Source organism: Lactuca virosa, chromosome 9 (assembly GCF_052849685.1).
Source record: "Lactuca virosa cultivar CGN04683 chromosome 9, Lactuca_virosa_CGN04683_v6, whole genome shotgun sequence".
In the NCBI taxonomy this organism is placed as follows: Eukaryota; Viridiplantae; Streptophyta; class Magnoliopsida; order Asterales; family Asteraceae; genus Lactuca; species Lactuca virosa.
Genome location: NC_136434.1, coordinates 108,661,906 through 108,733,994, shown reverse-complemented (window position 1 = coordinate 108,733,994; position 72,089 = coordinate 108,661,906). Strand labels below are relative to the sequence as shown.

General features: G+C 38.9%; 1 protein-coding gene across 1 annotated transcript; it reads left to right on the top strand.

Annotated features, from left to right (window-relative positions):
* Positions 1 to 55,136: 55,136 nt before the first annotated feature.
* On the top strand, positions 55,137 to 56,576 carry LOC145139655 (uncharacterized). The gene is made up of 2 exons (XM_079073400.1): positions 55,137 to 55,400; positions 55,692 to 56,576. Exons 1-2 carry the CDS (start codon positions 55,137 to 55,139, stop codon positions 56,574 to 56,576), a joined length of 1,149 nt encoding a protein of 382 aa, XP_078929526.1.
* Positions 56,577 to 72,089: the final 15,513 nt, after the last annotated feature.

Below are 72,089 nucleotides of genomic sequence, written 5' to 3'. Positions count from 1 at the left end.
ACTCGACTTATTATATCCGAAGAGAATAAGAAATGGCTGAAAGTGAGAAAGCATTTGTTACCACCGTTTCAAGAGATGTCGAAGGATATTGGTCATCCGGAGATGATGATGATTTAGTGACTGGAAGAAACATATGTTTGATGGCAAGACAAACGGTTGAATGTGATGAAGGTTATTGGTCTTCTCGTTCCGAAGATGAAGAAGATGTTGCTGAACCTCACTACTGCTACATGGCCACTAACGATCCACCAGGACAAAGCATTGTTCAACAGGTAAAATCCATGATCTCTGATAATAATTTTGATTTGACTTTATGTGAACCTTATCCGACCCAGATTCAAACAGATATGAACACCATCTATAAAGCCTATGAGTCCGCCATAGAAGCCAGTGAGAAGAAAGACTGTGAACTAAGTCGTCTTAGATTACGTTTTGAGGATAAGAAATTGAAAATCGAGTCTTTAGAGCATGAACTTGTAATGTCAAAAGATGAATGTATCATTTTGAAAGATAAATGCGAAATCACTTATTCCGAACGAAATATTTTGATTTCTGATAACAAACGTCTGAATGCCAAAATAGATGCTTTGCATAACTCTGTTGACATGCTTGAAGCTGACATTCGGATGACTCATAATTTTCGTCATCCATGGTCCAAAGCTCCTGGTCTCGGAAGCGAGTTTCCGAAACCAATTGTTAGTCCCCTGAAGGATTTGCAAAATCTGACATTCATGGGAGAGGTTCTGAACATTAAACATTCGGACACTCCTGTTTCTCTATTGTCACCCCTTCCGGAGGCTAAAAGATCTTTTGAGTCCCTAATTCCCGAGTTCCAACCAATAGTTGTTAAATGTCCTGATTCCACGCCTCTTCCGCCTCTGATAAACCTGGACCTGAATCGGACCACAGAATATCATTATAGTCTTCCAAATAATATAGACTATGTTCCTATAAGCAATCACGTCAACAATTGTGTGATTGAGGAAATTATTCCGGAAACAACTGAAGTCAATGCCTCGGAATTTGTATGGGCATCTCTAGATGATAAAGTTGAAGTCTCAAGCAATGTGTCCTCTGAGTCATGTGAATCGGACTCCGTAGTTCTTTCAAAAACCAAATTGGTTCCCATTACTCCTAAGTTTTCAAATCCGTCCAAAGGACAATCCTCTGGATCCTCTTCTCATCCTAAGAAAAAACCAATGTTGAATAGAAAAGATGTTATAGATCCCATGGTAGAAGCTAGGAATGCTTATAAGAAGGAAGTTAAGGAAAGACAAAATTCCAGGTTCCTTGCTAACTCATCTCGGAACTACACAAGGAAGCCCTTGTGTGAAAACCATAGTCAAAATTCATTTGTTCCCACAAGAATCCTAAAAAGATCTTTCGAACCTCCTGTTCGTTCGGAACCAAAGGAAGTCCTTAGCTCCAAATCACCTCAAGCTCATGCTAATGTCAAAACAATCTGAAACACTTCACCAGCGTCTCTAAATGTTTCATCTGTCTTTATTGCAAAATCTGATGGCACAATTTTTAAAACAAAAATTTCTAAGAACAATGTGTCATCAAACAAATCCACAAGTTCAAAAACCACTGTTTCAAAATCTTCAAACAAAAATCTTGTGTGGAAAATCAAAACATCTCTTAACATAACAACTGTCTCGGAAACAACAACAAGTGTCAATCCTTCGGATACCACGGTTCCAAAGAAGTTAGCTCCGAACCCATAAGTAGTTGAATATGACTACTGGATAGATGAAAAGACTTTAGCATTCTGTCTGTTTCCAAAGAACTCAAGTAATCTCACCAAGAAACACGTAGTTGTCCCAAAGTCACGAACAAAGTCCAAAGTCCATGCCTACGTCCCAAAGTCTAACTCGGAGCCTAAAAGCTCCATTGCTCACTAATTTTGCAGACACTTTGTGCTTCGGAGCAAGAAACAATATGGTATATTGATAGTGCTTGCACCATGCACATGACGGGGCAGAAGGATTTTCTGCGAGATTTAAAGCTTTCTCCAAATGCTGGTTATGTGACGTATGGCAACAACTCCAATTCTCAAATTCGTGGTTATGGAACTCTCACCAATGGAAACTTCTCTACTTCACATGTTGCTTATGTAGCTGACTTGAAACATAATCTGATAAGTGTTGTTCAGCTCACCGACTCAAGCCGACGTGTGGAATTTTGCAAAAAATACAGCTATGGGATGACTGAAGATCGAAAAGAATGTTTAATAAACTCTCTTCGCAACAAAAACATGTACCCACTTGACATCAATATGATCATTGGCAAACCGCAACTCTGCCTTCTCTCCAAAGCTGTTCCTGACGTTAGTTGGTTATGGCACTGAAGGCTCGCACATCTGAATTTTCGGTACATGAATGATCTTGTATCAGGTGAAATGGTAAGAGGTTTACCTCTTCTCAAATTCGAAAATAATCATTTATGTGCTGCATGCGAGTGTGGTAAGCAATCAAAGAAGGGTCATCCTGTTATCATCGAAAAATCCATTTCGGATCCCTTAGAACTTCTACACATTGATCTTTGTGGACCATCCACTGTAGAAAGTCTTCATCATAAGAAATACATTCTTGTGATTGTTGACGACTTTACAAGGTTCACCTGGGTCTTCTTCCTAAGGCTGAAATCCGAAACAGCCTCTGTGCTCATCAATTTTATCAAAGGAATAGAAGTTCTTGTCAAACTCCCGGTCAGAAGAATCCGAAGTGATAATGGTTCGAAATTTGTTAATTCCACCATTGAGAAGTTCCTCACAGAAAAAGGAATCGATCACAACTTCTCAACTCCCTACACTCCACAACAAAATGGTGTAGTTGAAAGACGTAATAGAACACTCGTTGAAGCTGCTCGATCCATGCTGAACTATGCAAACCTTCCACTCTATCTTTGGGCTGAAGCTGTATCCACTGCTTGCTTCACTCAAAACCAAAAAATTATCAATCGACGGCTCAACATGACTCCATACGAAGCAATGAAAGGTCGAAAACCAACGATCTCATTTCTACATGTCTTCGGATGCAGATGCTTCATCAAAAACAACCGTGATCAGCTTACAAAGTTCCAACCTAAAGCTGATGAAGCGATCTTTCTAGGGTACTCCTCCAAATCCAAAGATTACAGAGTTCTCAACCGAAGAACTTGTGTTCTGGAAGAAAGCTTCGATATTACCTTTGATGACAACTTTGTTCGGAATTCTGGCCCCACTCACATCACAACTCACATCATGGAGTCTGATTCTCCTCCACCAGGATGTCCGAACCCTCAAACCATTCTCGAGGTTGACTTTGAAACCCTCTTTGGTCCTTCCGAAACAGCTCTTGATTCTGAATCTCGATCACGACCATCTCTGATTCCAATTCCTCCTTTGGAAGCCCCAGTTTCTCACAACCTCTCCGGTCCTCTTCCGAGCCTACCTCCATTTGATTCCGAACCGTTTCAACCTTCTAAGGTTGAGGTGGAGAATAATGCAAATCCCTCTCTTGAATCAAATGTGGATGGCTTCCAAGATGCAGCTGCTGATTTCGATGACTCAAATCCTCTCAACATTGATGAAAACGAAAATTTCTTTGAGTTTCCTTCTGATGATGATGTAAACCTGTCTGGTTCAGAAGTTCAGGGGGAGCATCATCCCAATATTCAAATCATTCAGGGGAAGCAAATCAATTCTACTGTTGATGTAGGATCCTCGGCTGCACAAGAACTTCCTCAACTGCATGTTTGGACGAAGGATCATCCTCCGAACCAAGTGATAGGCAATTCGAATGTTGGTGTACAAACTCGCTCAGCTACCAACATCCAAAATGAATGCCATTTTTTAGCATTCATATCCATGGTTGAACCCAAATCCATCAAGGAAGCATTAGAGCATGCTGATTGGATTACAGCCATGCAAGACGAACTGGCAAAATTTGACCAAAATGAAGTCTGGACTCTCGTACCTCCTCCTCAACATAACCCTATTGTTGGTACAAGATGGGTATTTCGCAACAAGCTAGATGATGCAGGAGTTATCATCTGGAATAAGGCAAGATTGGTAGCTAAAGGTTTCACTCAAATTGAAGGTCTTGACTACGACGAGACATTTGCTCCTGTTGCACGACTTGAAGCTATCAGAATCTTTCTTGCTTATGCAGCCCACAAAGGTTTCAAAGTTTATCAAATGGATGTTAAGAGTGCTTTTCTTAATGGTGAACTTGACACTGAAGTATACCTTCAACAACCCCCCAGATTTATTAATCTTTCCTTTCCGAACTACTGTTATAAACTCCGAAAGGCTGTCTACGGACTCAAGCAAGCTCCTCGGGCTTGGTATGAGACACTCACCGATTTTCTCAAGCGCTCAGGTTTTCAAAGAGGTATATACTTGATCCCACTTTATTTCGAAGGTCAAATGGAAAGCATCTCATGCTGGTACAAATTTATGTGGACGACATCAGTTTTGGATCTACGGATTCATCTATGGTTGCTGATTTTGCCAAACTTATGGTCAGTCGTTTTCGAATGAGCATGAATCCAGAATTAAGCTTCTTTCTTGGCCTTCAAGTCAAACAGACTAACAAAGGTATTTTCATTCACCAAGAGAAGTATATTTATGAGCTTCTCAAGAAATACTCTATGGACACCTGTGCCTCAGCCAAGGTACCTATGGGCTTCGGTCACAAAATCTTTGCCGACCCTTCGGGTGTTTCAGTAGATGAAAAGAAGTACCGTGGAATGATTGGATCCTTACTCTATCTCACTGCAAGTCGTCCGGACATAATGTTCTCAACATGCTTATGTGCCAGATTTCAAGTCAATCCGAAGATGTCTCATCTTTTGGCTGTGAAACAAATATTCAGGTATCTTAAAGGTACAAAGAACCTCGGAATCTGGTATCCAGCAAATGAAAGTTTCCTTCTGCAAGATTACTCGGATTCAAACTATGGTGGTCTTCAACTCGATAGGAAAAGTACATCAGGAGGATGTCAATTCCTAGGTGGTCGTTTAGTCAGCTGGTCATCCAAGAAACAGAACTGCATTGCTCTCTCTACAGCCGAAGCTGAATACATTGCTGCTGCCAGCTGTACCTCTCAAGTTCTCTGGATGAAATCTCAACTCTTGGATTATGGTTACCGATTTCAACGCATTCCTATCTACTGTGATTCTCAAAGTGCCATTGCAATCTCTCACAATCCAATTCAGCACTCCATGACGAAGCACATTGACATTCGGTACCATTTTATTAAAGATCATGTTCTAAATGGTAACATAGAACTTATTTTTGTTCCATCTGACGATGAAATTGCTGATGTCTTTACTAAGGTATTAGACGAAACCAAATTTAATGGTTTTTTGAACAAAATGGGTATGATGATGCCTGATCCTCAATTCTTTCAGGAGACATGTTCTCTTTGATAGAAGTATTCAGAAGAAAAATATGCTCCGAACTCATTTATTTTTGCTTCGGAAGTATTTTTTCTCTAAATACATAGGATCCTTTTGCCTGTCTTTTTTACTAAATATCCCTTGAGATTTTAAGCTGTACAGTTTATTCTTCATGACTATCAAGATCAACCATCATCCGGATCACCATTTCGGAACACATTTCAAAAGTGCTCTGGAATTTTCAAACTTGCTCCGGAATTCTTAAAAATCTGCTCCAGAATTTTAAAATTTGCTCCGGAATTTTCAAAGTGCTCCGGAATTTTCAAAGTGATCCGGAAATTTCAAAGTGCTCCGGAATTTTTAAAAATCTGCTCTGGAATTTCAAACTTGCTCCAGAATTTTCAAAGTGCTCCGGAAATTTCAAAGTGATCCGGAATTTTTAAAAATCTGCTCCGGAATTTCAAACTTGCTCTGGAAAATTCAAGAAATCCGGAATTCTCAAAATGCTTTGGAATTTTCAAATATGCTCCGGAATTTTTCAAAATTGCTCCGGAAACTCCTTTTATCATCTATTCCGGAACATTCCTTTTATCCTCCGGATCATGCACTGTCCGGAACAATTTATCCGGAATACCAAGAGATAATAAGGTGAAAAGGTTTTTCTCAACGGTTACCTTTTAGGGAGATCCTTATCCAATCTTCCTCGATTTGCGTGACACGATTGCACGCCCTCTATGATGGAAAACGAATTGACGGTTACATTCCCCTATTTTAGACCAATTGCCTTGCCCTTTCGCCTCAAGTGCCTAATCTCAATTTCCCAACATTAAATGCGACCTGATGGATCTCGGATCCTCATCATTACCTTTTTTTCGACCCGACCCGACTTTTCCTACCTATAAATACCTTTTCACATTTACCTTTACCTCTTTACGATCTCTCAATTCACAAACTTCTCTAAAACCCTCACAGTTCTTCGTGTTCTTCAAGCCTTCATCATCTTCAACAATGGAGTCCTCCAAGAACCAGGCCTCTACTGCTCAAACTCCAAAGAAATCCATTGCCAGGAAGAAATCATCGAAAGGATCGAAGGGATCATCATCGTCGGCAGATCAAGAACCCTTTCTTAGGGAAACAACCCAACTGTTTTCCTTAAACCCCATTGACTACGACGAATCAATTAGGATCATGATTGAGTTCCTTGCTCATCATCCTCTTTCCATTCCACTTACCAAAATCCCAGATCCTCCATTCCGTCTTTTTCATCTTTATCCTGCATTCACAAGCATCAAACTTGAAGATGCTGTTCTGTTAGCCTCCATCATCGATGATCGCACCATTCCCGTATAGAAAGCGACCTTTCTCAAGGCCATTGGAATTTCACCCAACCCTGCTGGTTTCAAAGTGGTGGAACCAACTGCCGAAGAGTTCCAGACATTTCTTAACTTCATCGGATAAAATCAAGACTATAGGGCAAAGGATTTTAAGAAGACTGCAGTTTCAGGGCTCTGGACCGTTCTTATGCACTTCATCATTCGTGGATTATCGGGAAAGCATGGCGGCACTGATACTCTCATCAAGGACTGGCTGAATGTGGTATTCAGCATCTATTCCGGACGAAACAATGTTGTGGACCTTCCGGAAGTGTTATGGCAAGACTTTTGCAAGTTTGCCATCAAGAGGAAACCGAACGAGAATTCGAGCCCTAGATTTTGGGCCCTGACAATAGAACAGATCTTCAAGGAACTTAACATCGCCATTCCGGTGAGCACCATTCCTCCGGAGGTATGTGTATCTTTCAAACTTGTTAAGACCTACAGAATTCCAGACCAATCATCTTTTGGTCCGGTCAGACGACTTCCGGACAATATGTTGGCCCTCATTCCTTCCGGATCTCTCTTTTTGAAACACCATCTTGAGACCTCGGTTGGTGTTGAACAAAGTTCCTTGCAGCCCCCTGGAACACACCCACGTGTCACCTTTGATAATCGCATTATTTCTTCCACACGCACACACTCCGGAACCATTGTTCTGGAACCCAAGCATCCGAAAGGAGGAGCAGTCTCTCCAACTTCCGATGCCGCAACTGGTCTGATACCCGGAAGGCGTACAGGACGACCAGGTTCTAATGACCCTTTGTGGGAAGATTATGTGAACAGGGCTACATCAAGGCGTCAGGACCTGACTCGTGCTCAAGTTGAATCCACTCTCATCTCCATGAGGAACCGGGCTATCCAAAGCACCATGCCCTATGTCCTTCCCTCAGACGATGACGCCATCAAGGAACTCACTTCGGAACTGCCCCCAATAGTCATTCACTAAAGCATCTTCCATACTGATCCGGAAAAAGAGATTTCCGAAGAGGTTATGTTGGAGGAAGAAGCAACAACAGTTCCGGATGCTCATCTCATGACATCCATTCATTATCAGTCCAAAGCATCCGTATCCAAGTCTGCCTTTGACTTCGGAACCTCCTCCACTTCCGCTCCTGACGACGGCTCCAACTCAGAACTTCAAGAAGACGATGATGCTACCAAATCGGGTCCCTCCTCCAATCCGGATGCTCACCAGCCTCCTCCGCAACACTCAGATACTGATTCCGAATCCTCCGCTGGTGATCATGTTGACCCATTCACCCTACTGGAGATCCGCACAAATGTCTCTGACACTATGGCCAAAGTGTCATCTGTAGAGACTTCTGTAACAGAGTTGAATTCGAAACTGGATCAAAAAGTCTCCGTACTTGATTCAAAACTTGATGCCATCCTTCAATCTCTCTCCCACCAGTCCGGACCAACCATAGCAGAGAGAGAAGCTCAACTTGACCAGCTGATTTCCATCCGGCTGAAACACATTGTTGAGCAGATTGATTCCAAATACGATGCTCTTGTCGTCAACTACCTCAACACCATCTCTTCCATGCTCAAGGTTCATGACGATCTTGTGTCTGCTACCAACGATCTAATCAAGCAGACTCATGTTCGTCATGAGAAACAAATTCAACGATTGGAAAAGGAGATCCGAAAGAAGGATGAGATGAATCTGATCATCCAACAAGTCCTCATCAAACTCCTACGCTCAAATTGGAACATTGTTGATGTTCCGAACAGGAAGTTTGATGAGATGATTGAAATCCTTAGAAGCACCTTCAAGCATCTATCTGAACAAGCTCCCACTTCTGAAGCCTCTGACACCCTGACTTTTCAACTCTCCACCGGTCTTCAGAAGGTGTTCTCCAAACTTGATGCAAGAGGGGGAGAAGGCCCAAGCAGGAGATGGAAGCCAGCCTCAGAATTCTCACTCCGGGATGAGGACCTTGATTCCGAAGAAGATGTCCAACTTGTCTCCGGAGTCCTGGGTATTACTAAAGGAAATGAAGGAGATGAAGACTATGATATTTACATTCCGGATGAAGCTACCAAATGGATTATTGGCCTTCAAGCCCCAAAGCTGACTGCTCCGAAAGTATTATCAGAAGAACAGAAGAGGATCTGGTCCGCCGTCTCATGGCCATCCTCTCTTCCAGATGCTTTTGAAATGGCCGTTAAAATGGCTAAGGCAAAATCCTTCCTTACCGCTCAAGCCTTCTGAGCCACTCCCTCCAAGATACCTCCTGCTCCCATTCCGGAACCAAAAATAGCCCCAATTGATCAAGGCTCTCCTCTCCGTACTCCAGATGAAATTCCGGAAGATCCACTTCCAACTCCTACTCCGGAATTCGTCATTGACAAGAGCATGAAGATGGTTATTGATGCTCTTCAGAGAGACAAAGGGAAGAAACCGATGACTTCTGAACCACAAGCCTTTCACTCCGGACCTCCCCTCAAACAAAAATTTGGATGGTCTGAGGAAGAAATTCAAAAGGCACTAGAGGAAAGCATCCGGATTCAAGCCTTAAAAGATCATCCTGATCCGATGCGTGGTATTTCTCCTCTTTGCCGTGAAGGCATACTTCAAGCAAAGGAAATCATCCCAGCTCTCTTCTATGAACTTCCCTCAAGTGATGCTGATCAACTGGATCTTCCTCTCTCTCCTTTTAGCAAATTCTACACGAAGTTTGCTCCACTCCACCCAACCGATCATCCGGACAGAACGTGAAAGGCTCAAAACCTTTTACGACAAGAATACTCAACCTTTCAAGGATGTATGGACAAGAAAGAGGATCACTAAGGTTCATGGCTTCGAAAGAAAAATCTTGGTAAAATTTGAGCTGAACTGTCCTCTGTTCCGTTTCCATCTTCTCCGGAACAAACCAACTCCAAAGACTGTTACTGATGCGGACTTTCCTTCTATGAATCCGAACGACATCCTTACTCTTGTTGCGTACTTCAGAGAAAATCAAAAGGATGACATCAGTATGGGTGCCTATCACACAGCTCTCATCTTTCTCAAGGACTATGTTGCTGAGTTCTGCCGCTGTGATTACGAACTCGCTCACCTCTACGGAACCGAACAATTTGTTGCCAAAATAGACTTTGTTCTTCCGGAAGCTGAAATTCTTGCAGATGGTCCAATCGAAGAACCGGTTCTAGGGTTTATCTACACCACCAGAATAACAAACAAGAAGGACTTCTTCCGAGTCCTTGAAACACACCTAGTTCCTACCAAAGCTCTGCAGAAGTTCATATCCCGGCCGTCCAAGTCTAATGCTCCGGAACAGGTTAAGGCAAAGTTTGTAAGTCAACTGACTTGGTACATTGAAGTGCGAGAATGGTTGTTCCGAGCATACACCTTCATCAAGGAAGAAATGAACTAAGCTCGATGGATTGCTAAGTTCACTTAGGGGGAGATTGTTGGAACCTGAAAGTGAACCTCTAGCAATCCTAAGTACATATTCCGAAGGCTGTTGATTCCGAAGGAAGATGTGATCCGGAACCTGTCCGGAGCTGAAGAAAAGGAGTAAAGTATTTTGAAGAGGAACACATTCCGAAGTAGATACCAGATTCCAGAATGCATGCTGATCCGGAACCAAACTTTCATCTCCGGAACATTACTTGTCCGGAATGAAGTTATTTTGTGTCTTATGCATTTATTACTTTTGTCTTGTATTTTGATGTAACGTTTAATAGGACTTAGTCTAAAGTTGATTTAGGACAATCAAAATGTCAGACTTGTATCTTTTGTCCGGTCCGATGTAAACACTTGGGTTAATTCGCTGTAACATTCTCTCCTTTATATAGGAGCATTCAATACAAGTCAACAACGGATCTTTCTCTCACTTTTGGAATTTACTCTTATCACATTAAAAACATTCCTCTTGTTCCTCATTTATTAACTTTACCTTGATCACTATTTACTTGTTCTCAATTAATGTCTTGATCATTTGTTGAATCGATTATCTAAGACTTGACTGGTCTTTCCAGTCTTGACTTGAACATCCATTATTAAGCAGACATTGATCTCAAGCATTCACTCAAGGTTTCAGTTCTCAAACCTTGTCCCTGCGCAAAGATCTTGTTCTCACACGAAGGCTTGCTCATATGAACTTTAGGTATATGAATGATCTCGTATCTGGCGAAATGGTGAGAGGTTTACCTCTTCTCATGTTCGAAAATGATCATTTGTGTGCTGCTTGTGAGTGTGGTAAGAAATCGAAGAAAGGTCATCCTGTTATCATCAAAAAATCCATTTCGGAACCATTGGAGCTTCTACAGATTGATGTTTGTGGACCATCTACTGTAGAAAGTATTCATCATAAGAAATATATTCTTGTGACTGTTGATGATTTTACAAGGTTCACTTGGGTCTTCTTCCTAAGGTTGAAATCTAAAACAGCCTCAGAACTCATCAACTTTATCAAAGGAATAGAAGTTCTTACCAAACTCCCAGTTAGGAGAATCCGAAGTTATAATGGATCAGAATTCACTAATTCCACCATTGAAGAATTTCCCATTGAAAAAGGAGTCGACCACAACTTCTCAGCTCCTTATACTCCACAACAAAACGGAGTAGTTGAAAGACGCAATAGAAATCTCGTTGAAGCTGCTCGATCCATGCTAAACTTCGCAAATCTACCACTCTACCTTTGGGCTGAAGCCATATATACTGCTTGTTTCACTTAAATCGGAGTATCATCAATCGACGCGTCAACATGACTCCGTACGAAGCTATGAATGGTCGGAAGCCAACAATCTCGTTTCTGCATGTTTTCGGATGCAGATGCTTCATCAAGAACAACCGTGACCAGCTTACCAAGTTCCAACCTAAAGCTGATGAAGCCATCTTCCTTGGGTACTCCTCAAAATCAAAAGCTTACAGAGCTCTTAACCGGAGAACTCGTGTTCTGGAAGAAAGCTTTGACGTAACTTTCGATGACAACTTCGTTCGGAATTCTGGCCCAACCCATATTACAAATCACATCATGGAGTCCGATGCTCCTCCGCCAGGATGTCCGAACCCCTAAACAATTCTTGAAGTTGACTTTGAAACTCTCTTTGGTGCTTCCGAAACCGATCTTGATTTCGAATCTCGAACAAGGCCATCTCTCAATCCAATCTCTTCTTCGGAAGCTCCTGTCTCGCAAAATGTCACCGGTCTGATCCGAAGCCTCCCTCCATTTGATTCCGAACCATTAAAACTTTCTCAGGTTGAGGGGGAGAATGCTCAACTCTCTCTTGAATCAAATGTGGATGGTTTCCAAGATGCAGCTGCCAATTTCGACGACTCCAATTATGTAAATGCTGATGAAAATGAAAATTTCTTTGAATTCCCTTCTGATGAGGATGTCAATCTCTCTGATTCTAAAGTTTAGGGGGAGCATCATCCATACATTCAAACCATTTAGGGGGAGCAAATCTATTCCACTATTGATATCGGATCAACAGATGCACAAGAACTCCCAAGGTTACATGTTTGGACAAAGGATCATCCTCCAAACCAAGTAATCGAAAACCCCAATGCTGGTGTACAGACTTGTTCTGCTACAAGTATCCCAAATGAATTCAATTTCTCAGCATTTATATCCATGGTTGAACCCAAATCCATCAAGGAAGCACTAGAGCATGCTGACTAGATTACAACCATACAAGAAGAACTGGCACAATTTGACCGAAATGAAGTTTGGACTCTCGTGCCTCCTCCTCAGAATCATCCATTGTCGGTACGAGATAGGTATTTCCTAACAAGCTAGATGACGCAGGAGTTATTATTCGAAACAAAGCAAGATTGGTGGAAAAAGGGTTTACACAGATTGAAGGGCTCGACTACGATGAGACCTTTGCTCCTGTTGCACGTCTTGAAGCCATCAAAATCTTTCTTTCTTATGCTGCTCATAAAGGGTTCAAAGTTTACCAAATGGATGTTAAGAGTGCATTTCTTAACTGTGAGCTAGACACTGAAGTATACCTTTAACAACCCCCCGGATTTGTAAATCACTCCTTTCCGAATCACTGTTATAAACTCTGGAAGGCAGTCTACGGACTCAAGCAGGCTCCTCGGGCATTGTACGAGACCCTCACTGACTTTCTAAAGCGCTCCGGTTTCCAAAGAGGAATTCTAGATCCTACCTTATTCCGAAGATCAAATGGAAACCATCTCATGCTGGTACAAATTTATGTGGACGACATGATTTTTTGATCTACGGATTCATCTATGGTTGCTGACTTTGCTAAACTTATGATCAATCGATTCCGAATGAGCATGAATCGGGAGTTAAGATTCTTTCTTGGCCTTCAAGTCAAACAAACTAATAGAAGAATCTTCATTAACCAAGAGAAGTACATTTCGAAACTCCTCAAAAAATACTCAATGGACACCTGTGCCTCGGCCAAAGTACCAATGGGCTTCGGACACAAAATCTTTGCCGACCCTTCAGGTGTAGCAGTTGATGAAAAGAAATACAGAGGAATGATTGGATCCCTGCTCTATCTTACAACAAGTCGTCCGGATATCATGTTTTCCACATGCCTATGTGCCAGATTTTAAGTCAATCCAAAGATGTCTCATCTCTTGGTTGTGAAACAAATTTTTCGATACCTCAAAGGTGCAAGGAGTCTAGGAATCTAGTACGCAGCAAATGAGACCTTCCTACTGCAAGCCTATTCAGATTCAAACTATGGTGGTCTTCAACTTGATAGAAAAAGCACCTCAGGTGGCTGTCAATATTTAGGTGGTCGTTTAGTTAGTTGGTCATCCAAAAAACAGAACTGTATTGCACTCTCTACAGCCGAAGCCGAATACATTGCTGCTGCCAGTTGTACATCTCAGGTTCTGTGGATGAAATCTCAACTCTTGGATTATGGTTACCGCTTTCAACACATTCCTATCTATTGTGATTCTCAAAGTGCCATTGCGATTTCCCACAATCCAATTCAACACTCAATGACTAAGCACATCGATATGAGGTACCATTTCATTAAAGATCATGTTCTAAATGGTAACATTGAAATCATTTTTGTTGCATCTGACGATAATATTGCTGATGTATTTACCAAGGCATTAGACTAAACAAAATTCAACGGTTTTCTGAACAAGATGGGTATGATGATACTAGATCCTCAGTTCTTTCAAGAGACATGCTCTCTTTGATAGGCGTATTCGAAAGAAAATTAGTTCCGATCCAAAGTTTTCATCTCGGAACTACTTTCTCTATGAATACATAGGATTATCTTACTTGTCTTTATTTCTGACCATCACCTGAGTTTTAAGTTGTACAGTTCGTCGTGATTGTGTGTTATTTAAAGGTTTCTCATATCTCACCCGGAATGTTTTACAAATTTTGCTCCGGAAGTTTTCTCAATTTCTCACTCCGGAATGCTTTCCTAATTTTTCTCTGGAAGTTTTCCCAATCCTGTTCTGGACACTTTTTCAAATTCACTCCGGAATTTCTTGAAAATCATTGTTCCAGAATTCATGTTCCGGAATCACAAACCGTTTTCAAAACAAACTAAAATTCGGCTCCAGACTATCAAATCTCTTCCGAAATGACACTAAATTTTTGACTCTGGAATCGAAACTCACTCCAGATTATTTCTCATTCTGGACCATTTTTCAAAACAAGCATGTTCCGGAACACAACTCTTTATCGTCCGGTTCATACTCTATCCGGAACTGCTCATCCGGAATTCCAAAGGTCAATAAGGTGAAACGTTTCCTCAACGGTTACTTTTTGAGAAGATCCTATCCTATCTTCCTCGAAATTCGTGACACGATTGCACGCCCCCATAAAGCATCCATCGAATCGCCGTTTAGGATTTACCATTTTCAGTTACAAAGAATCCCACCTTTCACCTCCCAGGTCAACTCAGCCCCCCTAAACCAATTATCATTTAATGCAACCCGTTTCGAACTCGGATCCTCATCATTACATCCTCCAACCCGACCCACTTCCCTCACCTATAAATACCAATTAACACCCCCTTTTACCTCTTTACGTGCCCAATTCTCCTAAAACCCTTGAATTCTCTTTAAGTTCTTCGTGTTCTTCAAGCTTTCTTAACTCTGCAACAATGGCTTCCCACTCATCACCACCAAAAACTGCTTCAACTCCTAGGAAATCCATTACCAAGAAGAAACGATCAAAAGGTTCATCTTCATCAACCTCCCCTGAACCGTTTCCGAGAGACACGACGCAACTGTTCTCCCTACATCCTGCAGATTACGATGAATATGTTTGTGTTATGGTGGAGTTCATCGCGAATCATCCCATCTCCATCCCTCTCAGTAAAATTCCTGAACCACCCCTTCCACTTCATCATCTTCACAGGGCCTTCACAAGCATCAAGAAAGTCGATGGCGTGCTGGAAACGAAGATCATTGGCGATCACACTATTCCAATTTACAAACACACTTTCCTCAAGGCGATCGGATTTAAACCAAACCCCAAGGGATTCAAAGTCCAAGAACTAACAGCTGAAGAGTTTCAGACGTTCTTGAACCACATTAGCTACAATCAAGATTACCGGGCCAAAGACTTCAAGAAATCGGCCGTCTTCGGACTATGGACGATACTGATGCACTTCATCATTCGAGGCTTGTCCAGAAAGCACGGTGGTACGGACACCATCAGCAAGGACTGGCTTTACGTTGTCTACAGTATTTACTCCGGACGTGAAAATGCCGTTGATCTTCCGGAGGTATTATGGCAAGACTTCTGCAAGTTTGCCATCCAAAGGAAGGACAACGAAATTTTGAGCCCTAGATTTTGGGCACTGACAATTCAACAACTTTTCGCTGAGCTTTCTATCCCAACTCCAGTTTCCATCGATCCTCTGAAGGTATGTGTTTCTTTCAAAGTTGTCAAGACTTATAGGATTCCGGACCAATCCGCCTTTGGTCCGGTTAGACGCCTTCCAGACCACATGTTGGCCTTAATCCCTTCCAATTCTATTTACTAGAAACAACATCTAGAGACTTTGGTTGTGTTTGACCCAACACAACCTGCCCCAGTCTCATTTGAGCCAACTTCGGAAGAGGCCAACCTTCATACGTCCGGACCTAAGGTTAAGAAATCTGCCAAACGGAAGAGTTCTCCCACAAAGCCAAAGCCTAAAAAGAAAACCAAAGTCAGCTCTTCCTCTCCGAAGGGAGATGCTCATGACATTCCGACTGACTCTGGTCGTCCGAACACCCCACCTGCCCACTCATATGAGGTACCCCTCAATGTTTCAACATCACCTGCACACACTCACGGGGAGTCTCCACATAATCCACCCTCACCTTCTCAAAAAGGTGATGCCGTTGTTGACCAAAGTTCCTTGCCCCCTGGAACACACCCACAAGTCACATTTGATATCCCTCTCATTTCTCACACAAGTACACACTCCGGAACCCCTGCTCCGGACCCCAAGCATTCCGAAGACGGAGCAGTCCCTCCGACTCCGGATGCCTCAACTCGTCTGATACCCGGAAGGTGTACAGGATGAACAGGTGCTAACGATCCCCAATGGGAAGATTATGTCAACAGGGCTATTTCCAGACGTCCGGATCTGACAAGAGCTCAAGTAGAGGCTACTCTTACTTCAATGTACAACAGAGCTCATCAAAGCAATCTTCCCTATGTTCCTCCTACAGATAATGATGCCAATCAAGAACTTGCTACAGAACAACCTCCCATCACCACTCACACCAACGTATTCCAACCTGATTCGGATGAAGAAATCTCCAAAAAAATAATGATCACTGATGAAGGCAACACTGTTCCGGACCCCAACTTCATGTCATCCATCTGCTTTCAATCCAAACCATCAACCTCCAAGTCTGCTTTTGACTTCGGATCCTCTTCTTCAACCACTCCGGATGGTGGACCCAGCTCAAAGCTACAAGAAGATGATGCCACCACCAAGCATGGTCCATCCATACATACTCCATCACGACAAGCTCCGCCGCAACACTTAGACTCTGACTCCGAATCCTCTGCTGGTGATCACATTGATCCTCTTGCTCTCCTAGACATTCAAACCAATGTGTCCGATACTATGAAGAAGGTCTCCTCAATTGAAACATGTGTAACAGAGCTCAACACAAAGTTGGATCAAAAGGTTTTCGGACTTGATTCCAAACTTGATGCCATGCTTCAGTCTCTCTCACAACAGTCCGGACGTTCCATTGCGGAACGAGAAGCCCAACTTGATCAATTAATTTCTCTCCGACTCAAGCACTCTATTGAGGAAGTTGAAGCGAAATATGATGCTTCGGTTGACCACTATCTTGACACAATCAGCTCTATACTCAAGGTTCATGACGATTTATTGTCTGCTACCAACGATCTCATCAAGAAGACCCATATTCGTCATGCGAAACAAATCCAAAGCCTGGAGAAGGAGATCAAGAAGAAGGACGAGATGAAGCTTATCATTCAGCAAGTCCTCATCAAGCTACTTCGATCCACTTGGAACATCGTTGATGTTACGAATCGAAAGTTTGATGAGATGTTAGCTATTCTCAGTCGTCTGTTCGATCATCTTGCTGCTCAAGCTCCCACTTCCAAAGCATACGCTACCTTCACCCTTCAACTCAACACAGGCCTTCAGAAAGTGTTCTCCATGTTTGACAATCTAAAGGAATCATTAGTACTTGCACCGGTTCCAAGATTCACCGATGCAAGAGAGTGAGAAGGTCCAAGCAGACCATGGAAACCTGCCTAGGAGTTCACACTCCGAGATGAAGATTTGAATTCCGATGATGAAGTCCACGTTGTGTCTGGACTTCTAGGAATTTCCTTTGATGATGAATAAGGCAGTGAAGAAGAATACGTCACCAATGGAGTTCTAGGCCTCGAAGCTCCACATAAGATATTCCCAAAAGTGTTGACTTAGGAAGAGAAGAGAATATGGTCCGCAGTCTCTTGGCCATCCTCTTTACCTAACGTTCTTCAACAGGCCATTCAAATGGCCAAAGCCAAATCTCTCCTCACAGTTGAAGCCTTTCGAGCCACTCCTTCTATGCTCCCACCTATTCCGGCTCCAAAAATTACTCCAATACACTAGGGCTCTCCACTCCGGATCCCTGATGACATTCCGGAAGATCCTCTTCTGAACCCCACTCCGGAATTCATGGTGGATGAAAATATGAAGCTCATCATAGATGCACTGGCGAAGGACAAAGGCAAAAAGCCAATGACTGCTGAACAACAAGCCTTCCACTCCAGACATCCTCTCAAGAAAAAACAAGGATGGTCTCAAGAGGAAATCCTCACGGCTCTGGAGGACAGCATCCGGATTCAAGCTCTTAAGGATAATCCTGATCCAATGCGTGACATCTCTCCACTTTGCCGTGAAGGCATACTCCGGGATCAAGACATCATTGCGTACATATACTACGATGTTCCTACTAATGATTCCGAACAGCTTGATCTTCCCCTCTCTCTTTCAGAAAATACTACATCAAATTTGCTCCTCTTCACCCAAACGATGATCCGGAAGTGATCCTCCGGACTGAAAGAGAAAGAATTGAGACATTCTACTCCAAGAATGCTCAACCGTTCAAGGAAGTATGGACTAGAAAAAGAATCACCAAAGTACAGGGATTTGCAAGAAAAATCCTTGTGAAATTCGAACTCAACTGCCCAATATTTCGATTTCACGTCTTCCGGAACAAGCTTAACTACAAAACATTACTAATGTGGACTTCCCTTCCATGAATCCGAATGACATTCAGACTCTGGATGCTCACTTTCGAGGAATGCAAAACAACGATATCGGCATGGGTGCTTTTCATGCTGCTCGAAGCTTCCTCAAAGATTACGTCGCGAATTTTTGTAGATGCGACTATGATCTGGCTCATCTCTACGGAACAAAAGACTATGTTGTAAAGATCACCTATGTTCTTCCGGAAGCCGAACTGCTTGAAGATGGTCCAATTGATGATCCGGTTCTAGGTTTGTCTACACTACAAGGAAGACAAACAAGAAGGAATTTTTCCATGTCCTTGACAAACACCTAGTTCCAACCAAAGCACTCTGGAAGTTCATCTCTCGAGCATCAAAGTCTAAAGCTTCGGAACAGGTCAAAGCAAAGTTTGTAAGTCAGCTGACTTGGTACATTGAAGTCAGAGAATGTCTGTTCTGAGCTTACACTTTCATCAAGGAAGAAGCAGTGTAATTGGTTGGATTGCTAAGTTCACTTAGGGGGAGATTATTGGAACCTGAAAGTGAACCTCTAACAATCCTAAGTCTAAATTTCATAGTCTGTATGTTCTGAAGTAAATAGTCCGGAGTCAATGGTGAAGAGTGGTCCGGAATCTGTCCAAACCAAAAGAGAAGAAGATGCGAAGCTAAAGTCATTCCGGAATGGGTCTCATGTCCGGGATGGATGCTGATCCGGAGCAACTTTATTTTGTCTTTGTGCATTTATTGAATTTGTCTTTGTATTGATGTGACATTTCATAGGACTTAGTCTTTTGTTGTATTAGACAATCAGAATGTCAGAAACATTTCTATTGTCCAGTCCTATGTAAGTATTCTAGTTAAATTCGTTGTAACCTTAACTCCTATTTATAGGAGCATTCAATACAAGTCAACTACAGATCTTTTCACTCAACTTTTGGCATATTACTAAGTTACTTCAAACTTCTTTCAAACATTCTTATTGTTCTTCATTTATTAGCTTTACCTTGATCATTTATTCTCATCTTTCATTAATGACTTGATCATTTGTTGAATATATTATCTAAGACTTGACTGGTCTTTCCAGGCTTGACTTGAACATTTATTAGCAAGCAGGCATTGATCTTAAGCATTAACTCAAGGTTTTAGTTTTCAAACCTTGTCCCTGCGCATTAGATCGATTTTGTTCTCTCTTACATGTGTTCTTGGCTAGTTATTTCTATCAAAATTCTATTAAATAACATTACCTTATATGTGGACAATGGTGCTTGATGAATTGGTTGAAATCATGGGTCAAATTGTTCTATTTTGGTGTCATGTTTCTTGCTTCTTGTATCTCCAAATCCCGTCAATTTATATGAATGATTTCCTGCATAAAAGTCAATGTTTTGAACACCTCTTAAGTCTCTTAAAATAGCCCCTAAGTTTCTTTATAAGTGATTATTGGTATGGTTGTTTTGATTTGGAAAAGAAGTCAACATCTAGCTTAAAGGTTCTTGTAATTCTTCGTTGTATTACTTTGTGTTTTCAGTCCTAAAATCCATATTTTGAAGGCTAGAAAATAGACTTAAAACAAACTCAAATCATGTCTAAAACTCTACCAAATTTCCATCTCAATATGTGTCTTGTTCTATGGCTTAATGGTGGAGAAAACCCAAACTCTAATTGTGTTTCTCTTTTAGCATCATACTTTGCTTTTCCCTTAAATGCATTGTACCTTGAGTCATGGTTTGAAGATGGAATTATCATTTGACTCAAAAACTTGTTGCTACGGTTAAGAGCTTGATTTATAGCTTTGGAGTCGTTTTTGTTATGGCTTAATGGGTTAAGATATCAATTAACCCTTTAAAGTCAAAGCCGGGAAATTGTATGGAAATACCTATTATATCCTTGTTTTGTAAAAATTCTAGAAAAATCATCGGGTTTCGGATTTAGGATCTGTAATTCTCAAAGCTCAGGTTTTGGGTCTAGTATGTTCCTGATTTTTCCCTTGACCTGATGTTGAATCTAAATAATGTGAAAATCGTCATTTTCACAGACCGGTCCTTAATTAGCTGCATTGTTACGAAGTTTTATAAAATTCATCATAAATTGTAGAAAAATCATATGGATCTGTACAAGTAGTCCCTGGTAAAATATTATAGTTTTTATAGGATTTTGTGGTGTTAAAGAGGCCTTTTACAAGGCTACTGTTTCGGGTCAAAATCTGGAAATTTAGTCTAGTAATTTGTCTATACGTTTAGGGCATAGAATAACCATTTTTAACCATGAAAGAATCTAGTAATATACTTGTTTGTGTTTTACTAAGGGAGATCGTAATACCTCAAGTACTTACAAGATTTGAAGTGTGTAAAGGGTGCTTTTTGACAAAGGTGAGTTAATCTATATGGAATTTAAGTACTTTGTTAGGGAATTTTATATCTTAGATGGATTGGAATAAAACTAGGTTTTATAGGTTGCATGTACCCCTATTTTGTATGATATGATATTGGTAATGATGGTTCTTTTCTGTCTATTAGAATTTCGGATGAATTATATGCTAGTTTCTTATTTTTGATGTGAGAAGTGTGTGATAGAAAGAGGGTTTTGTATTGTTTATATGTGATGTATGCATGCCATGATATCTTAGAAATATTTGTCTATGATGTTTAGGGCAATGCATGCTAGTGATATAATGTGCCTAAATGTTGAAATTATGATATCTCCATGATTATATAGTGATGTAAAATACTTTAAGGTGGCATGACATACTTGCATGTTTACATAGTAAGGAACTTTGAAGTGATATGCCTTATAATAGCACATAATAAAAGAGCTTGATCACTTACGAAGGATGGATAAGGATGTTTTGTAACCCATGAATGATGAATTAATAATACATTAATTCAAATGGAGAATAAACTTAAAGGGAAAATGGTAGTGTTGGCTCCACTAGGAAAGCCAATTAGGGTTGACTGCACATGGAAAGCCAAATAGGGTTGGCTCTACAAGGAAAGTCAATAGGTGTTATCTCTACGAGGATAGCAAAGCAGTGTTGACATAACGAGGATAGCCAGTTAGGGATGAATCTATGAGGAAAGTCAGTTAAGTTGGCTTTACTAAGAAAGCTATAACATCCGCTTTCAGGTATGATTTTTTCGGGTTTAATTTATTTAAATCTAAGTGTGTGAGGTGTTGTCTTGGACACGACGTGGTGATGGAGCGACCACAATGTGGCGGCTCGGTTTAGAAAACACACCTCCACGAACCGCCACGATGTGGTGGTAGCTGGGGTTCAAAAGCCTAGATTTCAGGATTAGTGCCTTATTTGAAGGCAATAACTCCGAAGGATGCCTCATTTGGCAGCCTCCATCCTCTAAAATATATCCCCACCCAAACCGTAGCCTCTTTGTGTCTGTTTTGAGTATGTTAAACTATGTTTGTGCAGATTGAAGGAAGAAGGAGGCCAACTTGTGGTTTTGGAGCTTGTTTCCAGCTTCATCCAAGATCGTCATCACATATTTGACCTTTTGGAGGTATAAAGTCTCAACTTTGCTCATTACATCTTTAGATATTGTTTTAGGTCATTTTATGAGCTTTCTATCCCAATGTTCTTGTCCTTAGAGTTTGAGTGAACTCCAGAGCATTTGAGTTCATAATTTGGCTTCTATACCATGGTGTCGGATGGAAAGTGCTCTTGCATGACTTAGTCTGGTGTCCATGCATTTGGTACAACCATTAATAACTTAGGAGTAGAGATCTGGACTTATTGGTATGTCTTAATGGATAAACCTAGAAACTTTATCCATCAAGACCTTGACGAGATTTAGATATGAGCCTTGGAGCTCTTGGGATTAGGGGTTAAGAGCTTAATCCATTAATTTGTCCCAGTGTAGTTGCCACAATGTGGTGGCTGGTTTGGTTGCGACTGTTTTGTGGTGAAGCTGCCACAAAGTGGCCAATGGATTGCCACGACGTGGAGGTCAGCTGGTTTTGAATTTGACCGTTAACTTTTTAACATGGTTGACTTTTGGTCAAATTTCTAGACTTACAGTGTAGACTTAGGTTTGACCTAGGCTTTTTCGATAAGTGGTTTGTAGCACCGGTTTCCTGTTTGTACGAGTTGTGGTATGTCAGATTCGAGTGTGAGGTGAGTTTTTTTACTATACTATATAGATGCTACTTGTCTTCATGAGTCTTGCAATTATGCTGGGCAGGGCCCATTTTGTATGTTGGATGGGGCTCGTTATGTGAACTGGGCGGGGCCTGATATTTGAGTCGGACGGGGCCCGTTATGCTAATTGGGTGGGGCCTGCTATGTTTGTGGGTGGGGACAGTATGGTTATGTGGTATTTTGTTGAACTCACTAAGCTTTGTGCTTATAGTTTTATGTTTAAATGTTTCCATTACTGCTGCTTCCAAAGGGAAGGGCCTGACTTGATCACATTGCATCCCCAAGAGTTTTATTCTGCATTATATTTTGATGAGATACTTTGTTCTTTGAGAATATATTACATTTTGATTGTCTTTTGAACAAATGAATGAATGTTTTATGTTGTTTAAAAATGAAAGCTTTAAAGATAAGTGAACTAGAGTGATGTTTGCTCTACGAGGAAAACCGACACAAACATCACGTAGGATTGAGGAGGTGCAACATGATGGAATTAGCACTGCTTGTACTAATCCTTAATGGCAACATGTGTAATAGTGTATGAAACGTCAGAGTAGCGAATGCATCGACAACTGGGGGCAATCTCACGGGTGAGAGTCGCGCCTCACTTAGTGCACTGGGTCGTGTCGGTCATGTTAGTAGTGAACGTGATACTTACATTGGGGTTACTAATTAATATATAGATCCATAAATAATAAGTATTCGATAATAGTTACAAAGTTGATTAGAGGAGAGTAATTATTAATGATGAAAAAGAAGATTGATTATATAATAGTAACGAATGAAGTAATAATTGGTTACAAAGATGAATAATAAAGTGCAAGTAAATGTAAAGGATCTAAAGAAGAATAATAGTATTAGACCATTATTATGTTGATTATGTGATGTATTTGATGCCACGCTATGTGAGTGTTTGAATGCATGCTTATATGATGCTTTGTCTGACCCACTCGGGACATGTGAGTTCCATAACATCGTAGTTATGATTGTCTCACTTAGCGTATGCTGATAGTTGTTTCTTTGCTTGTTGTTTGCCTTGCATTGGTGCATGTATCATAGTTTTATGGCTTGGTGAGGATATGGACTCTTGGGGTAGTTACATTTAACATATTTTTAGTAATGATACCACTTTGTACTTGTCGATGAGATTTCATCTACTTTTTGTTTTGAAAACTTGTTTTGTGTTGGTTTGGTGAACTTCAACTTTTGAAAGAGGTCGTTTTTGATATTTAAGTAACATTGGTGATGTTTTCAAATAAAATTTAAACAAGACTTCTATTGCATTATTCTGTTAAAAAGTATTTAAAATAAAAAAAAATTGGTGAAAAATCATGATGTTACAATTTAGAATAATAATATTATTTATGGATTAAACTTGTTAATATAGAACACAACATGTATTAATGTGATTTTCATATCCCAATATATCAAAACAATATAATAGATGTTGTCATAATGTTCCAATATCCAAATACTAAATTCAAATCAAAATCCCAACTCTAGAATAATGGAGTCATATATCTGAAGTGTGACCATTCATAGTTACCTTAAAAGAAAGACTTTAATTTGTGTGAATTTTACGAATACTATCATTTCTATATTTTCCAGAAATCATCAAGAAGAACTCGTCAGTGAGAGATTCCACATTTCCCAAGTCATAGATGATTTATACCATTAATGCAAACAATTTGTGTTTATTCATTTTCGATAATTCCGTGTTGAAACTAGTAACAAAATTTGTTATATTAGGCTATAGTTCTTAAGCTACTTCAAGTTCCATGTGCCTCCCACTTTCTTTTTCATTAGAAGCTTGCTTTTTGTTAACTCAACTTTCAGAGGAATAAGAGAACTTATTATTTGTAGGTTTGAATAAATAATCTAAGCAACTTTTAGAGTGTTCTACAAATATGTAATCAGTAGATTTTGGGTTTAGAAGCTTTAGTCCACCATAGACTTCAATTGCTCAAAACATTAAGTGAGATAAGGATGGAGCCTTTCTATATTAAATCCTGCAAAGTGTTTTATCTACTTATTAGTTGGTGTTTGTATTCAAAGTACAATTGATAGTGACCAAGGTATAATCCCAAAAGTATAAAGGAAGATAATTTCTACTAATTCTTAAGTAAACTCTATCCAATAAGGTTGAGTTCATCCTTTATTATCACAAAGGCTTTAGATGGTATTACTGAACTGTGTTTCAACTTCATGTTAGGAAACTTCAACAAAGATTTCACAGTTATGTTTTAACCTGTAAAATATAATTACAACGACAATAAAGTTGATTTGGTATCTTGTGGTAAATCAAAGAAATTAATTAGAAAGGAAGTCATACATCAGTGTATATAGTTCATTTTCTCTATAGTTTAGTGAAAATATCATTAGGAATCTTTTATATATAAATAAGGTTCACATATGTAAAGCAAACTACATTACTTTCCATAATAAATTCATTTCTTGAAGGTGGAATATGTGAATGTCATTTATATAATAAAGATAACAATGTCATAGATTAGTTTCATTCAAAACAAGTTTAAGTCAAAAGTGTTTGCATGTAGAACTTGTTATTTAGAAAATGTTGATATTTACTTTATAATTCTATTAAGAGATCAAGTTCTTAAAAACAAAATTCTAATCATTACAAAATATGAAGGTGATCGTTATGAAAAACGATTTAAGTAAATAATCAATCATTTAAGAAACTAACTGAGACATATATGTTTAGACGGGCTAAATTAAAACATACATTTTTACAAAACAAATATTGTTTTACATTAAAGTACTTTATGTTCTAATCATAAATAATAACTAAACTCAATGAGTGAAGTTCCAACTTGCTTGTGCTCAGCTGGGTACTATTCTTGAAATATCTGCAAGCCATTTACAAATATTAGATTATCATTAAGTACCAAGTACTTGGCTATTAAATGAAAACCATGAGTTCTATGTAGTAGATACCTGAAGTACTAGTCTCTCTAGACTTTCTTCTTAGATAAGAGGAGCAGTTCATCTTCCTGTGTATTGTTTCTCCACAAAAGAAACTTGATCCATCTATGTGGACCCTCTAGGATTTCTTGGGCTTAAAGGTGTCCATTCCATAAACTATGGGTCTCTTAGATCACACATGGTGAATCTTTTTAGCCTTGCATTATCCCATTGTTTAAACTGACTCAAAATAAATATCATTGTATTGTTGGAATATCAGCTTAACCTGTTAGATCATCAAATATACATCTATATTATCCAAGATTTCCTGGAAGTCAGGAATAATTGTTCCTACTATGATGTTAGAAGCATCTTCAGCATCACAGTGATGCCTTTACCAGGTATCATGTTCAAGTCTACTGCTCAAGGCAGGTGGTTTAGGAATAGGTCCTTTAAGAGTGTACAATTTTTGGTCGCTCACGACTTAAACACATTCATTGAAATTGTATACTTCGAATTTTTTTATTTTCCAGATCATTTAGAAAATGATGATTCATGGTAATGAGAATGGATTAAATATCTACAATTTTTTTAACAAAATTCATTTAGTATTTTTGATATTTAATTCTTTAAAAAGTAATACCCTTTTAGTTTCTAAAACCATTAATTATCAAAGTTTAGTATCCATGTTGCAAAACAAATAAATGGTTATGTATCCTTTATCCCATCAATTTGTATCTAACTAGGTAGATATCGAGTATCAATAATTTTCTATAATATAATTCCTAGATTTATGGGATTGCTAATAACAAAATATAATAGACATGTTTGATCTCATCTATACCTATGATCTCTCTTGATTAGGTTTTCTTTATCACAAAAGATTTCCGATCAAATCATCCAATTTGGAAAACTTGTGTAATCGGCTTATAAATTGATTATAGAAATCGCGAATACACCCTGACCATCAAAAGATAACACTAAGCGGTTACACATCCTTTATCCCACTAGCGCATCAAGAGATACGTGAGTGTTTTTCAAAATAGATTGCATACATTTGAGGTTTTTAAGGGGTCTTTAAAAAAACATATTATATCATGATTATTGCATGCATCTAATATGTCATGGTATACTTTTATTTAAAATCACATTTTAATATTTTTATTTAAAATCACATTTTACAAGTGTTCTTTTATAAAACTCGGTTTTATATAATTGATGCGGTCAAATTCTAAATTTGATAACTAGTATTAAGTTTGGATGTTTGAGCACTAAAGAACGTTTATAAACATATTAATAAAACTTCCATTTATAAAATAAGGTTTGGAGTTTGATATGTTTATAAATCTCAATTCAAAAGTATATGATTTTAATCCCGAAACTTGCCGTTTGCTACCATTAGATAGTTTTAAATTTCATTAAAACAAAACTCGTTATATTATTTATGTTCAAAATATTTTAATTATGTGAAATCTAATTTAACAATAAAAACACAATATCAACATAAAGTAAACAACACAAGCATGTTATAAACATGTGTGTATAAAGCAACCATCTACTGACATTTTTGTGAGCCATAAAAAAATACAAAGTTCATTCCTAAAGTAACATTAAGGAACCAAATAAATTTTTTAATGTCTTCATGTGCCCCCACTTGCTTCAACACCTTGTAGTAAGTCTATAAAAATAATTTTATAAAGTTTGTGAAATGTTAATAAAATCAAGTTTATAAATTTTTGATCTTCAAAATGGCCACCATATTCATTTTTGATAGATCTTCAAGTTTATAAATTTGTGAAATGTTTCTAAAACTAATATATTACATACAAAAAAAATGAAAATTATCTATTTAACTATTACATACCATATGAATAAATAAATGTCACAGCCATTTTAACAAATCAACATGAACACAAACACAAGAGGTCAATGGCTAGTTTATGCATATATCATACATATATATACTCAAAATTATTTAAAACAACACTTTGTTTTTATAAGACAACTTTTTGTGACAAAAAGTGCATTGTAACACCCGTTTTCCAGAATGGATCAAGTGAGGGATTGGTGGGATAAGAGATCAGATTTTTAGGAAAAATCTATGTGTCACAAAGTGGTGAATGGAGCACCATGACATGACATATATTATACAAGAATGCGCGTTTGGATAGTCGCCATGATGTGGCAAGGGGAAGGCCACGATGTGGCAGCTGAGGCATCCCAAGCCCATGATTTTTTGGGTTTTGTCCATATTTAAGCTCCTAATCTCTAGGATTTCGATATCCTTTTCAGCCTCCAATCCTTTCAAACGAAACCCTGGCCTCCTTGGACTGATTCTTGTTGTAGTATTGATGATTCTTGAGGTTTGAAGCTTTGCTTGTATTATGGTACAAGGAGAAGGTGTGATTGCGAGTTGGAAGAGTGCCTCACTCCAGATCTTGCACCTCATGCATCATGTGGAGCTTGGCAAGTGTGACAACCCGAAATTTCTAGTCTGTACAACCATTCATTTCAATAGAAGTCAGAACAGTTTCTGCTAACTTTTGAGCTGTGTAGAGTCAGTTTGAGTGTTTTAAAGTTAGTACTTCAGGAGATAACAGGAGAGAGGATGCCCTAGGGTTTACTGTGCAACAATTATGTCCCAAAACTCCAAGAGTTTGGAGTTTACGGCCTAAACAAAGGTGTTTACGGCCGTAAACCCTAAAAGGGGGTATAAATATGACACTTAGTCATTATTTACCACTTTTCACATTTTCAAGATCCAAAACCCATTTCTCTCTCAAGTATCATCTGACTTTTCTTTAATATCTTCAACTTTTTAAGTGTTTCTAGCCCTAAAAAGTTGATATCTTACTTAATCTAGTGATCTTACATGATTCCATCCGTGAAATCATTCCAAAAGTGTAGATCTTCAAGTTTTACCAAGAACACCAAGAACACACACTAGTGTTCTTGGACTGTTAGCACCTTTTCAAGCTTCTACCTAGTAAGTACTCCTACCCTAGTGTGTTATAAGGCTTGTTACACTTCTAAACATCAAGAAAACACCCAAGAAACAAAGGATCAAAGGTGTTTACGGTCCAAGAACACCTTGGACCGTAAACCCTATTAAGGGTGCCAAAGTGGGCCCTAGTTGCTTCTAAGCCTTGGAAACTAGTCTAGACCCCTTCCTTAAAGTGGTTAGTACTTGAAAACATCAAAAGACCATAAATCATTTGGGTTTATGACCGTAACCCCAAAGACAAATGGTCCAAGGACCGTAAACTCCCTAAAGGAGTGAAATGGTGCCCTAATCTCTTCCTAAGGCTTAAACATGAAGTAGGAATGCTTCTTGTGATCTTTAAGGCTTCAAAACACAAAATGGTCAAAGAAACAAGAGTTTACGGACGTAAACTCATGGGTTTACGACCGTAAACTCAAGGAGTTGTGGTCACAAAACCGTAAACTCCAAGGGAGTTTACCCTTGAACCCCAAACTCAATAACAAGGTGCTACCACACTTAGATGCAATCCTTATGACTTATAGCACTTAAATCAAGTGTTTTACATGTCTTAGGATGTCTTAAACTTGGTCAATTAGTTGTTTTATGACTAATTGGATACATATATGTGATTATATGTTAACTAGGATCATTGTGTGTGTACAAGTCTTCACTTGACACTTAGGATCCTACATCATTCCGTTCATCCAAACCACCCACTACAGGTGAGTTCATACCCCTTAATCAATCTTTTAAATGATTTTAAATGCTTTCATGGGGGGAATACAAGTAGAAAACAGGAAGTTATAGAATCAATCACATGTGATTTATAACTGTGTTTTCAACCAACTGATTTCACATACTTCAAAATGTGATAAATACAATAGTTTTCGGTTGTTTTATACTTTGTTATCAAATGATTTACTTTTGAATCTTTTTATAAACTGACATCAAGTCATTATTATTTATTGTTCAAAACTCTGAAATGTATTTCAAAACCTCTTTCAAATTATTGTTAAAAACCATATCTATACACTAATGTTTCATATACATATGTATTGATATGAGAGCTTTCATTCTTTCTTCAGTTCCAACACTCTTGTGTAACAAGGGTGTATAAACCAACATGGACATTAAATTTACATTCCAGTAAACTATTATAGGTATAGTTTAGGGGATACAAATTACTATTCCTATTACAAGGAATTACACCAGAGTCAGTTCATTCATGAGTCTATACTAATCTATGAAGAAATACTCATACTTGTTATACGGAGAGAAATACTATATACTATACAGAGAGAGATACGATATATATATATATATATATATATATATATATATATATATATATATATATATATATATACATTATGGGACTGACCATCCTACACCTGGCTGCTAGCTACATCGGGACCTGTTCATCGACGGATGTTCTCGGTTGTACTGTTCGGCGAGTTTCCATGCCGTGTTTATCCTAAGGCAAAAGGATACGATTTCAATGATTATATAATTTTCCCTATTACTTTTATTTTGTGACACATTCACATAAACGATGAGGTAGACTATATATTTTTATAATAATAATTGGACAGCGAAAAATCATCATTGATACAGAAATGCAAACCTTCAGAGCATTCGGGTCGTGGTAGAAGACTACTTTTTTATACTAGTAGGAAATATGGGATTTTCTAGGGTTTTCACACTTATACTAAATGTTTTATTAAACATTTACAAGTCTTTCATAACAGCTTTTCGAATTAATGACACCATAATACTTATGAATTCACCTGCTTTATGCTGATCTATGCTTTCAAAATAACTTGTATTCTCAGGTCACCAGTAGACAGGTACGATGGCCAGGTTTTGAGAAGACGGAGCACAGACAAGACTCGTCTTTTATTTTGATTACATATTTTGGTGTCTTATTACTATGAAAGAACACTCATGTATTAAAACTTTACTTTTAATGCAATGGATGATGTTGTTTCTTGTTTACTACTTTGTACTGTTATGATACTTTACATCACGTCCTCCACCCCCGAACGTTTCCACCGTTCCGGTTTTGGGGTGTGACAGATTGGTATCAGAGCATTGTTTATAGTGAATTGAGTATATCAACCCATAAAAGATATACTAACTATAAATACAATGGGATTAAAATACTCTGACCAAGAGTTTATACTTTTAAATAATAAAATATTTAATTAAGTATACATGCCTGCATTCATACTAAAGTCAGTGTCACAACGACAAAAACAAAAGTATTACGGTTGTTGAATATCGCAAGTAAGCTCGGGGATATATGGTCACTCCTGGGAGTGGCATAGCCTGATCAACTATGCTGGTCCGAGGAGTGATTAGCATATGCCCAAGAATGGTTGTGATATGGCAACAAGTCTAAAAACTTACCAACATTACCACAATGAAATACCATAGGGGTATTTGGTGTTACTATAATTACTTATCTGAGAACTAAAAGGTCTTTATCAGTAGGTCAATAGCTGCTGGGTGGATACACTAAGGTTATATGCACCTAGGACGTCATAGACTTAGAATCTATGAATCTTTGCTTTACTTCTTGTTCCTTGTTTGGTTGTGGGCTTAGAGTTAGGGTCACTTATTCGAAGGTCTATCCTGTCCTGAGTACATATAACTGGTATGCACTAAACAAGTATTGAAGTAACTGATAAAGATCATCTTATAATTATCTTAGTTAGTACGTCTATTAATTTCTTCTTATATCCCTTTTCTCGCGTAGATATCATGGCTGGATTCCATCCCCACGACGACCCGTACTACCCTAACCACGGCAATGCTGGATGGCTCGGAGAAGAGTCAGAGAATGATCACCCAATTCCTTTGGATGATCACAAAGCTGAAGGTTTTTCTGATAGTTCATACTCAGACCCCGAAGTCGACAACCTACCCCCAGTTGCTGAAAACCCAAACTCGAACCCTCGTCCAGCATTTCAAGGACCCACACCCCTGTGGGCCACAAACTTGAATAGATGGAGTCAGGAACATGGTCAACCCTTTCCCTACAATGGAGACAGAAGCTTCTACAACCTCACTGAGGGAGGTTCAGCTGACAGGGTCCTGCCCATCATGGTTCGTAGGATTTCCCGGAACACCGAACAGGGTCGAGCCGCTATCGACCGAGTCGTAGAGGTTGACGCCAACTCTGGCGTAAACACAGTCCGCATTCGCCAACTAGAGTCTGCACATGAAAGGACTCTGGTCCACAATGCAGGTCTGCAGAGAGAACTTGCTGGAACCCAAGCTGAAGTCAGGGAACTTCGAGCTCAGCAAGTAAGATCTGACAGACGTGTGAGGGATATAGAATGACTTCTGTTGGAATCAAGAACTCACTCTAGTAGTTCTCGTCGCCGATAAAATCTCATCGAATTCTCTTTTGGATATAACCTAGTTATGTAATACTCTGGTCTAATTTCCTATCTTTGTAAATCTTAGACCTGTTAGGTCTTGATTAGGTCGTAGTCCTGTCAAAATTTTCCCATCATGGTTGATGTAAGGCCTCCTACTAGGCCATTTTTCCCGAACTTGTTACATCTGTAATTCCAGTAATATTGACAGGTACCTGATCTCATGGAAATTATTATCCAAATGCTATCATCTGTTAGTTCTAGATCTACATTCAATCGTGCTGTTGGACTATGAAGAGTTAGTCCATGAGTCATTTTCATCAACTTTCCTATTGAATTCTTATCAATATCGTCATCTTTCTAAACTTATAGTTAAAAGATGCCTTCTCGCAGAAATCCGAAGCGTAACAATAATAACGAAACACCGATACCACCACCTCCACCACCTCCTCTGTTCGACGCTGCTATGTTCCAAGCATCTGTCACGGCGGTCGTAGCGGCTGCCATGTAACACATCAATACTCCTGTCCCTAGTGGATCAAGAACTGGTGCACCTATTTCTAACCATGGCGAGAGCCATGGGCACCCCCGGGAATGCACCTACAAGGATTTTACGAATGCCAAACCCATAAATTTCAATGGAACTGGAGGGGTTATGATCTTAAGGCAGTGGATCGAAAAGACAGAAGTAGTCTTTGAAATCTGCGCCTGCCCAGAGAACAATAAGGTCAAGTTTGCTACTTGTACCTTTTATGACAGGGCTTTAACTTGGTGGAATGGCCACGTTAAGTCATTGACCCTAATAGTGGCAAATTCGATAAGCTGGGAGAACTTGAAGGCCATGCTGATGAGAGAGTACTGTCCACGAGGGGAAATTCAAAAACTCGAGCAGGAACTTTGGGGTCTTAAAATGGTTGGTTCTGACATATCAACTTATACTAATAGATTCTGTGATCTGGCAATTCTTTGCCCTGATATGGTTGCTCTTGAGAGCAAGAAAATAGAGAGATATATTTGGGGACTGTCGCCCTAGATTCAGTCAAGTGTGTTACCATCCAGGCCTGTTACTTTTGACAGCGCCAAAGAGCTGGCACAATCTCTTATAGATCACGGAAACCACCAGAACCCAACGATTTCTACACCTGAGCAACAAAAGGGAAACAACAACAACAACAAGAAAAAGGGGTGGAACAAGAGGAAAAGCGGGGCTTCGCAAGAATCCTCAAAGAGACAACAACTAGTTACAATCAATGTTGCCACAGTAACTCCTGTTGTCCCTGCTAATCCCTTACGAGCGAAGCCTTATGCCGGTAATCTTCCGAGGTGCAACAAATGCACCTTCCATCACAACGGACCTTTTCGGGAAATGCAGTGCACTAACTGCAACAGAAGGGGGCATACTGCTCGTCTCTGCAAGACTCCTGCAAGGCCGACCGCTCAAGTTCCTAACGCCGGTGTGGGCCAAGCTTGCTACGGTTGTGGCGAAGTGGGCCACTACAAGAGGAACTGCCCTAAGGCAGGGATAGCTGGCGGAGTAGGAAGAGTTCTGGCCATAGGCCACGAGGAAGCCGTAGCTGATCCTACAATAGTTACTGGTACGTTTCTCCTCGATAACTCATATGCTTGCATACTTTTCGACAGTGGAGCGGAGAAAAGCTTCGTAAACCAGAAATTTGCACACCTGCTTAAACAAAAACCACGTGCATTAGATAATCATTCACTGTAGAAATGGCAAACGGGAAAACGGAAAGTACTAACTGCATATACGTAGGTTGTACTCTAACTTTAGACGGCCATACTTTCAAGATAGACCTCATGTCGGTCCCAATTAAAAGTTTCGACGTTATTATTGGCATGGATTGGTTGAGTCTTCTTCACGCCGACATCATGTGCTTTGAAAAAGCAGTTCGTATTAACCTCCCTAACAGCGAAACCCTAGTAATCTACGACGACAAACCTAGTACGAGCTTTCGCATCATTTTGTGCATCCAAGCTCAGAAGTGCTTACGAAAGGAATGTCATGCATTCCTCTCTCACATCGTTGATACGAGCCAAGAAGTGAAAGACATTCTACACACCCCCGAAGTACGCGACTTTCCCGACATCTTTCCAGAAGAACTCCCAGGATTACCACCACAACGCCAAGTCGAGTTCAGAATCGACTTAGTGCCAGGGGCTACTCCAGTAGCCAAATCTCCATATCGTCTGGCACCAGCGGAGATGCAGGAACTTTCCAGTCAGCTTAATGAACTTCTCAAGAAGGGATTCATTAGGCCAAGCTTCTCACCATGGGGAGCACCGGTCTTGTTCGTCAAGAAGAAAGACGGATCTTTCGTATGTGCATCGACTACAGGGAACTCAACAAGCTTACCATTAAAAATCGTTATCCCTTACCCCGCATTGACGATTTATTTGATCAACTTCAAGGAGCCAACTACTTCTCGAAGATAGATCTACGATCCGGATACCACCAACTACGAGTGTTAGAGGCGGATGTTCCCAAGACAGCCTTCCGAACTCGTTATGGACACTACGAGTTTGTAGTGATGTCGTTCGGATTAACAAACGTGCCCGCTGTATTCATGGATTTAATGAATAGGGTGTGTCGTCCTTACTTGGATCAGTTCGTCATTGTCTTCATCGATGACATACTCATATACTCTCGAAGTAAGGAGGAACATAGTCAACACCTACGAAGAGTCTTAGAAACATTACGATCGGAGAAGCTCTATGCGAAGTTCTCTAAGTGCGAATTTTGGATTCGAAGAGTCGAATTCTTGGGCCACGTAGGTAGTGAAGAGGGAATTCACGTGGACCCTTCTAAAATGAAGGCCATTAAGAACTGGTCAGCACCGAAGACACCTACAGAAATTCGTCAATTTCTAGGTCTCGCTGGCTACTATCGCAGGTTCATTCAGAACTTCTCCCGCATAGCGAAACCTCTTACAACACTGACCTAGAAGGGCGTGGCCTTTGACTGGGAAGAGAAGCAAGAGAGAGCGTTCGAAACGCTCAAGCGAGCCTTGTGCACCGCACCAATACTATCCCTCCCCGAAGGGATAGAAGACTTCGTTGTCTATTGCGATGCGTCAAATCAAGGACTCGGATGTGTTCTGATGCAGCGAGGTAAGGTCATCGCCTATGCCTCAAGACAGCTGATAACACACGAGGTCAACTACACCACACATGATCTTGAGCTAGGAGCAGGTGTGTTTGCTCTGAAGATCTGGAGACACTACCTGTATGGTACAAAAAGCACGATCTTCACATACCACAAAAGCCTACAACATATATTCGACCAGAAGGAGCTCAACGTGAGACAACGACGGTGGGTCGAGCTACTCAGTGATTACGAATGCGAAATTCGTTATCATCCGGGTAAAGCCAACGTAGTAGCCGACGCCCTAAGTCGGAAAGAATACTCTGGTCGTAGAGTCAAATCTTTGACTCTAACTATCCATTCACACTTGTCCACACAAATTAAGGAGGCTCAGATCGACGCTTTGAAACCTGAAAATATGGCGAGTGAATCCCTAAGAGGGATGGATAAGAACTTGGAAGCAAGGGTGACGGAGCCTTATACCTCATGGATGGGATTTGGACACCGAAATGCGGTGGCTTCAGAGACTTGGTCATGACCGAGGCACACAACACTCGTTATTCCGTCCACCCAGTTTCAGATAAGATGTATCTGGATCTTAAAAAGCTATATTGGTGGCCTAACATGAAAGCAGAGATTGCTACCTTCGTAAGTAAATGCCTTACTTGCGCCAAGGTCAAGGTCGAATACCAGAAACCCTCCGGTCTTCTACAACAGCCGGAGATACCGGAATGGAAGTGGGAGCGGATCACTATGGACTTCATAACCAAGTTGCCCAAGACAACGGGTGGACTTGATACCATATGGGTCATCGTCGGCAGATTGACCAAGTCCGCACACTTCCTGCCTATCAAAGAAACAGACAAGATGGAGAAGCTTACAAGGACCTACATTCGGGAGATTGTACGACTGTACGATGTTCCCATATCCATTATCTCGGACAGAGATAGTAGATTCACTTCGAGGTTCTGGCAGTTGCTACAAAGTTCCCTAGGAACTAGGCTGGACATGAGTACAACCTACCATCCACAGACCGACGGACAAAGTGAGAGAACTATCCAAACCTTGGAAGATATGTTGCGAGCCTATGTGATCGACTTTGGAAAAGCATGGGATACTCATTTACCCCTTGTAGAATTGTTCTACAACAACAATTATCACACGAGCATAAAGGCTGCTCCATTCGAGGCCCTCTATGGCCGAAAGTTCAGATCCCCTCTGTGCTGGGCTGAGGTGAGTGATACCCAGTTAGCTTTAGGACGAGTTCCTGAAAGCACTCTCACAGGTCCGGAGATCATTCGGGAAACGACAGAGAAGATCGTTCGGATTCGTGAACGATTGAAAGCCTCTAGAGACCGACAGAAAAGCTACGCTGATAAGCGAAGGAAACCGTTGGAATTCCAGGTGGGCGACCGTGTTCTATTGAAGGTCTCACCCTGGAAGGGCTTAATACGCTTCGGAAAGCGTGGAAAGCTAAATCCAAGGTACATAGGGCCTTTTGAGATTGTCGCAAGAATCGGCCCTGTAGCTTACAAACTTAACTTACCGCGCGAACTCAGTAACGTACATTCTACTTTCCACGTCTCAAACTTGAAAAAGTGTCTGTCCGACAAGACTCTTGTAATCCCACTCGAGAAGATCGAGAACAACGAGAGCCTCAACTTCATGGAAGAACCAGTAGAGATCATGGACCGGGAGGTCAAGAAAACGAAACAAAGCCGCATCCCAATAGTGAAGGTTCGCTGGAATGCCAAGCAAGGACCTGAATTCACTTGGGAGCGAGAGGATCAGATGAAACTGAAATATCCTCGTCTTTTTACTTAGTTATTTGTAACTACTTATTTGCTTAAATTCTAATTTCGGGACGAAATTCCTTCTAACGGGGGGATGATGTGACAATCCGAAATTTCTATTATGTACAACCATTCATTTCAATAGAAGTCAGAACAGTTTCTGCTAACTTTTGAGCTGTGTAGAGTCAGTTTGAGTGTTTTAAAGTTAGTACTTCAGGAGATAACAGGAGAGAGGATGCCCTAGGGTTTATTGTGCAACAATTATGTCCCAAAACTCCAAGAGTTTGGAGTTTACGGCGTAAACAAAGGTGTTTACGGCCGTAAACCCTAAAAGGGGGTATAAATATGACACTTAGTCATTATTTACCACTTTTCACATTTTCAAGATCCAAAACCCATTTCTCTCTCAAGTATCATCCGACTTTTCTTCAAGATCTTCAACTTTGTAAGTGTTTCTAGCCCTAAAAAGTTGATATCTTACTTAATCTAGTGATCTTACATGATTCTATCCGTGTAATCATTCCAAAAGTGTAGATCTTCAAGTTTCACCAAGAACACCAAGAACACACACTAGTGTTCTTGGACTTTTAGCACCTTTTCAAGCTTCTACCTAGTAAGTACTCCTACCCTAGTGTGTTATAAGGCTTGTTACACTTCTAAAAATCAATAAAACACGCAAGAAACAAAGGATCAAAGGTGTTTACGGTCCAAGAACACCTTGGACCGTAAACCCTATTAAGGGTGCCAAAGTATGCCCTAGTTGCTTATAAGCCTTGGAAACTAGTCTAGACCCCTTCCTTAAAGTGTTTAGTACTTGAAAACATCAAAATACCATAAATCATTTGGGTTTACGGCCGTAAACCCAAAGACAAATGGTCCAAGGACCGTAAACTTCCTAAAGGAGTGAAATGGTGCCCTAATCTCTTCCTAAGGCTTAAACATGAAGTAGGAATGCTTCTTGTGATCTTTAAGGCTTCAAAACACAAAATGGTCAAAGAAACATGAGTTTACGGCCATAAACTCATCGGTTTATGACCGTAAACTCAAGGAGTTATGGTCACAAAACCGTAAACTCCAAGGGAGTTTACCCTTGAACCCCAAACTCAATAGCAAGGTCCTACCACCCTTAGATGCAATCCTTATGACTTATAGCACTTAAATCAAGTGTTTTACATGTCTTAGGAAGTCTTAAACTTGGTTAAGTAGTTGTTTTATGACTAATTGGATACATATATGTGATTATATGTTAACTAGGATCATTGTGTGTGTACAAGTCTTCACTTGACACTTAGGATCCTACATCATTCCGTTCATCCAAACCACCCACTACAGGTGAGTTCATACCCCTTAATCAATCTTTTAAATGATTTTAAATGCTTTCATGGGGGGAATACAAGTAGAAAACAGGAAGTTATAGAATCAATCACATGTGATTTATAACTGTGTTTTCAACGAACTGATTTCACATACTTCAAAATGTGATAAATACAATAGTTTTCGGTTGTTTTATACTTTGTTATCAAATGATTTACTTTTGAATCTTTTTATAAACTGACATCAAGTCATTATTATTTATTGTTCAAAACTCTGAAATGTATTTCAAAACCTCTTTCAAATTATTGTTAAAAACCATATCTATACACTAATGTTTCATATACATATGTATTGATATGAGAGCTTTCATTCTTTCTTCAGTTCCAACACTCTTGTGTAGCAAGGGTGTATAAACCTACTTGGGCATTCAATTTACATTCTAGTAAACTATTATAGGTATAGTTTAGGGGATACAAATTACTATTCCTATTACAAGGAATTACACCAGAGTCAGTTCATTCATGAGTCTATACTAATCTATGAAGAAATACTCTTACTTGTTATATGGAGAGAAATACTATATACTATACAGAGACAGATACGATATATATATACATTACGGGACTGACCATCCTACACCTGGCTGCTAGCTACAGCGGGACCTGTTCATCGACGGATGTTCTCGGTTGTACTGTTCGGCGAGTTTCCACGCCGTGTTTATCCTAAGGCAAAAGGATACGATTTCAATGATTATATAGTTTTCCCTCTTACTTTTATTTTGTGACACATTCACATAAACGATGAGGTAGACTATATATTTTTATAATAATAGTTGGACAGGGAAAAATCTTCATTGATACAGAAATGCAAACCTTCAAAGCATTCGAGTCTTGGTAGAAGACTACTTTTTATACTAGTAGGAAATATGGGATTTTCTAGGGTTTTCACACTTATACTAAATGTTTTATTAAACATTTACAAGTCTTTCATAACAGCTTTTCGAATCAATGACACCATAACACTTATGAATTCACCAGCTTTATGCTGGTCTACGCTTTCAAAATAACTTGTATTCTCAGGTCACCAGTAGACAGGTACGATGACCAGGTCTTGAGAAGACGGAGCACAGACAAGACTCGTCTTTTATTTTGATTACATATTTTGGTGTCTTATTACTATGAAAGAACACTCATGTATTAAAAATTTACTTTTAATGCAATGGATGATGTTTTTGCTTGTTTACTACTTTGCACTGTTATGATACTTTACATGACGTCCTCCACCCCCGAACGTTTCCGCCGTTCCGGTTTTGGGGTGTGACACCAAGGTATAAAGCTTCCATCTTTTTGGTTCTCTCTTCATAGATCAAAGATTTGTTTCATTTCTTGGCTCATATTTGAGTTTGGGTTGGTTAGATGAGATAAAGTTTTCAAGTTTATAGCTCACCTTGGTCCTTTGGTCACTATATCTTTTGAATCTGAAGTTTGATTGTGTATTGAGTTCCATGCATGACATTTTGGTCTCATTTCACAAATTTGAGCTAATTTGAGTCCTAGACTTGCATTGGACATGCATGTCCATAAAGCTACAATTTTTATGTTGGAATAGAAGTAAGAAATCCTTCTGGAAGTTATGGATTTGTGGCTTTGATGATTAAGAGCTTAATGGTTGAGTTCATACCTGAAGTTGTCATTAAGGATCTAGGTTTAGAGATATACACTTATTGGGATTTCTAAATGGGTAAAGATGGAAATTTTATCCATCAAGACCTTGGAAAGGACTAGACATGAGCTTTGGAGCTCTTGAGGTTGAAGGAAAACAACTTAATTCATTAAGCTATTGAGACCCAGCTCCCACGATGTGGTGACTAGGGGATGCCCGATAATTTTGTCGCTTTTCTTCCATGACGTGGCAAATGGGAGGCCACGAAGTGGTGCCCTGTTGAAGTGGATATTGACCGTTGACCTTGACCATGGACCGTTTACTTTTGTCCATGGTTGACTTTTGGTCTAATTTGGAGAGGTGCTGAGCTATAATCTGAGATTTAGCTTGTGATTGGTTTAGGAGGTTCGTGTAGCTGATTCTGCTAGACTTTACGTAATGGATTTCAACTTTTCGTTTAGGTGAGTCCCCTCACTATACTTGCCTGTGTGGTAGTATATACATGCTAAACAACTAGGTCTTATATGATGTCTGCTGTTATATATGTTACAGAGTTGTCGATAACTCCAGAGCATGTTGTTGGTGTTGGATTAGGTGTCTAAGCCCATAACTATAATTGGTATAAACTGGAATTGATAGTAGCACAATCCTTTTTGGTTGCCCTCAAACCTAGAAATGGACAGGATATTTTAAGAGAGAAAGATAAATTTATGATTTGGTTAATAAATTGAAATAAATAATTTGTTAATTTATTATGAAAATAACATATTAATTAGAAATAGTAATATTTAATCAGAAATTAACTGAAATTAATTTGGTGATTAAAAGAATTAATTAAAAGTGTAGGGATTGAAGTGCAATTGTTCAATAATTGAGCAAGATGCATTCTAGAACCCTCCATGAGGCTATGGACTGTTTTAAGGAGCCTTTAGGGTTTATAGAATTATCCTTGGTAGATAATTAGGAAGCTAGATAATTACCCGGTTCAAGATAATATTATTATATTGGGTTTGGGCTTATCTAGGGTTTCCTGACTGCACTATATAAAGGCCCCTAGGGCTATGATTTTCGGCCACTCATACTTTAGAAGACTAATGCCAAAATTCTGATCTCCCCCCTCCCCCCTCTCTCCTCAATATCCATCTTGCTTATGTTGGGTGCGAACCATCAGAGGCACGTCATTTGTGGTGCTTGCTACCAAAAACTTTGAAGAAGGAATTAAAGTTTGTTTGCTACAACAATCATCAAGGTAAGTTTTCATCCTTATGAGTTAGGTTTCATATACAAAAGTTTTGTAGGAGGATAGTTCATTGTATGTTGCCTATACTTGAAAGACATAGATCCCCAATAGGTTGCATGTGCCCTAATCATTTAATGTTAAATGTTTTCCGCTTAGTGCATAGAAATTTTGTAACATACGTTTTTCATCAGTTGGTCCATTGGGACTGTTGTTAGTCCCCAGGGTTGTATATGACCCACAGGGTGTGCTGTTAGCCCACTGGACGTGCTGATAGTGCACCGGGCGTGCTGTAAATCTATTGGGATTGTTGATAATCCTCAGGGTTGCTGATAACCCATAGTTGTTTATTTATGCTATTTTGTATGTGGTATTTTGGGGAACTCCCTAATTTTTGTGCTTATAGTTGTGGATTAAATATTTTTCAGGTACTTATCAGATTGCGAAGGCGGGGCTGTACACACACATCAACAATTTTATGATTCGAGATTTCACATTGTCTTCTTTATAACTCTAATTTCTGAATAATGCTTTATGAACAAGTGGCTGACCTGAATATAATTTTCTAAAAAAAATGGATGCTTATTCTATTTTAAAAATGAAAAAATGATTCTGGAATTTGGGACGTTACATTCATGTAAACTTTTGTCACTAAAAAGTAACAACTACAAAGTTTTCATAGAAACTATGTATAGATTATCTTACAAAAAGAAAACCATCCATGTTTTCCAAAAACAAAGATAATAAAATATTATCAAAAATTCTAATCAAGCTTGCAAAAATGGCTCTGATACCAATTGTTGGGGTTTTATTAAAAATAGTCTAATTATAGTGAAAAATTAGATGCAATTAGCAACGAAAGCATTTTTAATTTGAATAAGTTAAAACCATTTTACCTACCAATGATCATTTTGCAAAGCTTATGAAGATTAAAACACAACCATAGGAAAGAAAAAGTGTTACAACCTTTGAAGATTTTGGTTCCTTTTGGCAATTAGGAAGTTGATGAAGATGGCAACAAGCTCCAAAGTAGAAGCTCTATAGAGATATCCACCAAGCAAGAGTAAGCCATGAAAGATGCTAGTATAAACTTATATATATATTGTTCTTAATCTTTAAGATTTATACCAAATAAACCTTAGATAGAACCAACATAAAAGCACTTGTGTCTTGCACCAAATTGCAAGACAAAAAAAGAGGAGAGTGAGAGCAAAACCATGATATTAGCTGTCATATTTCAAGAGAATGAGTGCAAAAAGCAACCACCCCATTCACTAGAAAAGTGTCCTTTATATACTATATAATGTGTAATAATCTAGACACAAAAGTGAAAGAGCAATCCTTTTCATACAAGCATGGGATGAGTTAATAAACAATTCCACACTCAATGCACCATCATAATAAAATACTGACTTGTAAGAAGCATGTTTTGAATTATTAAACAATGCAAAAGTAATCTTACTCCCTAACTAGCAAACTAGAAAAAACCAAGTCATTTCTCAAAGTGCCCAAAATATTTGTACACAACATTAAAAATCATACCATATGATATTTTTGATGGGTTTTAAGCATTCTAACACTCCTATGGTGTACATGCAACCCTAGAAACCCTGGATCTATGTTTGACTAAGATACATGCAAATAATTATTTTTCTAAGGTTCTTATCCTAACTAGCATGGCATGGGATACTTGAATCAAATAAAACTAGTAGAATTACTTACATTGTAGTAGTAGTTGATTGCTTGGAGTTTGAGAGCCTAGCACCAATAATGTGGATGCCTCAAATGGATGTCACAAATCACCACAAACTTGGAAACTTGAGAGAATAGTCACAAAATTCTTGAAATCGGCCCTCTTGGTTTACACACATCAACTAGTCTTATTTCAAGAACCAAAGCCTCCTTTATATAGTGTGGTGGATTAGGGTTGCATCCATGTAAACCCTAATACCCATGTCTTTTCATTTCCATGAGATCCATGGGTTAAAGCTCCATGGAGTATCCATGGACTTTCCATACAAGCCTAGCTCATTCCAAATAAGCATTAGCCCACACTATATAAATACAAGAGCCCATATTTAATTAGTCATACTTTTGATCTCTAAATTAATTCTAAATTAATTATAGATCAACACTAATTAAATAATATGATTTTATATTAATATATTAGAACTTATAATATATTAATAAATCATAACTTATACTATTCTCAAAAGATTATCCGTAAATTGTTCGGGTGAAGTGCAACCCAAATGGACCATGCCGGGTCGGGTCAAGTACATACCAAATATAGTTATGGACTTAGACACTATCTCCAACAGTTTCCCACTTGGATAAGTGTAATAACTATAGTTGCAAGTATGACTTCAGGAACCGATCAGCAATCGTAGCTCTTAAAACTCTGTTGCACTATGAAGCGGCATTTTAGATAAGTGATCATATAATCCTCTGTTCTAGATATCAGCCGGACAAATATATGGAACATGGTCTTGCTTATTGTCCAACATTTGTTTCCCGATTTCCGATTTGTTTGACATAGAACTTAACTGAACACATCAATTTAGTTCTGACCGGGCCCGATACATATGTCAAAACAAAATCATCGAGGGGCCCAGATATCGCTTCTAATTCTAGAAGGAACAGATAAACTTCGACTCATATGTTTGCTCTACTAATTGTTGAATTACACACAAAAGCACAGTTTATAACATCGAGTTACCAATGCGTTTTCGTGCAATCAATGCATAACCAACTCATAGGCAACAAATCATATCTCTAGGTTTGAAGACTTATATGATATTATCATCTCACGATCACTCGAGATAAATTCCATGAAGTGATACAAGTGAGCGTGGGTTGAATCCAATACTCAGAACTTATGAGCACTCATGAGTGCTGTAGCCCCACTTTGTCTAACATCTTAGACCTCTACAAGCCAACCCATGGCAGTCTTGATTCATATCTACTTCCAACATATGACCGACTGTGGAGAGTTTGAATAATATGATATAAACCATAACATAATTATTCTGGAAGTCAAAACATGCAAAAAGAAATAATAGTAAACGATTGACAAGAGATAGCAACACCTTACTCATAAATAACAGCTTTTATTTATCATCAAATGTCAATTACATTTTACAAATTTCAAGATTATCTAACTACTAAAACTAATATCATCCTTCAGCCCTATGCTCCGAGCATGCTGGAGATGCTTAGCCCGAGTCAGTCCCTTCGTGAGGGGATCTGCTGGGTTCTCATCCGATGATACCCTCTTTGCCACGAGGATTCCTTCTTCTATTCGACGTCTGATGAAGTGATATTTTCTGTCAATGTGTCTGGATCTCCCATGATCTCTTGGTTCCTTGGCTAAGGCAACCGCACTATTGCTGTCACAGAAAATCTCCATTGGCTCCTTTATAGCTGGTACAACTCCAAGGTCTCCGATGAAGTTCTTTAGCCATATAGCCTCCTTTGCTACCTCGCTTGCTGCTATATACTCTGATTCACAAGTGGAATCAGCCACTGTCTCCTGCTTGGAACTTTTCCAAGTAATTGCCCCTCCATTTAGAGTAAAGACCCAGCCCGACTGAGAGCGGAAATTATCCCTGTCAGTCTAAAAGCTAGCATCACTGTACCCTACACCTCTCAAGTCCTCACTGCCACCGAGGGTAAGGACCCAGTCCTTAGTCCTCCGTAGGTACTTGAGGATAATCTTTACCGTAGTCCAGTGTGCCTTGCCAGGGTTCCCCTGATACCTGCTAACCATGCTCAAAGCAAAGGCTACATCAGGTCGAGTACACGTCATAGCATACATGATCGATCCTACAGCTGAAACATAAGGTATTCGACTCATTTTTGCTATCTCAGCTTCAGTACTAGGGCTTTGTGTCTTACTCAATCTGGCGTTACTCTGGATGGGTAACTCTCCTTTCTTGGAGTTATGCATGTTGAACCTTTTCAACACTTTGTCCACATAGGTGCTTTGTCTAAGTCCAATTAGTCTTTTACTCCTGTTTCTCAAAATCCTTATCCCTAGGATATAGGCAGCTTCTCCAAGGTCCTTCATAGCGAAACACTTCCCAAGCCAGGACTTTACTTTCTGCAGGGTTGGGATGTCATTTCCTATGAGTAGTATGTCATCCACATATAATACCAAAAAGCTAACTATACTCCCACTAGCCTTGATATAGACACAAGATTCATCTTCACTCCTTGAAAAGCCAAATTCTTTGACTTTCTCATCAAAGCAAAGATTCCATCTGCGAGGTGCCTGTTTTAATCCATAAATGGATTTCTCGAGCTTACACACTCTACTGGGGTACTCTGTACTGACAAAACCCTCTGGCTGAACCATGTAAACATCTTCAGCCAACTTTCCATTAAGGAAAGCGGTTTTGACATCCATTTGCCATATTTCATAATCATGAAATGCAGCAATGGCTAACAGAACCCTAATAGACTTAATCTTGGCCACTGGTGAAAAGGTCTCATCATAATCAACTCCCGGAGTTTGAGAATAACCCTTTGCAACCAGTCGTTCCTTATAAGTGTGTACATTACCATCCATGTCGGTCTTCTTCTTCAATATCCATTTGCACCCAACTATCTTACGATCAGGTACATTGTCAACCAAGTTCCAAACTTGATTGTCATACATGGACTGTATCTCGCTATCCATAGACTCTTTCCATTTAGCAGCCTCAGGGCCTTCCATGGCTTCCGTGTAGCTGTTAGGCTCATCCAGATTTACCAGTGTGTTATCACTGATAAGTGTCTCACCTTCTGCAGTAATATGAAAATCATAATAATGCTCAGGTGCATTCCTAACTCTGGTGGAACGCCTCAGAGGTATAGATTCTTCAGTCGGCTCAACAGGAGTTTCCTCCTCAGGTTGAGGTCTAGGGTTTGAGGTTCCTTCACCGCTTGACTCTTGAATTTCCTCAAGGTCAATTTGCCTCCCACTGTCTCCTTGGCTCATGAATTCTCTCTCTCGAAAGAATCCTCTTCTTGCTACAAAGACCACATTATCACTGGGTCTGTAGAAGATGTAACCAAAGGATTTCTGTGGGTAGCCGATGAAAATACACCTTTCGCTTCGGGGTTCGAGCTTATCGTGAGTCTCGCATCTCACGAAAGCCTCGCAACCCCAAATCTTGATGTGGTCTAGATTGGGAACTTTTACAGTCCACAACTCGTGAGGTGTTTTGGCAACCTTCTTTGTAGGGACTAGATTAAGGATATGGGCGGCAATCTCTAAGGCATACCCCCAAAATGAGATTCGTAGCGAAGCTCGACTCACCATGGAACGAACCATGTCCAACAAGGTCCGATTGCGCCTCTCAGCTACACCATTCAACTGTGGTGTCCTAGGAGGTGTCAATTGTGAGACAATCCCACATTCCTTAAGATAGTCAAGGAACTCAATACTAAGATACTCACCACCACGATCGGATCGAAGCATCTTAATGTTCCTGCCCAACTGATTCTCCACTTCTTGCTTAAACTCTTTGAATTTCTCAAAGGTTTCTGACTTATGCTTGATTAGGTAGACATATCCATATCTACTAAAATCATCAGTAAAAGTCACATAGAACCGATTAGCATCTCTTGTGGCGGTTCTGAAGGGTCCACACACATCCGTGTGTATGAGGTCCAACAAACCTTCACCCCTAGCACAAGTGCCAGTAAAAGGTGACTTTGTCATTTTACCAAGCAAACAAGATTCACAACTATCATCTGACTTTAGGTCAAATGACTCCAAGACTCCATCCTTTTGGAGTTGGTCTATGCGTTTCTTGCTTACATGTCCAAGACGACAATGCCATAAGGATGCTTTATCTAAGCTAGTGGAAGAGTTAATACACAATACATTATTTCCTAGATTATCTACAACAGATACAGTTTCATACTCGCCATCACAAGGTAATGCTTTAAAATAAAGAACATTATTAAAGAAAGCATCAATACTACCATTATTATTATCAAAATAAAAGGTAAAACCTTGTTTATACAATGCATGAAAGGAAACAACATTTCTTGCCATTTCTGGCGAATAATAACATTTATTCAAATCTAATGTAAACCCACTATTTAGCACTAAGGAATAAACTCCTATCTTGGTGACAGGTGAAGCTTTCCTGTTTCCCATGATCAAGTTTATCTTTCCCTGCTCCACATTCTCACTTCTTTTTAGTCCCTGCAAATCACAACATATGTGAATACCACAACATGTATCAAGGACCCAAGACTTAGAATGAGGTGAGTTATTAGACAATATAGTGTATATACCTGCATGGTTGGGTTTTACTTTCCCATCCTTCAAATCTTGCTGGTACTTTGGGCAGTTTCGCTTCCAGTACGACTGTTCATGGAAATAGAAGCATTCAGCCTCATTAGGGTTAGCAGAAGGAGTGACAAAACCTTTCTTGGTTTTTCTTGAAGAGGAGCCTTCAAGGGTCTTACCCTTGGTACCCTTAGAAGGGTTCTTTCTCTTCTTCCCTTTGCCATGCCCGATTGCCAAGACATTGGCCGAATTTGGAGTAGGAGTAGGAGTAGTAACAACCGACTTACCCTTTAGACCACTTTCGGCGGTCTTCAAGAGTCCTTGAAGTTTGCTGAGGGTGACTTCTTCCTTGTTCATGTGATATGTCATGCGGAATTGATCATAACACGATGGCAAGGAGTGCAAAATGATGTCTATTGCTAACTCCTCAGGGAAGTTCACATTCAGCTTCAGTAAACAGTCCACATACCTTTGCATTTTCTGCATGTGGCCCGTGATGGGTTCACCATCCTTCATTCGGGTTGTTAGCATGGAGGAGATTATTTCATATCGCTCTTGACGAGCACTTTGATGGTAGCGGTCCATCAAGTCCTGGTGCATCTCAAAAGGATAATAGTCCTCATAGGACTTTTGGAGCTCGGCTGTCATGGTGGCCATCAAGATGCATGCCACTTTTGTAGCATCTCTTTCATGTACCTCATATTCAGCAAGCTCTTCAGGAGTAGCAGTTGGCTCGGGTACCTTCAGCTCCTTGTCGAGAACATATTCTTTGTTCTCATACTGAGTGACCATCCTGATGTTTCTGATCCAATCTGTAAAGTTGGACCCATCAAGGATGACTCTCCCACAAAGATTCATGAGAGAGAAGGAGCTAGTAGGGTTTGAGCCAGAAGCATTGTTATTGGAAGACATCTGAAAAAAAGAGGGAATAGATTAGATTAGATATAGAGATAGTCCTTAACAAAACACCCAAATGTAATATTAAGGCTAGGATCCAACACAATATTTTATAACTTAGAAGAGGGATGCCGTAATCTAAGCTATAAGATATTTGAAGGTAGGTGAATGACGATTCACAAATTTCCACCATGAAAAACGAAATATTTAATTAGGTTTTAATTGGTTTAGAAACTCCTAGATTCTTTGAGATTCATTGAACTTTCTTCAATGGCATGTTTCAATCTCGAGTGTGCCCTTCAAGTTTTGTGACTGGGATGCCGAGGATCACAAAACAAGGTGTGAATAACCATGCAAATTACTTGGTACCCTTAATGTATTACCCCTCAATCGATGTGCCGGTTAACCACACACGCTCCATCGATACTATGATAAACATTAAGTCACCCTTTACCTACCTTGTTAAGTTCAAGTTAGTGTGCCGGTTAACCACACACGCTCCACTAACGACTTAAACAAAGTGTAAAGTGTAATTTCATGGATTAGCACCTTATTCACATTTTCCTAAAATAACTAAGGTTGGGAATTCAATAAAGTTTAGTTACTTTAGTATTATCATTATACTTTTAATGAGAATTGATAAGTCCTTGTCCTACCCGTTCGGCTAACGACCCTCCACCGATCAAGGAAGCGGTGGGTGAGAGTGGACACCCATTAAGTTGCCATTTTATAGGCAACAACCTTATACCCCCCTTATAGACCGGCTTCGTGAATGTGGCGTACTAGCGGTAAGACGAATTGATCTTATACATATATAAATATTATTAAACTTATAATATTATAAAGTATAAGGGTTGAATTTTAACTTTTAAAATTCTAGGGGTTGGAACTAAAGTTTTTAATATGACTTTACATGTTCCAAAACTTGAGGGCAAGTTTTGTAAACTTTCAAAACTTTTCATTTCTCATAACTTATGAGTTAATGGTTATTAAAAATGAAGACTCTTCATTTTTTGTAACCTATGTGTTCTTTTAATGGTTATTGATAAATGTGACTCTTGGTTATCCATAACTTAAGAACTAGTTATGGACTCCATTAAAACACATAAAGATCAAGAATTAATCTAATCAATTATTATCACATAATTTCTATGATCTTCTAAACTCATATGTTTATGAATGTTCATATAAAAAATTTCAAGAATCGTAAGTACATATACAAAACTTGAAATTTTGATACGAGCTTCTGAACAAAACTTCGATTTTCAAGTTTTTTTTTTTTTTGTTTTTTTTTTTGCATCAAGTATCAAATAAACAAACCAGTCTCTGATACCACTGATGGGTTTTGAGCATTCTAACGCTCCTATGGTGTACATGCAACCCTAGAAACCTTGGATCTATGTTTGACTAAGATACATGCAAATAATTATTTTTCCAAGGTTTTTATCCTAACTAGCATGGCATGGGATACTTGAATCAAATAAAACTAGTAGAATTACTTACCTTGTAGTAGTAGTTGATTGCTTGGAGTTTGAGAGCCTAGCACCAATAATGTGGATGCCTCAAATGGAAGTCACAAATCACCACAAACTTGGAAACTTGAGAGAATAGTCACAAACTTCTTGAAATCGGCCCTCTTGGTTGACACACATCAACTAGTCTTATTTCAAGAACCAAAGCCTCCTTTATATAGTGTGGTGGATTAGGGTTACATCCATGTAAACCCTAATACCCATGTCTTTTCATTTCCATGAGATCCATGGGTTAAAGCTCCATGGAGTATCCATGGACTTTCCATGCAAGCCTAGCCCATTCCAAATAAGCATTAGCCCACACTATATAAATACAAGAGCTCATATTTAATTAGTCATACTTTTGATCTCTAAATTAATTCTAAATTAATTATAGATCAACACTAATTAAATAACATGATTTTATATTAATATTTTAGAACTTATAATATATTAATAAATCATAACTTATACTATTCTCAAAAGATTATCCGTAAATTGTTCGGGTGAAGTGCAACCCAAATGGACCATGCCGGGTCGGGTCAAGTACATACCAAATATAGTTATGGACTTAGACACTATCTCCAACAATTTTACAATTTTTTTTCTCTTCGTTATTATTTCTGTGTCATCCCCATTTTCACGACCAATTTAAAACTTTTTATTTATGCTTAATTTATTTCGGAGTATAAAAATTAATGCGGAATTTGTTTCCAAAAATATTTAAAAGAGTTTCTAAAAATATTTAAAAGAGTTTCCGAAGAAACATATTTCATTGATATATATAAAAAAACATTGGGATATAATCGTCAATACAGATACATAAGCATAAACAAGTCTTAATAGGCCTTAGAACAATTATTTATACTATGGCCTAACAACTTTTCGAATCACTCATCAACCCTGTGCCTTCGTACCGCTACCTGTGATACAAAGAAACTGAGTGGGCCAGACTTAGCAGACTGGTGAGCACATAGGGTTTTCAAACCGCAATAATTAAGTTATTTAATTATATATTCCACATAAAACATTTTACCAGATTTCCCATTCCCGTTATTCTCACATATTTACCCTAAATATTGATCTCAAGGGACCTATCCTAAAGCAACCATAGGGGGGGATAGAGTACATCAATTAACATATAGTTCATTAACACCTATAGGTTGCGAGCATGCGAGTATCCCACTAGAGTTTCTAGAATAGTCTGTGGTTGTCATTTATACTCTACTAGATGACTGGTTCATTAAAAGTCAAGTCCTCTCATCGTCATATCATCATTTTCAGCATCCATCAGTACCCGATATTATATATATATATATATATATATATTATTAAATCGAGTAAAATCATATAATTCATCTAACACAGATATCAAGTAATACAAATAATAGGCACATATAGCATTTAATCATCTAGATACTATATATCTATATGTAAGCTGAAAGTAACTATGTACTGACTTGTTAAAGTGATGACTTGAGATTTGGGCAGCACTTCGCTTCTAGCAAGTTGCTTTTCCTTTGATGCTACTTAGTATAATTATCACTAAGTCTTAGTGTAGTATTCTATGTGACTAATAATAGTCTAGACTCATCAATCATTCCAATGTCTACATCAAGATCTATCAAGCAAAGAGAAACTAGGTAAGATCATATTAGAGGTAGGGCCCGTTTGGTATATATATTATACTGTTTGGAAATCCCACTTTAAACACCTCTCTAAATTTAGCCAAGATATCACCCCCACAAGTAAATTAATCAGTATAACGACACCAATTTATTGATAAATCTTATTTATTGGTTCATAACAACGGCTTACAACTATAAATATAAGTTACACTGAAAATACTAGAGTGTAGCTTAACTTACAGAGGTTTTCCTAACAAATGTCCGAAAATTACACTAACAAAGCTTCTACTTGATAGCTACAACTTGTCAGGCACTTCAGGGATCGTAGGGCTTTTCCGGAATACATAAATCTAAGGGAACATGGGATAAAAGGCTGGAATACTCGAGAGAGAAGACTTGCAGGGTCGTGAGGGTTGGATCATATACGAAGGCGATTATTTATAGCCAAAAAAAGCCAAGCGCACCGCGCCTAAAGGGGTTGAAACATATACGTCACGCCCTCTGATCTTGCTGGTTTCATTGGCCGTTTGAAACGTGTCGCTGTCCCATTCATCCACATATCCACTTTCTAGAAGGTGCCACATATCACCATCCTATGGTGCCATGTATCATAATTTCCTTGGGCTACATTAGCTTGTCTTGGAGGAAAGGGGTTGTAATGAAAATGTTGTGTAGTGCTCTCTCGTGGTGCTATTTGATAATCGTGCGCGTATTCATTTTCAGATTTTCAAAATTACATAACTACTTCATAACTGCTACATACGGACTCCGTTCTCGATGTACTTTATATCGACGGACTCCTATCACCAGATATTCAATTCTCATTTACATTGTTTAGGCTAACAATCAACCAATGTAAAATTCGATTTCTGTGTCCACACTATTGCGCTGAAACTTCGAAAAATCATAACTTCATCATATGAAGTCATATTTAGGCATTCTTTAGATATATGCTCTATGTTTTATGATTACTACAAATTTCATTTATATTACTAAGGCTACTAAGCAACCAATCTAAAATTCACTTTTTATGATACTCGTTGTCGTATCGGGTCGAAACACGAAACTTCAACGGATCACAACTTCTTTGTTCTATGTCCGATTTGAGCGTTCCGTATATCTCGGAAATCCTCATCACAACTAATTCGTCTTTCATGAAGGATACTCATCCTAATTATTATTCAAATTTGACGTGTATTTTACTCCTATTTTTAATATATATATATATATATATATATATATATATATATATATATATATATATATATATATATATATATATATACTCAAATACCACGTAATACCCAAATAATTCTCTTATTTATCTCTTAAAAGATTACAATTGTTGACCAATACTATTACATCATCTAATTAATCCTTAGTGAGAAACGCGGGCATTACAATTGTCTCCCCATTAGGATGATTCCGTCCCATAATCATGCATCAACAAAAAGGTGTGGTTAGCGACTCCTCATTTCGTTTTTTCTGTCTCGCAGGTAAGGTTCGGTCCTGTCGTATGTTTCCATCGCACTAACACTAGTTTGACCATCTTACACGTAACTTCTTTATCTTACGATCAACATTCATTTTGGGCTCTTCAATCAACCCCTTATTTTGATCATTCCTCAATTCCGAAAGTGAAATCATATTGGGAACTTCTCCCGCAAACTTGGTCAAATAACACACATGAAAGGTTTTATGAATACCATCCTGCTGTGCTGGGAATTGCATCTTGTATGCTTGATTTCCAATTCTATGAAGTACTTTAAATTGTTTAATTAATCTTCGACTCAGCTTTCCTCTCTTCCCAAATCTCATAAGTGCCTTCCATGGAGAGACTTTAAGCAACACCAAATCTCCAACTTCAAAAGTAATTGGTTGTCACTTCGTATATGCATAGATCTTCTGATGATCTTGAGTTGCTAACATCCTCTCTATGGTTACTTTCAACTTCTCTACAGTTTGGTGGACAATCTCGGGACCCATATACTGCTTCTCTCCAGCTTCAATCCAATAAGATACACTTATGTCCGTACAACGCATGATAAGGTGCCATTTTATTGCTCGAATGGTAACAATTATTGTAGGAAAACTCTACAATGGGTAGATGCTCATCCCAGAGTACATCCTCTTAGCATATCTTCCAGTGTTTGAATTGTCCTTTCATTCTAACTATCAGTTTGTGGATGGTAGCTTGTAATCAAACACAACTTTGTATCCATCTCCTCTTGTTGGCTCTTCCAAAACCTAGAGGTGAAACGATTGTCACGATGTTAGGCACAGGATCCTCAAAGCATTCAGGATCCTCAAACCTCATCAGATATTCAGGATCCTGAACTATCTCAGGATCCCGACTATTACCGTTATTTTTATTTACTTATATTTATAAAGGTTATATTTCTTTCATAACTAACACATGTATAGAACTAGTCAAGATAAGAATTATTCTCAACAGAGTTTCGTCTCAACTATGCTAATTAAAGACCCGGAATACCAAGTCAAACAACGTTAACAAAGCTGGTCATAGAGGATCCCGAGAATATCTGACATGTTGTTAGCTAGTTTAGACTATAAATTGACACTTGTATCTCGCACAAAACACACACTGTGAACTCTCAACTTATTTTAATAACTTTTTGATTTGTTTTTACGAAGATATTCTTTATAATCATCATTTTAGATTAATAAAATCATCAAGGCAGGTGATCCTTATCACCTCCCAAGGTTTTGTGCCAGAGATCCTAGCAAGGATCAAGGGCTTTCCTTGTAAACAATTGTGTCATTCTCTTTATCTTTTTCTATTGCACAATTCGAACATCACAGCCTCTCATTCAATTTAGTTGATCAATACTTGTGTAATTTTTTGACCAAAACAATTTGACGCCCACCGTGGGGCCGTGGTGTTCAAAATCCTCGAAAGATCATGTCTACACAACCAATCCTTTCTTCATCCTCCGCTCCTTCCATTCCCACCAAAAACTTACCACCTCCTCCGAGTGGACCCCCTGGGCGGAGGAAATCACCTGACACTTCCAAGAGAAACAACCCTCCGGTCACTAACTTGGGAAGTTTGGGACCCTTAGGACTCCAGGATCCGACTGCTCTGATAACTAGCCAAGGAAGTTTGGGATCTTCAGGATTCTAGGATCCGACTGCTCCGGTCACCACTGCTGAACTTTTAGCTATGATGAGGAAAATGACGCAACATATGAATCAATAGCAAGATGAGAATAGAACACTACTTAGAGAAGTGGAGAGGATGAAGGAAGAATTTCAGAGATCCTAGGAAATGATGCCCACAGTTGTACAACCAAGGATCCTAAATTTCGACAACATAGGATCCTCAGGAAATCACCAGGAGAACACGACTCCTACTACTACAGCGTCGCCCTGGGGGACAACTATAAACAATTGAGCATCTATGCTGAATAATCTCAATGAGCCTTTCAATACTCCTAGAAACCTTGATTCTAGTAACTTCTTAGACATCAATACTATCAATACTAACTCTACAAATGTTGATGCAACAATAAGTCCAAACATGGTTACGGAACTTCAGCAGTTAAGACAGATGATCTTACGCGTACCCGGGGTAGTTCAACCCATACCAGAAGCGTCTCCAACAAGCCACATGATCTCAAGATTTGATCATGCGATAGCTGATACCGAAGTTCCTAAGCGCTTCCAAACTCCTAGCATGAGGCCTTACGATGGAACTACGGATCCTGAAGAGCATGTAGCACAATACCGAGAAAGGATGGAGATCATTCCCATCCCAGTGCACTTGAAGGAAGCTTGCCTATGCAAAGGCTTTGGTTCAAACCTTACGAGATCATCTCTTAAATGGCTGCTAAAGGTTCCTCCCTTTCTATTACTTCAATTGTACACTTTGTCAATATTTTCAATAACCAGTTTTCTTGTAAAAGAACCTTTGAGAACATCACTAGTGATCTTTATCGGGTGGTTCATGATCCTAAGGAACGACGTAAGGATTTTGTTAATAGCTTTCGAAGGAAAGCTCTTAGCATCCCCAACGTTGACATGGCGACTGCTGTAGAGGCCTTCAAGATGGGTCTAAGGAAGGATTCACCCTTCTATGAAGATCTTGTGATGACCCCATGCAAAAGATTGGACGAATTTAGATGACGAGCATTCAGGTTCATAAGGCTGGAAGAGGATAAAGAAGTCCAGAAGAGAAGCAACCCTTCTAGTCAATACGAGAATCCCAACAGGAAGGCCGAATCCTCGGCCCCAAGATCCTAAAAATCGAAGGCCTATTCTAAACCAAATCATCATAGGGTTAATACCCTCGAAGATGAAAGAAAGGAAGAGGAACTTCGTAAGATCACGAACTATTGTTTTTCTATGGATGTTTCAAGATTAATCCATGCTATGTAGGATCTCGGAGACAAAGCAAGGTGGCAAAAGAAGGATAACAAGTCCACGAGTTGGAAACACAAGTCCAAATGGTCTGCTTACCACGCAGGTTTTGGTCACATGATGGATGTTTGTATAGCCCTAAGAAAGGAGATTGGCTACCTCTTTAGCAAGGGGCATCTTAAAGAGATCCTCGGAAGAAAGAGAAAAAAGTCCAAGGATAACAACCAGGACAGTCACAAGATCCCGGAGAAACCAGGATCTCCACCCCCAAACGCCAACACAATTAACGTTATCTCAGGCGGATCTAACATTTGTGGTACTTCTTACTCTCAGTCTAAAAGACACACCAAGGTCTCTAAAACAGAAAAGGAGAATAGACCACGAAAGAATACCTTGGTTAGCAATGAAAAGGAAATCATGTTTGACGAGACGGACAGGGAAGGGATCCAGGATCCTCACCATGACGGACCTGTGATAACATTGTACATGGCCAACCACTTCATCAGAAGGATCCTTGTTGACAGAGGATCCTCGGTCAACATCATACTCTTGGACGCACTAAGAAGGATGAACATCTCGGAATCGGAGATAATCAAAAGATCCTCGGTCATCATAGGATTTAGTGGGGAAACGAAACACATCGTTGGGGAGATAAAGCTACCAATATACATAGAGGGGGTAAGCTCTATACAAAATTTATGTAGTATTGAAATCTTATCTTCTTATAATGTAATATTAGGTAGACCGTGGATCCACGAGATGAAAGCGGTTCCATCAACATACCATCAATGTATAAAGATGCCTACTCCATGGGGAACAGTGAAGATCATGGGAGATCAACAAGAATTAAAGGAATGTTATAAAACCTCTATGAAGCCTACGACCAAACTTCAGAAAGCATAACAATTTAGGAAGGGGGCACAACATGTTATAGAAACAAAGGAGCAAGACGTGAAGGAAGTGCCCCTGAGCATCGAGGATCCTGAAGCCAAAGTACTCATAGGATCCTCAATACTTGAGCAAATCAAGTAAAACCTGTTAATCTTCCTCCAAACCAGAAGCAAGACGATCACATGGAAAAACAAAGATATGACAGTTATAGACAAGACTATTATCATCTATAAACTTAATATTGATCTTTCTTTCAGACCAATACACCCAAAGAGAAGGAAATTTGCACCCGAAAGGAATCAGATCATCCAAGAAGAAGTGGAAAAGCTTCTCAAGACATGGATGATCAAGGAAGTGAAGTTCCCATGATGGCTAGGTAATTTAGTTGTCATTCAAAAGAGAAACGGAAGATGGCGAGTATGTGTAGACTATAGGGATCTTAACAAGGCTTGTCCTAAGGATCCTTTCCCTCTACCACACATTGACTCTATGATAGATGCAACGGATAGCCACGAACTCTTAACCTTCATGGATGCTTCAACAGGATTCCAACAAATCCAGATGGAACCATCCGATCAACAAGATACTGCATTTATAACACCAACAGGTATATATTGTTACACTGGAATGGCTTTTGGTATTAAAAACGCAGGTGCAACATATCAAATATTGGTGAATCAGATGTTTAAAGTCAAGTTGGGGGACACCATGGAGGTCTATATTGACGACATTGTGGTAAAGTCAATGAACGCTGAAGATCATCTTAGGGATCTCGATGAAGCCTTCGACATTGTGGACGAATACAACATGAAGTTGAATCCACTTAAATGCCACTTTGGGATGAAGTCGGGCAAGTTCCTTGGGTATATGGTAACCAAGAGAGGAATAGAAGCAAGCCCGGAGTAGATCAAAGCAATCATCGAGCTGAAATCTCCATCTTCAACAAAAGACATCTAAAGGCTAACCGGAAGAGTAGCGACACTCAACGGGTTCATTTCAAGATCCTCAAAAAGGTGTATGCCCTTCTATGATATCTTTAAGAAGAACAAGAGGTTTGAACGGACTGAAGAACACAAAGAAGCTTTTCAGGAAAAATACTTATGTTTCGCGCCGTTACTAGCGAAGCCTATAGATGGAGAACCACTTCTTGTCTACCTCTCAGTATTCTGAAACGCGGTAAGTACTATCCTAGCCAAGGATCTTAATGGAGACCAACATACTATCAACTACGTAAGTAAAAGTCTTCTAGATCCTGATACCATGTATTCTCATCTCGAAAAATTAATTCTTGCGTTAGTAACTGCTTCTACTTAATTAAGACATTACTTCGAGACACATACTATACACATGAAAACTAATTTTCCTATTAAGAATGTGATGAGAGAACCAGAAATGTCAGGAAGGATGACAAAACGGTCAGTGAAGTTATGCACATTCGACATCAAATATGAGTCAAGATCCGGCATAAAGTCACAAGCATTAGTAGACTTTGTGGCTGACTTTAGTGAGGATCTACAAAAAGAAGTAGACCTTGAAGCTAATCAACTTCTAGAAGATGAACACTTGGGAAAATGGACACTATTCACAGATGGAGCTTCAAACCAAAGAGGAACCGGGCTAGGGATCATAATATAATCGCCACAGGGGGACATCCTACCTTAGGCAGATAGTTGCGAATTCAACGCAACCAACAACGAAGCAAAATATGAATCACTCATTATGGGACTACAACTTGATAAGGATCTTCATATCAAGGATATTCAGGTATTTGTTGATTCTTTATTATTAATCAGTCACTTCAATGGATCTTATGCAGTGAAAGGTGAAAGATCTGCATTATACCTTGAGATCCTCAAAAAATTACCCTCTAATTTTGAAAACTTTAGCCTAACCCAAGTTCCCAGGGAAGAAAACATAGAAGCAGATGCATTAGCTAACTTAGGATCCCACCAGAAATGAAGTTTCCTATGACCCAGATTATAACTCTAGCTATCGAATCCCTTTCCGACAAGCCCAATGATCCTGAACAACCAATAAATGTAACAGCCATCAGAGATCCTGACCCCCAGATCCCTCCTCAAAGGGATCCCGACGAACAGGATCCTTGAAGAAGTCGACAATCATGGATCCAACCCATTATGGAGTATCTCCAAAATGGTACGATTCCAACGGAAGAAAAAAGGGAAAAAGCATTCAGAACAAGAGTCTCAAGATTCATAATAATCCAAGGTAAACTCTGTAGAAAGTCTCTGGCAGGTCCATATCTCAGATGCTTGGAAGAACCTGAAGCTGTAGAAGTCTTGAAAGATATAAATGAATGAGACTGTGGCAATCACACTGGGCAGATCCTTATTCTCCAAGGTATTCGGAATAGGATCTTACTAGCCAACCATGAAGAGAGATTTTTTTCTACATGCTCAAAAATGTGATTCTTGCCAAAGATACAACAACATCCTACATCATCCAGTAGAACCTCTACATCCTATTATATCTCCATGGCCATTCATGAAATGGGGAATAGATATAATAGGAAAATTACCAATAGCTCCAGGAGGAAAAGTCTTTATGTTGGTGATGACTGGTTACTTGTCGAAGCGGATCGAAGATGAAGCCTTCATTCGAGTAAGAGACAAAGAGGTAGTCTCATTTATTAAATGTAATATCTTGACCAGGTTTGGGATCCCGACTGAAATCATATGCGACAATGGATCCCAATTCATAATCAATAAAACAAGAGACTTTTGTACGACTTGGGGAATCAAAATGATAATGTCCACACCTGTTCATCCCTAAGCTAATGGTCAGGGAGAATCTAGCAATAAGATCATAGTAAACAACTTGAAGAAAAGGTTGGACAAGAAGAAAGGAAGATGGGAAGAATAACTTCCTTTCGTCCTATGGGAAGATATGACCACTTCCAAAGTAGCCACAGGTCACGCGCCTACTCCTTGGTTTTTGGGATAGAAGAAATGATCCCTACCAAAGTAGTGATCCCGATGGCAAGATACTTGCTCCAAAATCAAGAAGGTAGTGACAGGATCCTAGCCCAGGATCTTGACACTATTGATGAACTCAGAGATCTTGCCAATATATGCATTGCTGATCATCAACAAAGGATCACCAAGGCTTACAATAAGAACATAAAAGTCAGAAGATTCCAAATAGGAGACTTGGTATTAAGGAAAAACTTCCAAAACACCAAGGATCCTAGTTCAGGTAAATTAGCTCCTAAATGGGAAGAACCATATCTCATAGATGCTGAAGTAGGAAAAGCAGCACTTGTCTAGCCACACTCGAATGAGACATTTTTCCAAGATCCTGGAATGCTATACATCTCAAAGCATACTATATATAAGTAAGATCGATTGATCTTCAACAAGACCAAGGTGCACATGTTTTTTACCTTAAACTTTTCATCATTACTTATTTTCTCCTCGAATACACTACTAACCTAAGTATCGGAGGGGCGTTAGCTAGAATAACGCCCACCCCTAGCTAACGTTTTCTATGCAGAACGACGTACAACTAAGGATCTCCATAAGCAATGATCTTGAAACATAAGGATCCTCAAGATCTTGAAACATAGGGATCCTCGAGGTTAAAGATCTTGAAACATAGGGATCCTCGAGGTTGAAGATCCTGAGACATAAGGATCCTCAAATACAAAGATCTCAAGGTATAATATTTAAACTATCATATACACAAGCTAGAGACTAATCATCTCTCCTACGTTTAAGGGTACTTAATCCCCTCTAAGGTTAAAAGAGCTAATTACCTCTTTCACACGAACTATGGTTTATACACCTCGATTGAGCGCACGATATCTTAGTATGGGATACGAATAAGGTGATCATTTCATGATGCATTGGCTTGGCAACCCTCTTATCTTTGAAAAAACGTTAAGGTCCTTAAGGTTTATGACATTTTCATGTTATCCAAAATTGGGATCCTACCCCAGAAATTACATAAGGTTTATAAGATCTCCATGTTATCACACGTTGGGATTTTAACATGTTATTAGTTGAATTTATGGTATTACCCAAGAATTTTGTCAAAGTCCATAGTCTAAATAGGTTATCCTACGAAGGGACTTCCCCCGTATGATCTAATGATTAAGGATCCTTATCACTAAGGATCCTCATCGTTAAGGATCCATGTCATTAAGGATCCTCATCGCTATAGACCCTCATCAATGAAGAACCTTATAATCAGAAGTCAACAGCAATCCTAAGTTCTTTTCTAAGTTAATATTTATCTTCAATAAATTCTATGAATTACGAGCATATGAAGCTTAAGGAAAAAATTGAAAACAATCAGGTTCCATCTATCCTTATTCTCGAAAAACTCTAAGTAAAATTTAAGGATCCTGAACTTTCTAGGATCCTAAGAAAAAGTCATTTGATTATCAGAATTTAAGTATGCCAAAATGATTCACTAAGAGAATTTTGTCCCAAGATTGTTTGCAGGAAGCAAGTTTTCCAGGATCCTGATTGTTTAAGGATCCTAATATCATAACAGTCATGAAGAGAAATCAGGAGAGAGATATAAAAGGAAACACAGCCATTGCATTCAAAAAGGGGTTGCGTACCAACCCAACCAAAAGATTAATTGTTTACATTACTGATAAAAACAAAAACTACTTAAACTAACATCTCACATGCCTAGACCTTAGCCTGGTTATCATCGGGTGTGCCCTTATTCTCCCCTCCTTCGATCAGCTGCAATATTGGATCCTGATTGGTGGTAGCAGGCTTGCCAGTCAGTTTGGCCAGTGCCTTACGCCAACCGTCCACATCCCAGGACTTGCATTCTCAAGATCCTCTACAAGACGGATCTTGGCCTCCCAAACAGCCACTGCAGCACTGACCTTCACATCAGAAATTACTTCCTGCATCTTGTTCAAGTGCTTATCCTCTTTCTCAGCCTTGTCCTTGCTGAGCAGCTCCACTCTCCTCAACAGATTCTCATTGGTCACTTTTCACATCCTCTCCTGTCCCTAAAGAGTTTGTTCAGCCCTCTCTGCTCGGATCCTTAGATCAGTAGAAACATGATCAGAGACCTAAAACAAAGACATAGTAGGTCAGCAAAAGGAATAATAAAAGACAGGACGAGAATAAAATCAATACTTACAACTTGGGATAAAGAAACCAATTTCTAGAGAGCTTACTCAGCTCCAAGGCTCTCCAAAGATAGACCTGCTGACTTAACAATTTTCCTTTTTCGGGATCCCGGGGTCTTCACTGCCAAGTTAGTAGTCAATTTCTTAGGAGGAAGAGAGGATAAGCTCTACTCCTTTTTCACCGTCAGCTGATCCTTCGACATGGCTGTGTTAAGATCAGCGAGTGTGAAGCGAGCACTGGAACGAGTGACTTTGGATCCTATACAAATAAACAACAGAAGACTATGAAAAACCTTCATCACAAGCGAAAATAATCAAGGATCCTTACCTATGGACATGAGGTCAGTAGAAGAGCTTTCTTGCAGAGTGGTTTGATCAAATCGGAAGGATCTCTTAGCTTCAGACAAGGCCAAGAACTTCTCGATCTTCTCTTTAGATTCCTCAGCAATGGGGACGAGCTCTTCGAATTTGAAAACTGCAAAAAAGCAAACAAAATAAGAAGATGTGAATTCCAGGATCCTTATATTAATTTAAAGGAATCCTACCCTTTTGACCCGGGCATCCGACAAGAGATCCCTATTAGGAAAAGAGTCACGTCTCACAAAAAATGTATTTTTCTTTCCAAGCTCCATCATTATGCTTGGTTTTTAGGACTAGAGGAGATCTGTGGGTTTTTAATTTGAGGAGAAAGCGAAAATTCTCGAAGGTTGTGAGATCATATATGCAGGCGAATTCAGAAAGACCTATATCAAGGCCTTTTGATTGATTTACCTGATCAATCCAGTATAGGATCCTCCAAACAATCGGCATGGCCTGAATATATGAGATCCCAGTCACCCTGAAGAATTCAAAGACAATCCCGGTGAAAGGATATTTCAAACCCAAGGAGAAGGGGTATTCAGGGAAGCACACCCAGGTAGGAGAAACGAATTCAGGCTGGATGAGAGGGTCAAAGGGCCTAAAAACAGCTTCAGGGGGAAAATTTCCATTGAGTCCCAAAGAATCAATATTTTGGTCACCGAAGGAACACGTCTCTTCGTAGGAGAGAATCCCTTGGTCGATGAAGTCATCTTAGGGTAGAGCTAAGATGTTTTTGCGAGAAACGACCATTTTTCTAACCATGATAGAAGAAGTAAAAACGTAGAAATAGTTACCTTCTAATGAATCGCCGGTACTCGAAAAGCAGCACAAGTAAAGAAAACAAATACGAGACGAGTAAAGAATGGTGGAACTGATCACCTCTATTTATACTGAGGAGTTGAGGCTGATTTGACTATTAACGGCTAGTTATCCACCCGTTGGATTTCAAAATTACCTAGCCGTTAAGGGTTAATTTTGAAATTTAATTTTCTCTCTCTCTCTCTCTCTCTGTATATATATATATATATATATATATATATATATATATATATATATATATATATATATATATATCTTTAATTTAAGTTATCCCTATAATATTCTCGAAATTAACTCCTACATTTGCAGGGATAACTTAGGGCAATTGTTAGGGCCAGGATCCTTAAACCTCAACAGATATTCAAGATCCTCAACTATCTCAGGGTCCCGACTAATACTGTTATTTTTATTTACTAATATTTATAACGGTTATATTTCGTTCATAACTAAAACATGTGCATAAATAGTCAAGAGAAGACTTATTCTCAACAGAGTTTCGTCTCAACTATGCTAAAGACCTAGGATACCAAGTCAAACAACGTTCACAAAGCTGGTCATAGAGTATCTTAGGAATATCATACATTCTGTTAGCTAGTTTAGACTATAAATTGACACTTATATCTCGCACACAACACACACTGTGAACTCTCAGCTTACTTTAAGAACTTTTTCATTTGTTTTTGCAAAGATATTCTTTGTAATCATCATTTTATATTAATAAAATCATCAAGGAAGGTGATCATTATCACCTCCCAAGGTTTTGTGACGGAGATCCTAGCAAGGATCAAGGTCTTTCCTTGTAAACAATTGTGTCATTCTCTTTATCTTTTTCTATTTCACAATTCGAACATCAAAACCTCTCATTCAATTTGGTTGATCAATACTTGTGTAATTTTTTGACCAAAACACACGGTATGCCACAATTGTCAAGGGAACACAGTGATTTTCATTATCTCCTTCACGTAAAAATTTGCAAGCTTGTCCATATACCACTTCTCATTAGCTAGTATGAAATGTACACTCTTTGTGAATCGGTCTACAATTACCCAAATAATGTTGTGACCATTCTTCGTCCTAGGTAGTTTGGTGACAAAATCCAAGGTGATGTCTTCCCACTTACCCTTTGGTACTGGTAAAGGTTCTAAATTCTCATATGGTTTTTGATGTTGTGCTTTAAATCTTTCACATGTCACACACTCAGCCACATAATTAGCAACATCGAGCTTCATCGTCACCCTCCAGTAATAAGGTTTCAGATCTCTATACATCTTGGTGCTGCCTAGATGAATTAAGTACATGGTCTTATGAGCTTATTCCATAAGAAGATCCCGCATTCCTCCCATAATGGGTACCCAAATTCAATTTTGGATTACGTTCAACCCTTGGCTATTTGTATGTAACACTAGTGTTTTTCCTAAATGTTCCTCTTTTTGGTGATCTCCTATCAAATCATCATTCTGAACCTTCTTCACTTTTGACAATTGTCGAGAAAATTTCAATTCTCAACGCTCTTGGCCTTTTTCTCTCCAGGTTTACCTTCCTACTCAGAGCATCTTCTATGACTTTCGCTTTACCACGGTGGTAAAGTATCTCACAGTCGTAATCCTTGAGTAACTGTAGCCAGCGTATTTGTCTCACGTTCAATTCCTTCTGATCAAAGAGATGTTGAATACTCTTATGATTGGTGAAAATTTTATATTTCGTGCAATAAAGATAATGTCTCCATATCTTTAGTGCAAAAACCACTGCCGCCAACTCCAAATCATGAGTGAGGTATTTCTTCTAGTGGTATTTCAGTTGTTTGGATGCATATGCTATCACTTTATCTCTTCGGGTCAGAAGACAACCTAACCTAGCGCTATATGCATCACTGTAAACTACAAAGTATTCAACTCTGTTGGGTAAATAAATGATTGGTTCTTAACACAATCACTTATTTAGCTTCTCACTCCTTGTGTAGGTAGCTCCTTTGTGGGTCAAAGCTGTCAATGGAGAAACTATTGAAGAAAAGTCTTGGATAAACCTTTTATAATATCCATCTAATCCCAGAAAGCTACGAATCTCGGTGAGACTTTTTGGTCATTCCCACTTCATCATTGCTTCGATCTTTGCTGGGTCAACCACATGACATAAAAATTGCAGCTCTCGGATCCGAAAATCACATTTGGAGAACTTTTCATACAACTTCTCCAATTTCAGAACTTCCAATAATTCTCGCAAGTTCTTTCCATGATCCTGCTAGCTCTTCGAGTATACAGGAATATCATTGATGACCACTATTATAGATCTATCGAGGAATGATTTAGACACCCTATTCATCATATCTATAAATGTTGTTAGAGCATTGGTCAATCCAAAGGACATCACCAAAAACTCAACGTTTCCATATCTCGTTCTAAAAGCTATCTTCTCGATGTCTTGCTCTCTCACCTTCAACTGATGATATCCAAACCTAAGAGCGATCTTTAAAAAATAGCTTGCGCCTTGAAGTTGGTCAAACATGTCATCTATCCTTGGCAAGAGGTACTTGTTCTTCACCGTTTCCTTGTTCAGCTCTCTATACTCTATGCACATCCTCATGCTTCCATCCTTCTTTTTCATAAATAATACCGAAGATCCCCAGGGTGATGAAGTAGGTCTAATGAAACATTTGTCCAACAGCTCCTCAGGTTGTATCATAAGCTCCTTCATCTCCGTTGGTGCTTTTTGGTATGGTGCTTTCACTATCAGTGTGGTTCTTGGTAACAAGTCTATTCAAAACTCTACTTGTCTATCACAGGGTAATCCGGGAAAATCTTCAGGAAACACTTCTGGAAAGTCACATACCACATATATTCTCTGCATCTCGTTCTTCTCCTTCTTTGCATCGATCACGAATGGGAGATATGATGTACATCCTTTGGACAAACACTTTTTGGCTTTCATTAGGGAGATAATTCCAAAATTGACTCTACGTTTGTCCCCGTGCATCATAAATGGTTTTTTTCCAGGAGGGTTCACTCTCACTATCTTCTATCTATATAGTATCTCGACGTCGTTCGTACTAAGCCAATCCATTACTAATACTATGTTAAACTCAATTAACTCAATGGGCAATAATTCCCTGTGAAACTTATTCCCATTCAAGTCAATGACAATATTCTTCATACATTCACTAACAGGTACAAACTTGCCACTAGCAACTTCTACTACTAGAGCACTATATAGTCTATCTATAGGAAATGCTAGTCTTCTACATAATTTGTGTGAAATAAAAGAGTAATTAGCTCCCGAATTAAACAATATATTGGAATGCAATTCATTTACTAGAAAAAGTACCTGAAACAACATCTGCTTCTTTCTTTGTCGCTTCCAGAGTCATCTGGAATGCTCTCGCCTTTGGGTTTGGAGGCACATTAGGCTTCGCAGCCTCCTTCTTCTTCGGGCAATCCTTCTGAATATGCCCCTCCTCTCTGCATTCATAACACACTATTTTGATGAACGTGCACTCATTGGCATAGTGACCCGTCCTTCCGCATTTATAACAGGTCGCCTCCTCGCTGCATCTTCAGGAGTGCTTCTTCTTAGACTTCTCACATCACTTTTCTTCTTTGCTTCCCCCCAGACTTGTTGGGACCATACTTTTAGAATCTAATCTTCTTTTTGGATCATGATCATCCCTTAAACTTCTTTTTCTCTCTTACTTACGCTTTCTCCAGAGCCTTCTCCCTTAACTGGATCTCAACATTCTTAGCTGCCCAAACGGCGGATTTCAAGGTGGTTGCTTGTTTGACCATTGGACCAAAATCCACTGGTAATCCATTAGCAAACTTGTTGATCGTGGAAAGTTCAGTAGGAACCAAATAGGGAACCAACTTCATCTTCTCGGTAAAACTGCAACGTATTCCTTGATTCTCATCTTTCCCTTCTTCATATTCTAGAACTGATTATTGATTTCTAGATGAACCTGCTCAGAGCAATACTCTCTCTTCAGCTGCACCATAATTTCTTCCCAAGAAATCTTACAAGCTTCTTCCTCGGGCACGGTATAAACAAATAACTTCTAGTAGCTTAATACCCCAGTCTTTAGTTGTCTGACTGCGAACACGATCCTCTCCTTATTGCTACACTCGCAACTCTCAAACACCATCTCGATCTCGTAGATCCACTCCATCACTTGCACCAGTGTCGAGCTTTCAGAGAGGCTTGGTGGTTTGGTTTCCATAAAATCCTTATACTTGCAACCATTCCTTGCAATCCCTTCCTCAGGTTCATTTCTCCTAACCCTTGGGAGTTCAGCACGGCTAACTTGTTGGGTTTTAAGCACTATAACACTCATATGGTTCACATGCAACCCTAGATGCTTTGGGTCTATGTTTTATCTAATTATACATGCAATTTCAATTTTCAAAAGCATACACCTATATAGCATACAAATTGGGTACATGAATCATAAAACTTGTTAGAAGAATACCTCTTTTTTGTAGCTTGTAGTTGTTGGCCTTTCAAGAGCTTAGGACCTCAAGTGTGATGCCTCAAATGGTTCACAAACACCATGAACAAAGGAGGACTTTTAGAGAGAGGTTAGGCACACACAAAATCAGTTATGTGAACTCCAAGAACACTTAGGGCAACCGATTTTGGCTAAGGGGTATCATTTATATAGTGTAGGATTCCAAGAGTCATGGGTAAACCCTAATCCATACACTTGGGTTATGATCCATATTTCATGTGGGCTAAATCTTCATGGATACTTACATAAAACTTAACCCAACATGGATCAATAGCCCAAACACTATATGTATCACTGATTTACATAATCATTCCCCGTTAATTTAATTAGACTCTTTTGATCACTAAATTAATTCCAAATTAATTATTTATCAATACTAATTAAATATTATGATTTCTCAATTAATATATTATACTTATAATATATTAATAAATCACAAATAAACTCTTTCTCAGTTATCCATCCTATCAGATTGTTCTGGTGAAGGCAACCCAAATGGACCATGCTACTCTCGGGTCAAGTACATACCAATTATAGTTATGGTCTTAGACACCTAATCCAACATAACTGTCCTACTGTAATTACCTTCTTCTGATGACTCCTAATTAAGCTCGGGTTGCTCAACAGGTGTCATGGTTTTTCTTTCATTCTCTCAGATTAGTTGCCTCATATCCTCCCTTTGTTCGACCATCATATCCCAAATCATTGTTTGGACTCCCGTCATCGTGATTGGTTCTTGCACATGCATTTCCCCTTGTGCGTACTCGATTGTACGAGGCTCAGGCTTCTGATTACCATTTTTAAATTAACTTCGAGTTCTCACCATGTTGATCTATACACCAAAGAAGGCGTTCAGTGTACCCAGATAAGAATATAGATAGGGAAGGTTTAGACGTATAATCTCCTTATCACTCTGGAAATTTATACGTCAGTTCTAATATCATAATTAAAGGTTTAGAATCCTGAACACATAAAACTTCTAAATCTTGGTCGGCAACAAACCATCGATTTATTCAATTAATAGCATCCTAGGTAGGAAACCTAAAGCATTTAAGGCATCTTATCTCTATAGCATGCTTTAACATAAATCATTTACTACATAAAAGCAATTTAGGAATCATTCCTAAAATAAGCTAGTATATGTGTCATTCCAGGAAAACTACCAAAAATATAGCAGACACTCATCTTATAATCATCACTTAACATTCTATGTTTAAGTCTAGAAATCCTCAATTATTCCTAGTTTTCTTAAACTAATGCTATGATACCAACTGTGACATCCCATTTCATGGCCAATTTAAAACTTTTTTTAGGAATCATTCCTAAAAAAAGAGTTTCTGAAGAAACATATTTCATTTATACATAAAATATCATGGGATGTCAAACACATAAGCATAAACAAGTCTTAATAGGCATTACAACAATTATTTATACTATGGCGTAAAAACTTTTGAAATCACTCATCAACCCCGTGTCTTCGTACCGCTACTTATGATCAAAAGAAAATAAGAGGGTCATGCTTGGAAGCCTGGTGAGCACATATGATTTTCAACCCATAATAATTAAGTTCTTTAATTATATATTTCACATCAAATATTTTACCCGATTACCCATTCCCATTTTTCTCACATATTGACCCTAAATAATGATCTCAAGAGACCTATCAGAAGGATCATCATCATCAACGGGTAGAAATAATGCTTAGGGATTCCTTTAGCAATATGTGTCGATAAAGCAACCATGGGGGGATAGGGTACATCAATGAACATATAGTTCACTAACACCTACAGGCTACGAACCTCCGAGCATTCCACTGGACTGTCTTGAATAGTCTGTGGTCGTCATCTATATTATGCTAAATGACTGGTTCATCAAAAGTCAAGTTCCCTCATCATCATATCATCATTTTTATCACCCATCACTACCCAATATAATTTATATAAATATATGAGTATATATATATATATATATATATATATATATATATATATATATAAATCGAGTTAAATCGTATAATTCATCTAACACAGATATCAAGTAATATAGATAACAGACACACATAACATTTAATCATCTAGATACTTTATATCTATGAGTAAGCTGAAAGTCATAATGCACTCACTTGTTAAAGTGATGACTTGAGATTTAGGCAACGCTTCACTTCTAGGAAGTTGCTTTTCTTTTGACGCGACCTAGTATAATTATCACTAAGTCTTAGCCTAGTATTCTACATGACTAATGATAGTCTAGACTCATCAATCATTCCAATGTCTACATTAAGATCTATCAAGTAAGGAGCAACCAGGTAAGATCATATCGGAGGTTGGGTCCGTTTGGTATACCGAGTATATTGTTTGGAAATCCTACTTTAAACAACTCACTAAATCTAGCATAGACATCACCCCCATAAGTAAATAAATTAGTATAACGACATGGAATTACTGATAAATCTTATTTATAGGTTCATAACAAACACCGATGACTATAAATATAAGTTACACTGAAAAGATTATAGTGTAGCTTAACTTTCAGAGGTTCTTCCAGACAAACGTCCGAAAATTGCACTGACAGAGCTTCTATTTGATAACTACAACTTGTCGGGCACTTTAGGGATTATAGGGCTTCAACGTATTACATAAATCTAAGGGAACATGGGCTAAAAGGTTGGAATACTCCAGAGATAGGGATTTTAAGGGTTTGAGGATTAAAGCATATACGGAGGCGAGTATTTATAGCCGAAAAAATCCAAGTGCGTCGTGCTTATAGGGGTGCACGTTGCGTCCTTCGATCTTGCTAGTTCAAGTGGTCTATTGCCACGTGTCTTCGTTCCATTGATCCATATACCCACCTTCTAGACCCTACATGTCACCTTTATATGGTGCCATGTGTCATCATTTCCCTGGGCCACGTCAGCTTGTCTCGGGGGAAAGGGGTTGTCCCGACCATTCTGCATGGCGCTCTCTCAGGTGCCATGTCATCACCGCATGCATACCAATTTTCATATTTTCAAAATTGCGTAACTACTTCATACGAGCTTCGGTGTTTACATGCTTTATTTCCCCAGAATCCTCTCGACGAGGTGTACAACTTCTCCTTTAGATCCCACTAGCTAATTCTCACTCTATCAAAAATTTATATTTTTATAGAGTTTAGCTGTTTAAATTGTTGCGGAAATTATAACTGCCACATACGGACTCTGTTGTTGATGTACTTTATATCGATGGACTCCTATTCACGAGATCTTCAATTCTTGTTTACATTGTTTAGGCTAACAATCAATCGATCTAAAATTCGATTTATGTGTCCGCACTATTGCTGTGAAACTTCGAAAAACCATAACTTCCTCATACAAAGTCAGATTTAGGCATTCTTTATATATACGCTCTCGGTTTTATAGTTACCACGACTTTCGTTCAGATTACTTATTGAAGGGTCCAGTTAATGGTTTGGTCTAGGCTTTCATTGTAATAGTTCATTATGAGTCTTTAGTGTGTTTTTGGTGTTGTTTAGCTGTTTACGGCCCAAGAGTGAGTTTACGGCCGTAAACCCAGTTTGCGGCCCAAGTCAAGTATATATAGAGGAGTTGTAGGTCTTTGTCCGGTTGTTGATGCCATAGTCTTCACGGTTCATTCTGTCGAGTTGTACCAGACGTTTTATGCAATAAACGTATGCAAGCTTGATTTCTTTTGTTCTTCTACTTCTATTGTGATTGCTATTGATTGTTTGTTGCTTGATCATTGGTAAAGATCCGTTTCAGGACCTTACAATTGGTATCAGAGCAAAACCGGTGTCAAAGCTTCATTCAATCGAGTTTTCGGCTGTTTAGACTGACATTCTTTATTGTTCGAGATTGGTTTTAGTGTTTTCATGGTTAAAGAGATTGAATCTATTCCAAAATCGCGTTTTTGAAGAACTTCTGGGAGTTTACTGCCGACCGTAAACTCAGTTTACGGCTGTAAACTCAAGAACTTTAATCAACCGTAAACTGTGAAACTTCATTAACCGTAAACTACGCTTCAATAACTGTAAACCCTTAAACCATAATCACTTGACCGTAAACTCAGTTTACGGCCGTAAACACTTCAACCGTAAACGCAGTTTACGGTAGTAATCACATCAACCGTAAACTTCTTTCTGACATTAATTTGCTTTAATTTCTGATGGAATCTCAAAGTCAAAATCATTTTCACGGACTTGATATTGTCATGGGCACTACTATGCGTATTCCAAGATTAATGTCTGCAGATGGTTTTCCTGAGTGGAAATACAGGATTGAAAAGTAAACTAAAATGAAGGACTTTAATGTCTGGAGAAGCATTGTTAGAGGCCCTGTTAGAATCACTATGACGGTTGGAGGACAAGTGATTGACAAAGCTGTTGAAAACTACACAGATGAAGAGTTTGAAAAGGTGGAAGAACAGGAAAGGGCTTTAGCCACTCTAACCATGGAATTATCTCCTGATATTGCTCAAGGTTTCCGAGAGTATACTTCAGCTAAAGATTTGTGGGAAGCCCTAATTGAGGTATATGAAGGCAATGAAGATATGAAGGAGAGTCGCCAGGACATGTTGCGACAAAAGTTCAATATGTTCAACTACATTCCCGAAGAGACTCTTGAGGCGCAGCTACAGCGGTTCACAACTCTCACCACTGACATGAATATATCTGGGATTTTCTTGACCAAGTCAGAGATTAACAAGAAGCTTCTGAATGCTCTTCCTAGGTCATGGGACAT

What these genes read in the sequence shown, in the direction of transcription:
- LOC145139655 (XM_079073400.1), top strand. Translation starts at nt 55,137, where the DNA reads ATGGCTGCTAAAGGTTCCTCCCTTTCTATTACTTCAATTGTACACTTT. An exon ending in CACCCTTCTATGAAGATCTT is followed by an intron (nt 55,401 to 55,691) that starts GTGATGACCCCA and finishes CATGCTATGTAG; the next exon opens with GATCTCGGAGACAAAGCAAG.